The sequence below is a fragment of the Magnolia sinica genome, chromosome 1 (genome assembly GCF_029962835.1).
Source record: "Magnolia sinica isolate HGM2019 chromosome 1, MsV1, whole genome shotgun sequence".
NCBI lineage: Eukaryota > Viridiplantae > Streptophyta > Magnoliopsida > Magnoliales > Magnoliaceae > Magnolia > Magnolia sinica.
The window spans coordinates 94,270,500-94,342,588 of NC_080573.1; the positions used below are offsets into that span (position 1 = coordinate 94,270,500).

At 39.5% G+C, this 72,089-nt stretch overlaps 1 protein-coding gene and 2 non-coding genes across 4 annotated transcripts; all 3 read left to right on the forward strand.

Annotated features, from left to right (window-relative positions):
• The first annotated feature begins 8,006 nt into the window (after positions 1-8,006).
• LOC131251751 (GABA transporter 1-like) lies at positions 8,007-18,551 on the forward strand. 2 transcript variants are annotated; one of them, XM_058252688.1, is made up of 7 exons: positions 8,007-8,195; positions 10,170-10,400; positions 10,671-10,810; positions 15,110-15,296; positions 15,634-15,764; positions 16,355-16,588; positions 18,048-18,551. In XM_058252688.1, the coding sequence occupies exons 1-7, from the start codon at positions 8,042-8,044 to the stop codon at positions 18,426-18,428; spliced, it is 1,458 nt and encodes a 485-aa protein (XP_058108671.1). In that variant the 5' UTR covers positions 8,007-8,041; the 3' UTR covers positions 18,429-18,551. The 2 variants fall into 2 exon arrangements, with proteins under 2 accessions (XP_058108671.1, XP_058108680.1); XM_058252697.1 differs by having other exon boundaries at positions 10,671-10,768.
• A 15,077-nt stretch (positions 18,552-33,628) lies between these two features.
• Positions 33,629-33,735, forward strand: LOC131222840 (small nucleolar RNA R71). Its single transcript, XR_009160202.1, has one exon. It is a non-coding gene; the product is annotated as a small nucleolar RNA R71 (small nucleolar RNA).
• A 17,175-nt stretch (positions 33,736-50,910) lies between these two features.
• LOC131223320 (small nucleolar RNA R71) lies at positions 50,911-51,017 on the forward strand. The gene has a single exon (XR_009160387.1). It is a non-coding gene; the product is annotated as a small nucleolar RNA R71 (small nucleolar RNA).
• The last annotated feature ends 21,072 nt before the right edge of the window (positions 51,018-72,089 follow it).

Genomic DNA, 72,089 nt, shown 5'->3' on the forward strand with positions numbered 1-72,089 from the left:
CGCCTAAAAAACATTCAGCAAAGACAGGAAGAGTTTCCTGAGTGAGACCTCTGACGTCCCATTAGCGGACCAGACCATCGAATCAGTGTTCAGCAATAGGAGCTTTGCCAAGACTTATCCAGGGATCTACACCGTCCATTGATTTGGACCTACTTTAGATGGTCAGTGGCAGAAAAACAACCCCAGCCTGTCCAATCAATCCGAGCTCTGCAATCCTCCATAAGGGAGCATCCATAGAGCACTCAGATTGGCAGTTTGTACAAGTGATGCCCATGGTTCAGTCATCCAGACGGTTGTCTAATTAAAACACTGTGGATGGACTGCAGACACGGTCTGGGGCCATCTTTCACTTCGATGTGGACCACTGTTGTGCTTCTCTTCTTAATCGTTTATTTGCAGCCAATTAATAGAAATGGTTAAGATTGTCTTATTAGAAAGATTTTTAGGGCATGGTACAGCGCTTGTTGGGACCAATAGGTTAATGGTCTGGACCAGTGAACTATGAGACTCGCATGTAGAGGCTGGAATTTTCCCTTTGGTTTGTAAACATACCGTCGAGGCAGAATTTGTTGGTGGACCGCCGAAGCACACAGATATGAATTAAGGATAACTATCCAATAGCACCAAGTAAAAGTAAAAAGAACACAAGGATTTTAATGTAGAAAAACTATTTCGAAAAAAAACTACGGCATAAAGCAACAGATGATCACTATAAAAAATAAAAATTACAAAGAGAGAGATTATCCGATTCAAACAACATCGAATCTCACCCGTATTATACCCCTTAAAACCTTAAGACAATTTAGAAACCCTTACAATACCTCTCAATCCCGTTTACACTATATATATATATATATATATATATATATATATATATATATATATATATATATATATATATATATATATAGCCTTGGAAAGAATCCCAAACAACATCGGAAACAAATCCTGTAAATTTGGAGCTTTACGAAAAATCTATGCAGAATCTATCAATGTCATCGAACACTCATAGGATATCGAAACTAATCCTTCGATAACATCAAACTAACACCTCAATTGTCCAGAGACAAGACATGATTTTTCAAAAATTCTCAATGGCGTCGAATACTCATTGATAGTAACGAACAATTGTTGCTAGCATCGAAAAAGTAGCTAGTTAGTCCAGCGACTAACTGAAGAAAATCTGAAAAATATCAATGGGATCGGGCACTGTTTGATGCCATCAAAGGTAATATCAAATAGACTCTCGATGACATCGACAAACCCTGTATCTGACTCGATTTAAGACATCAAATACAACAATCTCCACCATGTCTTAATCATCAAAAGTGTAGCTTCTAGTCCTCTTTTCTTATATTTTGCCTTGCATTATAGCACCATCAATGCTTCTCGTGCACACTCTGTCTTTCTTCTACACCATCGCCAAGCCCAGAGAAGTCACACAGAACTTGAACTTCTCTGCAGGAACCACCTTGGTGAGCATGTCTACTGGATTCACGCTGGTGTGAATCTTCTCTAGAGTTATGCCTTCTTCCTAAAGTATATGTCGAATAAAATGGCGACGAACATCAATGTATTTAGTATATGAGTGATAAAATAATTTTTTTAGTCAAATTGATAGCGCTCTCGCTATTGCAATTAACCGATATAGTCTCTTGTTGAAACCTCAACTGATTTATCATGCCTCTCAACCAAACACATTCTTTAAACGCTTCCGTCACTGTCATATACTCTACTTTTGTTGTGGAAAGATACACCACAGACAAAGGTCGACATCCAATTGATTGCTCCACTTGCTAGTACAAACAAGTAACCTGAAGGTGACTTTCTAGAATCTACACTACATGTCTAGTCTAAATTCATATACCAAACCAACTTTACTCCTATCTTCTCAAAAGTTAAGACGTAATCTTTTGTACCTCGAATGTATCAAAGTAGCCATTTTACAGCTTTTCAATGTTGCTTGCCGGGGTTTGACATATATTTGCTCACAACACCACTGCCTATGAAATATCTAGTCTCGTACAAATCATGACATACATTAAGCTGCCAACTTCATTTGAATAAGGCACATGAGACATATCATGCTTTTCCTCATTTATTTTGGGACATTGTTCTGAGGAAAGCTTGAAGTGAGCCGCATGGAGAACGCTCACTGGCTTTTCCTAGTCCATCCCATACTTAATCAACACCTTTCAAGGTATTCTGCATATAATAACCAAAGTTTGCTCATCTTCCTATCTTTATGAATATTTATGCCAAGAACCCTCTTTTCAGCCCTTGGGTCTTTCATCTCGAATGTCTCTGATAACTGAGTCTTTAAGACATCGATTTTAGACATGTCATGATTGACAATTAATATATATATATATATATATTAATAATAATAATCAACATACAATACGAGGATGATGAACTTGCCATCACTTAGCGTCTTGTAATATATATAGTAATCATATTCACTCCTGGTAAATTTCTAATTTAATATGAAATAATCAAATTTTTTATACCAATGCCTAGACGACTATTTCAAGCCGTACAATGATCTCATTAACCTGCAAACTTTGTTCTCTGCCCCTTTAACTTCGTAGTTATCTAGTTGTTTCATGTAGATCTACTGTTTTAATTCCTCATGCAGTAATGCAGTCTTCACATCCATCTGTTCTAGCTTGAGATCGTATTGGGTAACCAGCGCCAACACGAATAAAATAGACACCTTCTTAACCACCGGGGTGAATATCTCTATGAAGTCAACTCCTTCTCTTTGAGCAAACTCTTTGCCACTAGCCTCACTTTATATCTATCATGTTTCTTTTTTTTACAACCACTTGCATCCAATCAGTTTTCAGCTCACTGAAAGTTTCATTAGCTCCTATGTATGGTTTTTATACAAAGAGTCCATCTTATCATCCATAACCACCTTCCAATTTTATGCATTAGACTCATTAAGAGTTTCTCGAATAGTAGAAGGGTCCCCCTCATCTGTAATAAGGGCATATGCGATATTAGAGTCGTCCATTTATCTTGTCGGTAACCTGTGATCCCTGTCTATGCATCTGTTTCTGCCTAAGTATCATTTGTGTCAATCTAAACGTCTACAATCAACTTTTATGGTTCTTATTGATCATTCTTGCGGAATAGAGAGCTTTCATCAAATCTGACGTTATGACTAGTAATGATCTTACGTTTGACTTTGTCGTATAACCTATAACCTTTCACACCAACACCATACCCAACAAAGATGTACTTTTTGGCTCTGTGGTCTAATTTATCTCTCTCAACTGATAGTAAATGAGAGTAAGCTACATAACTAAGTATGTATAAATCTGAGTAGTTCATCTTATGACCACTCCATACTTCCTCTAGGATCTTACAATCAATTGCCTTAGAAGGGACTCGGTTCACCAAATAACAAGTCATGCCAATGGCCTCAGTCCATGGGTCCTTGTCCAACCTAACATTACTTAATATACATTGGGCCCTCTCCAAGAGAGTCTGATTCATCCGTTTAGTCACATCATTTTGTTTTGGCATGTGGTGCACCGTGTTGTGTCTAATAATCCTTTCATCTTTGCAATATTCATTAAATTCAATGGAAGTAAATTCTCCAACATTGTCTTCCATTGTCTGAATATGGTGAAAACTTTGGATTTACATTTCATAAAGTAAACCCAAACTTTCCGGGAGTAGTTGTCAACGAATGAGACAAACTATGATGACCCTCCAACAGAAACATCTGGCGATGGCCCTCATACGTCAAAGTGCACATAATCAAGCACTCTTTTACATACATGTTTTCTAGATTTAAAAGATAATCTAGATTGTTTATCATATATATTATGCTTGCATATATCTAAATCAGAATTCTTAAAAGCTGGAATCAAATAACAATAAGAAAGTACCTTCATGCTTCGCTCACTCGTATGGTCCAGACGAGCATGCCACATACGTGCAGACGTGGAATCTGAAACAACAGTTGTCATTCCACCTACTGAAGTGCTTCCGATAAACCTGTAAAGATTTATGTGCCTCTGCGCTCTCATAATCACGAGTGCCCCCTTTGATACTTTAATGACTCCATTGACACTAGTGAACTTACACCCTATTGCCTTAAGTGCACCGAGAGAAACCAAGTTCTTCTTTATGTCAGGAACGTGCCCCACCTTAGTCAAGGTACATTCTGTCCCATCAAACATCTTGTTGCGCACTATACCATAACCACAACGTTATAGTCATTATCATTACCCATAAACACATGTCCACCATCACACCCTCTGTAACTGGCGAACCAATTCTGATAAGAAGTCATGTGATATTATGCTCCAGTGTCAAGGATCCACTCATCTCTACGATCATCGTATAAGTATCCGATCATAGACACTAAGTGGAAGAAGTTATGTGATATGATGCTCCAGTGTTAAGGATTCACTCATCATATCACATCACCTGTGCTTGTCTCTTCTTCAGATGTGATAATATTGGCTTCCATGGAAGAAGCCTCTGAGTTTTCTTTATTTACTTTGGGATTTGTATAATCCTTCTTCATGTGTCCAATCATCCTACAGTTCCAACACTTTAATTTTCATTTGCCCTTACCTTTGGATTTGGATCTAGATAGTCAAGATCTTATACCTCGTTCAGTATTCCTGTCTCTCGTAAGCAGTGCATCAGAAGAGGCCCATACGCTACTGTTTATCTTTCTCATAGCCTTCCCCTAAAGGGATGCTATAACGGTGTCAACATTCAGGGACGATTTACCAGTGCACAATGAGTCCTTGAATGACTTATATGACGTGGAAGAGAATTCAACAAAATATATATCTGATCATCATCTTTAACCCCTTCTTCCATGTTTAACAACTTGCAAATCAATTTATTAAAACTACTGATGTGGGCTTCCACATCTTCACCCTCTGCTATCCTGAATTTAAACAATTGCAGCTTTAAGTATAGGCGATTCTCAAGGGACTTTTTAGCATTAAAGTCCTCTAACTTCGCCCACATATTTATTGCAGTTTTCTCCCTCATAACATTGTAGAGAACCTCATTTATTAAACACAATTAGATAAAAGATTTGACCTTCTTATCAAGAGTCTTCCAATCATCGTCACTCATAGATGGTCGACGCTCCTCAAGAGCCCCATCTTCACCTTGCTTAGTTAATATGCATTAATCATCTTAACCTTCATAACTTAAAATTATTTTTGTCTAAGTACTTCTCAATATCATACTTAGTGTTTACCATTGATACTAATCATTCAGATTTAAGCCCGCGGCCTAACGTTAGCTCTAATACCACTTTTTGGGAGACCGCGGAAGCACACAGATAAATCAAGGATAACTATCTAATAGCATCAAGCAAAAGTAAGAAGAACACAGAGATTTTAACATGAAAAAACCTTTTTGGGAAAAAAAGTACGACATAAAGCAACGGATGATCACTATGAAAGCAGAAATTACAAAGAGAAAGAGATTAATCGAACAACCTCGAATTTCACCCTTGCTACACCTTTTAAAACCCTAAGACAATTAAAAAACCCTTAGAATACCTCCTAATCTTGTTTACACCCATATATAGCCTTGTAAAGAATCCCAAACGATATCGGAAACAATTCCTGCAAATTGGTAGCTTTGTGAAAAATTTGTACAAAATCTATCGATGCCATTAAACACTCATAGATGGCATCGAAACTAATCCTTTGATGGCATTGAACACTCATCGATGATGGCATCAAACTAACACCTCAACTATCGAGAGACAAGACTTGATTTTCTGAAAATTCTCGATGGCATCGAACACTCATCGACGGCACCGAATTAATCTTGTCGATGGCATCAAACACTTATCGATGACATTGAAAAGTGCCCAATTAGTCCAACGACCAATTGAAGAAAATCCAGAAAATAACGATGGGATCGAGCACTGTTCAATGCCATCGAAGGTGACATCGAACAGACTGTCGATGGCATCGATAGACCATGTATCTAACTTTTTTTTTTTTTTTTTACACACGCACACACACCCCACACATTCACGCTGGTGGAATTTCACCACCTATGGGTGCTCGAACCCTTGACCCGGAGTTGAAACTCCTGAGAGTCTACCACCCGGGCAAGAGTGATAGACCATGTATCTAACTTGATTTAAGACATCAAATACAATAAAATTGACTGATCAGTATGACCTTTTAATGATGGACCGTCCATGATATGGTTCATCTAATGGGCGATTTGGATTCACCAACCAGCAGTACCATGCATAGTGTCAACTAGATTCATCTTTTTACTTGGTTGAAGAAATCGAGTCTTAGAAGTGGTGTTGTTCACATGCTTTTGAATGAACTGTGGATCCCACCATGATGTTGATGTGTGTGGAATCCTCACCATGCCTTTCGTGTGCCCAGCCATGTTACTCCTGTAATCCAAAATGCAGCCGTCCCCTTTTTATCTTTTAGGCCTGGAATCCAAGGTCTACACAAAAGGAATGCTGGGGAACATTGGAGAGGGTGACGCCTACCTTACAAACTTACAAATTGAACATGGGTCCACCATATTTTGCATATACCATCCAAACCATTCATTAGGGCCAGATCACCAGGATAGACGTAGGGATGGACGTGATGAGGTCGAACACCATCTTCATCAAGGGATAATTACTCTGAATCTACCGAGCTTCTTTGGATTTCTCATGGAGATTCCTCGTATCCATGATGGAAAATAGAAAATTAGAAATAAATTCTAATAAATTCAAAAATAGATAATTGATGATGAAAATGAATTTACAATCCTTTAAATAGTGATATCAAACCGAGGAAGAAGTTTAAGAATCAAACTCCAACTCAAAACTCCCTAAAAACATGAATTACTATAAATAGTAAACTTACTATTTATTTTAGGCTAAAAATAATAAGAGTACAATTTGGCTTAACCACATTATTCTCTTAATTTTCTAAGCCCTTTTCATACTGGGCACAACTCCTAAGGCTCAAAGGATCAAGAGTTATGATCAAAGAAAAACTTACTATAAATAAAAAAAACAAAAATAAAAAAGACTTTCAACCGACGTTTTGATGAAATCTCGCAAATTCGGTGTGGGTAATGTAGCATAGCAGGGTTGGTTGGCTAAAGTAGCTTCTACTACCCAAAATCATATATGGTACATCGAATAAGGCATTCCGGTTTATGAGATATGCCTGTTCTAGGGTTTTGACGGTCCTGATCACTTCCGCCTTTGATTGGGCCTTCTTTGGTCCATCTTGGACATGAAAGTGTCTGCGACCTGCTCTACATCAAGGATGAAGGGATACCGACTAATAAAATGGATTGATTTTCATTTGCTATTCAGATAGTGGTGGTAGCTTCGAAATAGGGATATGTTCACATGCAACGTGGCATTGGAAGTTCTGCTAACGTATCACATGGTGAAACAACTGGGTCGTGAAATGGTGGGTCATACCATGAAGAATAATGCAGGCAAATATTGGAACATGCCACTTATTAGGTGAACACAAATATATCTATTGAATAAGAACATTGACTGTACATTGATTTCGATATTGTAATCTATCTGATGAATCAGCAATCATAATTTTCATGCAGACGATCTTTTATGATGAGCCCCATCATTTACCCGGCTCAGATGACATGAACAAGTGAGACGTTAGTAGAAAAGAAACTGTTGTATGTTGAAGTTAACATACAAACATTCAAACATCTCCTAAAGATCTGTCCTCGTTTGTTCTCACCGTTGTTTTCCTCTCTCTCTCTCTCTCTCTCTCTCTCTCTCGTTTGTTCTCACTGTTGTTTTCCTCTCTCTCTCTCTCTCTCTCTCTCTCTCTCTCTCGTTTGTTCTCTCTGTTGTTTTCTCTCTCTCTCTCTCTCTCTCTCTCTCTCTCTCTCTCTCTCTCTCTCTCTCTTGTTTGTTCTCACTGTCGTTTTCCTCTCTCTCTCTCTCTCGTTTGTTCTCACTGTTGTTTTCCTCTCTCTCTCTCTCTCTCTCTCTCTCTCTCTCTCTCTCTCTCTCTCTCTCTCTCTCAAGAGAATGGGGACTGATCTTTTGAATTCAACTGGAGATGGATACCAAGAGGAGGGATCGAGGCTCAATCCATCTCCTCTTGATCCAACACCGCTTCATCCGTCTCATCTTGAGCTTCAAAAGCTTGACGCAGGAGCTCTCTTTGTTCTCGAGTCCAAAGGTACTTGATTATTCTTTTTCATGTTTTGGAAAAGATGACTCTGTTTTTCGTGAAAGAAAATATAGGTGGCCCCTTTCATGAATTATAAAAAAGAAGGGAAAAGCGAAGAAAAGGTCTGTTAATTACTTTATGGTGTGTTTGGTTGTACCAAATTGGACTGATTAATCATGAAATATTTGGTGCAACCAAAAGCACCCTTAACAATTTTAAAATATTTTCTTTCGGAGTAATATTCACATGGCACCATAGTATCCTAAGCTTATTTCCAGCCAACATTACATTTGAAGAACATCCAAGGCATCACATTTGAAGAACATCCAAGGCATGCCAATTGCCTAAGGTGTTAATCATCACCAATATCACCTGGTGCAAAAATCAAGCTGATCCACCTTTCATTTGGGCCATATTCGCTAAGATCATCAATGGCTTGGCATACTATGGATGTTTCTGATCGTTTCTTTTTTATTTCTATTTATATTTTAAAAAATTCCTTTTGAGTTAATACTATACCATACTTGGTTTGATAGCTGGAACTTAGTTCCATGGCTATGTAATGTGTGTTCTGTTTCGAGATTCGGATTGTATAGTCCTTTGGTGGTTTAAATTGCATTGAACGCCTTTATTAAAACTGCTAATAACATATCTCAATTGGTTCACTCCTATATTGAACTTAGTTTCATGAGTAAAATATAAGAGTTTCGAAGTCACAAATCACTAGGTAATGACTAGGCCATAATATAAGAACTTGAAAACTTGACTTACCTAGAACGTCCGTTGAGTCAAGCTGAGTTTAGTGACTCTGATGAGTTCTCTCTTCTTCTTTTTCTGTTTTTTTTTTTTTTTTTAAGGCTTTAAGAATGTTTGGTAATATTTAGAATTTGAAATATGATTAGGCCTAGGTATTGTGGAGTCCTGCGAAGCAAGGCCAAGCCAACTTGAATTTTGCCAAGTTTTATTGATCTTTTTTTTTTCTTTTTCGTTGAGCTGGGGTCGAGTGTTTATCGAGTCTTGACTGAGTTGTAACTGTGTCAGAGTTCTTCTCGAGTTGACTCTACCGAGTTAGATTGAGTTTCCTTTTTAGTTTTCAGACTACATTGTAGAGTTCCATTCAATAGAGATAACCTCTGATGAGGGGTGCACAGATAGCTTTGATTACGATGGGAACAACGAGTGGGCGTAAGGAAGTCCTTGTGCCAGTAGTGCCACATTGGCCCAGGCACTCATAGCTACAAATGTCATAATTGTTTGTCTTGAAGCTGATCTGCTGCACTTTTCTTTTGATGCCACCTCATATTTCCGTACTAGTTGCATCCATAGGAAGATCTTGGCCTCTCATCTTGTGGGCTCTACCAATGATTGGCCACAAACAGAAATGTTGTTGACATAACAATGACAACCAACTTATCAATGAAACTTTTCTTATTGAAATACAAGAGAGCCTTTTAGTTATGCTCTATCCTAACTGCCATAACTGTACATTTTCTGGGCAATTCAGGTTAGGCTTTGTGAATCATAGGTACTTGGAAAAAGGCCAACGAATCAGCCACTTACCTAACACCAACCGGGCTTAGGACCAGCTGGCCCATCAAATAACCTGTTTGGATATGAAGAATCCATGGGAAAATAATTGGTTTTCCCTTAATTTGATGTTTATAGCTGTTTGCATTGTAAATAAAACTATGGATTCCATGCAATAATCATTAGAGTTGTTAACTCCCTATTAGCACAAGATACAAGGTGACTATTGTCTAATGAGAAATGGGATTTCTACTTGCTATCCAAACAGACCACCCTTTTGGGAATCCACCAGTGAAGAGTGCCGGAAGACATGATAATTACAGTTTTCCATGTCCACACTAAGGATTCCCTATATCGAAACATGCCTAAAATCTCTTTGAGCATTCTCACATGTACCTAGTCCCAGGTTTTAGAATTTTAGCAAGAGATTAATTTGCAAGCAGTACTTGTTTCCAGGCTCTTGGATACACTGTTGGTACCATTTGACAACTGCGATTGTGGGCCCAGCCCTTCTTAGCCTTCCCTTTTCGTTTGCCTCACTTGGGTGGGTGGCTGGAGTTACATGCTTGACCATTGGAGCCATTGTCACCTTCTATTCCTTCAACCTCTTGTCTGTAGTCATTGAACATCATGAGCAACATGGGCGACGACAACTTCGGTTCAGAGACATGGCCACAGATATTTTAGGTAACTGAGAAAACTCTTTTTACTCGGCCCTGTTTGATAGACGTCTAAAATTGAGTTCATCTCATTTTGTTTATCATAATTATGTATTGCAAGTCATATTCTTTTTGGTAAGGTTAAAAATGAATGCCATTTTTTGGTGTCTACCAAACAGGCCTTTAGTTCTCCAACTGCGTTGTTTATAACTATAGTAGGATTCATCCAACTGCACCAATGAACACTGCAGAATAACCATGATAAGTAGTTGCTGAAGTAGTCATAATGGATTTTCAGGACCGAAATGGGGCCGTTATTATGTTGGTCCCTTGCAATTCGGACTATGCTATGGGGCGGTGGTTGGTTCCATTGTATTGGGTGGACAGAGTATGAAGGTTGGTGGGTTCTTGCAAGAAGAAAATTGGAAACACCTTCATGTTGAAACTAACTTTTCTTTTTGTTCATTTTTCTATTTAATTGCTGAAGGAATTATAGGATCTGAGACCTAACACTTTGCAATGATGTTCGCAGTATCATTTTCGTGTATCATATCATCTAGATCCAAACAGTGTTCGAAATATCGATACTATCGGCCGATATATCGGCCGATATTATCGTTATCGGCCCCCAACGAGACGATACCCGGGCGATAACGCCCGGAAGATACCAAAAATGCAAAAATTCAAATATCGCACGATATATCGTGCGATATCGCACGATATCGCCATGCGTATGGGTGGAGAATAAAAAAATTTTGAATTAGAGAAAAAAAGGAGAAATCGGAGAGTACCCGCAAAGATTGGTGATCGGAGGTGGGCCATTATGATATATCTGTGGGGATTTCTCGGAGATTCCGGCGAGAAATCGGGCCAAATTGAAAAACCCCTTCCTCCGGAATGAGAATCGTCGCCGCCGCAATCAACCGAACCTCCGCGTGCGTGAAGGAGAGGGAAAATGAAGAAGAAGAGAGCGGAGATGGGGTGAAAAGAGGTTTTCGATTGTGCGGTGGGTTACGGAGTACGCTCTTATCGTACTCAATAAACTCAGTTGGGCCAACCTTTAATGTATGTAGTCTATCCACGCCATCCATTCGTTTTCCCATCTAATTTAAGGGGTTGATCCCTAAATTTAGGAATTTTAAGGGCCCACCTTAAAGGAGTCACTCTTTCCACTGTTTTCTATGGTGGGGTCCACTCGAGCTCTGGATCTGACCCATTTTTTGGCTCATGCCATAAAATGATCTCTTTAAATGTATAGACGGTGTGGATATAAAAAATACATCATGGTGGGACCCACGTAAGTTGGTCACGTGGCATTAGGGCCGTCAATGACGGAAACAGATTGGATACTCCCCCTAACACTAGCCCGTGGATGGTGGTCGGTGCTTTGTGGGCCCCAAAATAATGTATGTATTTCATCCATTCCGTTCATCCATTTTTAAAGATCATTTTATGGCTTTATCCCAAAAACTAGAGGGATACATATCTCAGGTGGACCACACTACAGGAAAACAATAGTGATTGGATATCCATCATTTAAATCCTCCTAAGGCCCACTGTACTTTTTATTTGACATCAAATCTATTGATTAGGTCATAAAGACCGAGATGAAGGGAAAAAACAAATATCAGCTAGATCCAATACTTTTATGGACCCCAAAAAGTTTTTAATGGTCAACGGTCATTCCACACTATTACCTGTAATGTGGTCCAGTTGATATTGGAATATATCTAATTTTTTGTGTAATATCATAAAATGATATATAAAAATAGATGGACGTCATGGATGAAACACATACATCATGGTGGGGCCCACAGAGCACCGACCATCAACCATTGGCTGGTGGAGTAGCCAATCCGTTTCCGTCAATGACAGGCGACATGGTATGCTGGTACCGAGTAAACTCTGTTGGGCCACCATGATTGCACGTGGTTTATCCATGGCGTCCATTCGTTTTTACCGATCATTTTAGGTGTTTAGCCCAAAATTGAACCATATCCACAATTCAAGTGGACCATACCACAAGAAACAGTGGAACTGTTAATTTCTACCATTGAAACCTTTTTAAGGCCCACAGTGATGTTTGTTTGTCATCCAACTAGATATTTATTTTTTCCCTTCACCTGGGTCTTTATGACCCAATCAACAGATTGGATGTCAAATAAACAGTACAGTGGGCCTTAGGAGATTTTAATGGTGGATATCCAATCATTATTATTTTCCTGTGGTGTGGTCCACATGAGATCATATCCCTATAATTTTTTGTATTAGGCACTAAAATGATATGTAAAAATGGATGAACGGAATGGATGAAACAAATACATTATGGTGGGGCCCACGGATCTGAGATGAACTAAAATCACAAATATTAACCTGATTCAAAACTTTTATGGCCCCACGAATATTCCGATTGTGGATGTTCAATCCTTACGTTTCAGCCCATTTGAAAATTGGATCCTGTTCATTTTTGGCTCTTTGTTCTAAAATGATCTTAAAAAACAGATGGACGGAGTGGATTACTCACAAACATCACGTTGGGCCCCATTTAAGTTTTCAGCGACGGAACTTCCTGCAAATGGCTTGCGCAGGAAATCTGCGTCCTTGGATTCTCAGGACGCGTAGCCAGACCGGCTACTAAAGTGACATCACCAAGTTCTGTGTGGCCCACCATGATGTATGTGTTGTATCTACAGTGTCCATCCATTTGGCTAGATCATATTACGGCATGAGACAAAGAATGGGTCAGATCCAAATCTGGAGTGGACCCCACCATAGAAAACAATGGGGAGAGGGACGCCCACCCTTGAAACCCTGATCATGGGTCCACTATGATGTTTATCTGAGATCCAACCTGTTTATAAGTTAAGTCAGACATGAAAAAAGGGAAAAAACAACTTTCAGCTTGATCAAAGACTTTTGTGGCCCTTAGAAATTTTTAATGGTGGGCGTCACTCTCTCCACTATTTTCTGTGGTGGGGTCCACTCGAGCTTTGGATCTGACTAATCCTTTTTCTCATGGCCTAAAATGATATCTTCAAATGGATGGACGGTGTGGATACAACACATACATCATGGTGGGCCCTTCAGAACTTGGTGACGTCACTTCATATCCCCATTAATCATAAGTATATTTCTCAAATTTTACTTTTTCAGTTATTCTTTGTCTTTTCAATGAATTGGTTGTGTTTTCATACATGACTATAATATATTTATAAATATCATGCATCCAATTTTAATATAGTTGCATTAGTTCAGTTAAACATCGCATGGCTTAGGACCCTATACAAAGGAAACTTATTATGTGCATATTTTTTTTGAGATGTTATGATTTAAAAGTGTGTATTAAGGGGTTTTTTAACAATCCCCAAAGTTTCATTAAAAAATTCAACCATTTTCCCAATGTTTCCCATTGTTTCCCAAAAAGTGCGATAAACTATGCGATATAAACGATATATCCCGTGCGATAACCGATACGTATCTGTATCTCAAGGGTGCGATACCGATATTTCGAACACTGGATCCAAATATGTTCTTGATGCAATACAATACATTTTATATGCCACATGATATTCTTGAATGAGGAGAAAAACTTTGATATTATGGTCAGAGTGTGATGGTTCATACACAGGCAATCCGAAATATAATTTGTTAAAACATGCCATACATGTAACTCAAGTAATATTGATAAGAAATTTGCAATGGGGATTGTTAGACATCTACGGACAGTTACAGTGAAAAACCATTTAATAGACTAAACAAGCTCCTATTGTTAACTTTAGGGACTACATGGTGGAAAGTTGTATCTATTCCATTGAGAATGAATATAGATAAGATCTTAGAAATATTGGGAAATCTTAACAGATATACATGTATCCATCCAATACCTATCTATAGTATGTACATATACATGTACAGCTGTAGATACATATTCGATACTCTAACACCCATTAATTAGAAGTTGTGATCATATAATCAATCTGATTTTGAGATTATGACTTAGGCACATGCGGTTCCCAATTTGGATGGTTTTATTTGAGTTACATGTGATGGGCAATCTCTGTTGTGACACTGGTTAGCTCTAATCCCAAGATAGGTTTTCACAAAGAGCTTCTAATTTGATTTTCGGTTGATGAAATCATGTTTTTCAATCCAGGTTTTCGCAAAGAGCTTCTAATTTGATTTTCAGTTGATGAAATCATGTTTTTCAATCCACATGCGTTCTTTAGAATGGGATGCCGATAACTCCCAATTTTCCTCTTAATTGGGTAAAGTGCAAAATAGATTGCCTCTTTCTGGATGCATAAAAATCGTGCAACAAAAATCAGGCTGGTCCACTCATTAGATTGACCAACAGAGAAAATAATGGTAGGCCTATATCCAATTGCCAAGAGTCCAGATTCAAATGTACATGTGTGGCTAGCATGATGAGTTGACCATCCTGCTTCTTTCTTATGAATATCTCGATGTTGGTGTTCACAGTATCCATTGCGCAGATTTTTCATACAGATGGCAAGTTTACAAGAAGTAGAGAATTCTTATTGCTTTAAAAGATAGATGATTATAACAAAATGGGCAGCATTCAATGGGTTAAGATCAACAAGAAATAGGAAGCTCCTTCACTGGGATTACAAAATTAGTTATACCGTGTTGATGGAATAATACGACCGTTTCTGTATTGGTATTTTGTCAAAAGGCAGCTGATGATGATTGATTTAGTGCTAATGTTTTGTCTTGCAGTTCATTTATGTGCTTTCCAACCCAAATGGTTCGATAAAGCTTTATGAATTTGTAGCTATCTTTGGAGCTGTAATGTTACTTTTGGCTCAAATCCCATCTTTTCACTCCCTTCGGCACATTAACCTGGTTTCTTTGGTTCTCTCACTAGCCTACAGCATCTGTGCTACTGCTGGATCCATCTACATTGGTACCATTTTTCCTTTTTCTTTTATTTACTTATTTATTTGACAATCTTAGGCTACGTTTGGTGTGGATAATGAGAAAAACAAATTTCCATTTTGGGATTTCTTTCCTTTTAAGGATTCCCAGAAATGATATTTGTCTGGCTGCGAATGATCCCTTCCTCCGCTGACAACATAAAAGAGCCCCAATTCTTGACTTGGAAATGCTGCTACAAGTAGAAATTTTAAAATCATAAATTATTTTAGTACACTCTTGAAATGGCCATGAGCCTAACAAAGCCTTAGAAATTCCAAGTGTTGATTATGTTATTTAAATAAAATTCGAGGGTGATTTTGTCACAGGGAATTCCACTAAGGCATCGTCAAAGGTATACTCCTTGGCCAGTGATGGAGAAAATCGTGTTTTCAGTATCTTCAATGCTTTATCCATCATCGCAGCATCGTATGGAAATGGCATCCTTCCTGAAATACAGGTTCATTTGATCATAGTTTGAAATACCCATTGTGAATTGTTGTGATGTACGGCATTTGGCAGCTATTCAATTTAGATGGCTTATAGGAATGGAACCTAGAAGCCATAGACGAGGCAATCTCAATTTATCAAATGCACCAGAGAAATCGTGGGGCCCCATTTTATCTAGTCTATTAACAAAAATTACACTGAACTAATTTCAATACTTGCAGACTACAAACATATATGGACAGTTAAAATGATAAACAATCAACAATCTAAAGTTAATAAATAAATGTCCATTAGTCCGATGCTAGGAATTAGGATCCTAGCATCCGACTAATGGATATGATTTTGGGGTTCTGACCTATCTTCAATGGGTCCCATGGTTTGGATGGTTCAGTTTGAGTTGAAAATAATACCAATGAGTGCAACCTTTGCATGTAATGGCTGTAATAGAAATCATTAGTTGATTGAGTTTCCTAACAAATGTAATAGCTTTCCATTAAAACAGAAAAAGGAAATTTATATTGAGAATGAGAATGCTCTAGTAGGTTGATTTCCATTTCCAGCTTGTCTTTTAACAATATCAGTAACCTTTGTATTGTGTAGGCAACTCTAGCACCTCCAATCAAGGGGAAGATGTTCAGGGGACTCTGCATGTGTTATGTGGTAATATTCTCAACTTTCTTCAGTGTGGCTATCTCCGGCTATTGGGCATTTGGCAATTTGTCGGCCGGAAGTGTCCTCAGTAACTTCATTGTTGATGGAAAGCCGTTGGTCCCTGATTGGTTTGTTCTGATGACCAACATCTTTGTCCTCCTACAAGTGTCAGTTGTGGGTGTGGTGAGTATATTGTTTACTAGAAGAATTCTGCTGTACATAATCCAAACTGTACAAATTATGGACAAAAATACTGATGAGGATAGACATTTGATCAAAGGGGCATTTTTAGATAACTTCAATGTTTCTATGATCCAATTCAAACATTTCTAGGATAATTTTAAGGTACAAGTTGACATGTGAGTCCCACAGTGATATTTTAATGACAACCAATCCATCCATCATGTGAACCTTCTAGGGCCCGTTTGGCCGGTCAGATTGGAAGGGATTGGATGGTATTGGAAGGGATTGGAAGTTAACTCCCGGGATTGGCCGGGCATGCCAAACAGAGTCGGTGATCTAATCCCAATCCCATGGATCTTAAGACAATCCACTGACAACACCATCATTACCTTTAAATCCCATCCAATCCACCTTAATCCGTTCAAATTTGCCTGGGACGTGTTTGGTTCGAGGGATTGGAAGAGATGGGAAGGTTTAATCCCGGGATTGCCCGGGCATGCCAAACAGACTGGATATAGCAATCCAGGGATAGAGCAATCCCATGGATCTCAAGACAATCCACTGACAACACCATCATTACCTAGAAATCCATGCCATCCACCCTAGTACCATTCAATCCCTTCCAATCCACCCGGCCAAAAGGGCCCCTAGTGTTCTCCTTGGTATCCAAAAATCTGTCTGATAGAAAACTTAGGTGGGCCACACCTAGTGAATAGATGGGATAGGGATGACAACCATTAAGAACCTTCTAGATTGTATTTGGGGCCTACTATGTTTTGTATATGCCATCTAATCATTCAGAAGATCCATCAAGGATGAATGAACACCCAAATGACCAGGCCATTCCAAAAGTTAGGTGCCACAACAGATGATTCTAGAGGTTTTAGCCATGATTTTACATGATGCATGTGACCCACCTCAGTTTTAGAACACCAGATTTTTTTGATCCAAGAAGAACAGTAGGGAGCACACATGATATAGATTGACTGGATGTCATTAAAATATCAGTGGGACCCAAATGTCAATTTGTATGTTAAGCTTATTGTAGAAATGTTCGTAATGGATCCGGCCTCTTAGTAATTTGAGCTGTAACAGTAAAACACATTCTTTTAACCATCCATCTGATGACCACCCACAGAGCAGTTAGGATCATCCAACTTGTTTGATTTTCAGTTAATTTCACATCCTAGGATCATCTAACTCGTTTAAATTTCAGTTTATGTTGCATCTACAGTAAGCCCATGATTCGGCAGTTCACATTAAGTACATATATTTCCATGTCCATGGAGGATGTTTTCAAAAGTCCAACCTGCCATACTCTGCTCTAACCAAACATCTGCAACAGCATAGCCAATATTGAAATTTCAAACCCAAAAAAAGGCAATGTAGGAAATGAGTCAAGATATTCAACAACCAATTATTGTCGTCAAACGTTCTCCAACTTCATTGATCTATACAGGTGTACTTGCAACCGACAAATGACATGCTCGAGAGGAAATTTGCAAATGCCGAATGTGAACAGTTTTCCCTTCGGAATGTTGTCCCTAGGTTGGTTTCTCGATCGTTTGCGGTCATCATAGCGACAATTATCTCTGCAATGCTTCCGTTCTTCAGCGATATCAATGCATTCCTTGGGGCTTTAGGGATCTTCCCTTTGAACTTCATCCTTCCAATGATCTTCTACAATCTGACATTCAGGCCATCGAAATGGAGTTTGCTTTTCTGGGGCAATGCCGCTATTGCAGTGGTCTTTTCAATTGTTGGGATGATAGGAGTGATTTCTGCCATCCGACAAATAGTTCTAGATGCGAAAAACTATCACCTCTTTGCTAATCTATGAAGAGAATCAAGCAATAAGTAGAGGTATTACTCGATGTTCATATACATGGGAGTTTAGTCTTTAGTGATGTAAACAATTGATATGATGGACCCAAATATGATTTCCAACATCATAGCCATTGAATCTTTGACTACTCTTCTTTGACTGAATGCTGACCTTTGTTTTATTTTCTTTCTCAAACATCTATTTGCTAGGCACCAATTGAAGGGCTAGGATTTTTTCACATGGGCAATTTTTGGTGCTTGTGCAATCTACATTGGATTCCAATGTATCAACAGTTTGGATTGCTGAGCTACGGTAGTTTTCACGAGCTCTAGTGATTTCTCGGAGTGATTTTATTTCACCGTTATGTTCAAAATGTTGGAAAAGGAACTTATAGAAAGGTATTCAGAGAGAAATGCTACCTGCAAGTGCTAGCTTGAGTGAGAAGTCTCTATGCATACTAAAAGAAGAGTTAGCTTATGGGGATGAACCCAATTCCTATGATTCGCTTCCCACTTGTTTATGTGGGCGATGAAGGCAATATCCAAACAATCGAATATTTATTAATACTTAATCGATCGATTGCTACTTGAAAATGGTACTTCTGTCTAGAAACAAAATGTTCCAAATGTTCTTGGTAATTCTGGCTCCTTATTTATATGCATCTGAATCCTATTTATTTATCTCTCGTTTTGAGAAATAGGAAGATTGAACCATTGCTTCTCACTCTACACATGCACAAAGAGAGAGATTCTTTGGTTTCTCATTAGGTTAACCAGTCCTTGTTGGGGGACACAGATGAATCAAGAAAAGTATTCCAATAGCACAATCAAGTTCAAACACTAACAATCTGATTTTAATGTGGAAAAACCCTTTCAGGAAAAAACCACGGCACCAAATGAAAGTAAAGTACTATGAAAACATAAATTACAAGAGATAGAGATTACCCAATTCAAACAAGCTTCGAATATCCCTTACAAGCCCTTGAACCCTTTGAAATGAATTAGAAAACCTAGAACACCTCTATGTTATTCCCAAATCCCGATTATACCCATATATATAGCCTCTATGAGAATTATAATCGAAATAGGAAACAAATCTCACACTTACACAACTCTGTGTAACTCTGTGAGATCGTTTGATGACATTTTGATGTCACTTCGATGGCATCGAACATCTTCGATGTTATTGAATTAAACACAAAAACGTTCCAGTAATTAAACATAGATTTTTCAAAATTTTCCAATTGTATCGAGTAGCCTTCGATGGCATTGAAGTCTTCTCGATGGCATCAAGTTGTCATCGACAAACAAGTTGATTTACAAATTTAAGACGTCGATCAACAATCTCCACCATGTCTTCAATTGCCATTCTCCATAGCTCATTTTTTCTTATATCTAATTATGCCTTGCATCATGGCTCTACTATCGCTTCTCGTGCACACTCCGTCTTTCATTTATGCCTTTGCTAAGCGTAAATAAGTTGAACAAAACTTGAACTTCTCTATGTAAACCACCTTAGTGAGCATGTACGCCGAATTCACGCTAATATGAATCTTCTCTAGAGTCACGCTACCTTCCTCTAGCACCTGTCGAATAAAATGGTGACGCACTTCAATATGTTTAGTACGTGGGTAATAAATAAAATTTTTAGCCAAATTGATTACAGTTTCACTGTCACAATTAATCAACACGGCCTCTTGCTGAAGTCCTAACTGATTTATCATCCTTCTTAACCAAACATCTTCCTTGAATGTTTCCATTGTTTTTATATACTCAGTTTCGGTTGTGGAAAGAGCCAACATAGACTGAACCTTCGACATCTAACTGATTGTTGTACCTGCTAGCACAAACAAGTAACCGGAAGTCAACCTTCTCATATCTCCACTGCTCGCGTAATCAAAATCTACATACTTACTAACTTGACCTTCTCATTGTTTCCCAGTGTTGTTTTCCGAGGTTAAAAATGTATCTGCTAATAACACCTACTGCATCTGAAATATCCAGTCTCGTACAAAACATTGCATAATTAAAGCTGCCAACCGCATTCAAATAAGGTACATGAGATATATCTTACTTTTCTTCATTGATTTTAGGACATTGTTCAAAAGAAAGCTTAAAATGAGCCACATGAGAAATCGAAATTGGCTTTGCCTTATCCATCCCATACTTTACAAATACCTTCTTGAGGTATTCCTTCTGAAATGACCAAAACCTGCTCTTTTTTCTATCTCTGTGTATATCAATGCTAAGAACCCTTTTTGCAGACCTTAGATTTTTCATCTCGAATGTCCCTGATATCTAAGTCTTTGGTAAGTCAATCTCAGACATGTTGTGACTGACTATAAGCATCTCATCGATGTACAATACCAAGATAATGAATTTTTCATCACTAGGTGTCTTGTAATAGACACAATAATCATATTCACTCCTGGTAAACCTCTGACTCACCATGAAATAATCAAACTTTTTAAGACACGGCATAGGCGACTGTTTTAGGTTATACGTAAAATAACATATTCAACATGCAAAACTTGTTCTCTGTGTAAGGCCCGTATCCTAGACTGTACCGTTCCGTAAACTTCCGCGGTCGAATTTCGGCAATATTCGACCTTTAACCAGTATTTGCGCGCGACTCTGAATCACACGCCGTCAACCTGAATTGACTCAACTCGAGACTTGTACCCTTGCGACCGCGTTATCGCCGCAGTTCCGATGCCGCGTCTCGCGCGCCGATCCGATACTCTGGCCAGGAGATGTGGGTCAGCGTTCAGTGCGAGAAAAACGTCGCGCGTGCGAACTCTGAGAGAATCTCTATGACTTGTCACATCAGTCAATCAATCAATCAATCAATCCCATCATGTCAAGTACATGTCAAGTACACCATCACCTCTCACCCATCCCCAAGCAACCCTAAAGTCAAAAGTTTCTTACACCACCCATACCTTTCTTACACCAAGCAACCATAAAAGTCAAAAAGGCTCTTAGACACTCATGCCTCTCTCTCCCATCCATCACTCTATCACATCTCTCTCTCTTTACAACCCTCTCTCTCCCATTTTTCAACTCATTCCAAGTAACCCAAAAACAATCCCACGTCCAAGCCTCTCCCATCTGTCCCAAGCTACAAGTGTGGCCCACTTCCTACCCCCCTCATCTCCCATCTCAACCATCCAAACTCCATCTCCTCTGTTGGAATCGAAGTTAAGGAGCAAAGGAAGTCTAGGGAGCAAGAAGGAACGATGGGTGATCTTGGATCTCCACTTATTTATTTTATTTTGTGATTTAAAGGCCCACTTGTCGTGGGACCCACCTTGATATATGCTTTGTATCAAAGAGGGGCCCATAGTGGCGGGGCCCCTCCACCCTCTCTCTCTCTCTCTATTGTTTTTTTTTTTTTTTTTTTTTTTTGTATGATGACCTATGGCCCACTTGATGCATGATCACGCCATCCATTTATGTGGACCCCACTATTTTCATGGCTGGTACGTGCCATGGGCAAAACACAAATATCATGCTAATCCAAAACAGTTGGGCCATGTGGGACCCACCTTGATGAGTTGTGCATCCACACCATCAGTCCCGGTGGATGCACCAGTGGAGGGTGCAGCTAACAGTGATGTGTTAACTGACGGTGGGTGTGGACTGACGTGGGTGGATAACAGTGTGTGTGGCTGACAGTGGGGGTAGCAAACAGTGGAGTGTGTATGGATAGTGGGGTCCATGGGACCCATCCACGCCCTCCACCCCACGTGTGGGGCCACACCATGGTGTATGTGTTCTATCCAAACCGTCCACCGTTTCTGGATGGTGGGGACCACGTCCGTGTGGGGCCCGTTTTCCACACTCAGATCCATAGCTAAGTGGCAGACCGAGTGAAAGATACCTCGTTTCAACCTGGGGCAGCTCCGGTGGTGGGCTGAGTAAAAGATACCCCGTTTCAACGGTAGGCCCCATGGCTCACGTGGTAGACTGAGTGAAAGCAACCTCGCTTTCAACACTGGGGTCCTGGGCTCCCTAGTGCGGTGGCAAACAGTGAAGTGTGCCCTGACATGGTGTCCATGGGACCCACCTCGAGATCCGTCCATCCATTTGGTGTGGGCCACACCATCAGCCGTGTGTGGTGTCCACCGTCCTTGGACGGTGGGACCCACCCCTCGTGTGGGGCCCTCCTTAATGTAGGTGACGGTCCAGGCCATCCAAAGGCCTGGACGTTACACTTATATAAGGTATATATTATTATATTATATATAATATATATTATATATTATATATTATACATACTCCTGGGGTGGGCCCTACGTCGGACCCACCTCTGGCCGCTGTTGTGTATAAGTTGCAGCAGTAGCAGTTATATACATTATATATATTATATATTTTATATTCAACACATAAGGGTGGGCCTTACGTGGGACCTACCTCTGCTTTACAAAGCAGGCGACAAGCTGCCCGTGGAGCAACTACCTGGCTCTCTTGACGTCAGCAAATTGCATGTCCCACATGCTGTATGGGTTTTACACGAGCCGTCCAACCATTTTGATGGTGGGCCCATGCGTGATGTATGTGTTGCATCCAAACCATCCATCCAAAGGGCAGGTCAGATTACGGCTTGAGACCAAATGAGATAGATCTAATTTCAAGTGGACCATACCGCAAATAACAATGTTGAGTGAATGCCCACCATTCAAACCCTTCTTGGGGTCACAACAGTTCTGGATCAATTTGAAATTTGTTTTTCATCTTAATCTAGGTCTGTGTAACCTCATAAACAGATTGGATGGAAAATAAATGTTGTGGTGGGCCTTGAGAATTCTAATGGTGGGAATCATTATCACCACTATTAATTGGAGTGCAGTCCATGTGATTTATATATATATTTTTTAATTACTCTAAAATGATCCCTAAGAATAGATGAATGGTGTAAATGGTGCGACCCACTTGATGAAGGTTAGGCCCATGCCATGCGGCCCTTGCGACGTGTATTGGGCCCATTAGTGCGGCCCACTTGATATATGAGGCCCATGGGCGAGGCCCATTGTGATGTATTCAAGGCCCGTGGGCGTGGCCCATGCGATGTATGTGAGGCCCACGAGCGAGGCCCAATGTAATGTATGTACGTGGCCGTTGCATTAACTATGAATTCTTTACGTGGGCTACTCCCTGGGAGCAATGTTGGTTAAATGTCCACATTGATGGGCAATGATGGTTAGATGTCCTCATTGTGACCTTCCCTTAGGCCTTATTAAGCCCATTCCGATTTGTCGAGGCCGATTCTGATTATTGGCACCGATTATCGAGGTAGACGCCGATTATCGACCCTGATTATCGGTGCCGATTACCGATGCTGATTATCGGGGCCAACTCCGGTTATCGATACCGATTATGTGTATATGACAATATAACATTATGATACATGCCCATGCGCATCATCTGTGTGCTTGTGATGAGATGAGTGACTGATCATAGCACATGTTATTGTGCAGATTATTATGGGACTTCCTAGTGAAGGGAGGTGCCCACATGAGCGCGCAGTACGCGCATGATTGCTGTATGACTGGATACTGTGATTCATACATCTTGCATTGTGTGATATGTATACTAAACGCCCTAGTGACATAAGAGTTGTAGCCACCACAGGCGTATCATGGTTGGCAGGATTGGATACTAGAAATTTTGTTCTATATGGGGTGTTATAGATATCCCTTGGTGAAAGTCCCTAAACCCTTATGGTACCAGGAGGTTGCTCAAATGTCTAGACCGAGTGGGTGCATGAGCGCCGAGTGCCGATTACCAGAAGGCCGCGCTTTCCATTGTGTCGTGGTCGGTTGGAAGGGGGTGCAGCCTTACTCGCCCGAGAGGAGGGGGCAAAACTAGATTGAGTTTGACCAGCTCGAGGAATGGGTCCGCTATCGACGAGCCGAGTCCGATATTGGCAGGCGGATAGTGAGGTCTTTTCCACTCACCTTATTTCGCGCGATGAGGCGACAATCTGGCTTGGAGTGTACTAGACCCCGGTTATATTCCAGAGTTGAGCTATATTAATATGTGGACGTAGATAAGGATTCGCATGCTTAAGTTGCATTTCGCACCGCATGGCCTTGGTATAGCCGACATCATTCATATCTTGCACTGCACGACCTTGGTACAGCTAATAGCATTCATGGATTCATCAGCATATTCCGCATTACTCTAATACTATATAATTATATTACTACCTTACGCACACACTTACACCACCCTCTAAGCTTTCCATAAGCTTATGCACGACCGTTGCGTGCAGGTGACGTTGGACCGCAGCAGTGCTGAGGTAGGAGCGCATAGCAGATCATCTAGGAGCTTTTTGGCCATTATCATTGTATTTCCCTTTATGCTCATCGTACTTGTAAAGTTTTTTATCATAGTGAAAATGCGATGGAGTTTTTTTTTTTTTGTGGGTTATGCCTTTGGTTATGCTTATTACGAATCAAATTGATGTTGAAAATCCTCCTCGTAGCATCCCAGGATTGGAACCTGGCGAATGGCCGCTGGGAGCCAAGAATGGGGTTCTACGGAGGCTGTCGGTGCCGGATTCGGCGATCGAAAATTTTGTGAGCCCGGTTTTCGAGTCTGGGGCATGACACTCTGCCCCTTTTATTTTAAAGTCTTCTAGTTGCTTCATGTAAATCTGTTCTTCCAATTCCTATACAAGAAGGTAGTCTTCACATCCATTTTCTCCAGCTCGAGATTGTATTGGACAACTAGCGCAAGCATGAATCTGATAGATACTTCCTTCATAACTGGTGTGAATATCTCACTGAACTCAACAACTTCCCTCTAGGTATATCCCTTCGCTACTAACCTTACCTTGTATATATCTTGTTTCTTCACAACCGGTGTGAATATCTCATTGAACTCGACAACTTCCCTCTAGGCATATCCCTTCGCTACCAACCTTACATTTTACATGTCTTGTTTCTTTTTTAAGATCCACTTGTACCCTATCACTTTTCGGCTAATGGGAAGCTTCGGCAGCTCCCACGTCTTGTTCTTGTACAAGGAGTCCATCTCATTATCCATCGTAGTTTTTTTTTTTTTTTCATCATCTTACTCGTCAAGAGCTTTCTAAATAGTGGATGGATCCCCCTCATCCATAATGATGCCATATGTGATATTAGAGTTATCTACATATCTCATTGGTAACCCGCGATCTTGTGGCATGTTCCACTATTCACACCCCAAGTATAGAGTTGGCATGTAGTACTAATCTCGGCAAGACCGAGGTCGAATCCACATGGATTGAACCTTGTATGTATTCTAAAAGTAACCAGAACTAGAACTAGGCGAAGATGTGATCTAAATCAAGGAAATTTAAGAGAGAAATGGTGAATTACTTTATCTAAAACTTGTAATATTCAAAGGTGGGGAACTAGGGTGTCAAGGATCCACTTGTAGAGATCAGAGAGATCTATGCTTGATTCATGAACACAACTGGATTTAGAATCACATCTTCATCCAGTTGGAAGATATATCATTAAAAAACAAAACTGAACTTTCTTTGATCTAGTTATCAATGGATAAGAGGTATAAGAATTAGAATTGATTCCATCACAAAACTATGCCCATGAGACAAAACAAATAACAGAATTTAACCAATCGACATCCAATCTAAGAGAGTTATGAACATTAGGAAGGGTTCCATCTTCTAACCATGCCCAGGAGATGATGGTGGACAACAGGGTTTCTTGACTTCATAATCTCAATAATGAAAAGAACATATTCAAAGCTATCGTAGATCCATTGTAATTTAAGTCACAATAAACCATTAAAAACTAAAATTGCATTTCTTATAATCAAAATATTAAAATCAATTCAGTTTAAACATGATCAAAATGCATAAATAAAAAGTCTCCCATCACACTATAAGCTTCACCTCTTAGCCCTAGATAAAAGGTTTAGCCCATCATAGACGTGGTGAGGCTAAAAATCTTAAAAAGCATCAAAGGGTAGAACTACAAAGAAGAAGGAATAAGGAGTGCACGATCAGATCTCTCTCTCTTTCTCTCTCACGTCCTTCCACATGTCACAGATGATTGATCTGATGATGCCCATCCACGTTCTCTTCCCTCTCTTTTATAGACTGGAGGGAGGATGGTGGCTGGAGTCGAACCAACTCTGTTTCGCAATAGAGTGCGCTGCGACAGTGGAGGCAGCTGCGTTTGGAAGTGATTTGGGACGTCAGATCATCCCAAGAATGGAATCTAACTCCATGGTGAGGGTCATGACCCACTTTTGGAGATTATAGACGATCTATATTGCTGATCCGATCACAGCCAATATCACATAATGGCCCACCTTAGCCGGCAGCGTCCGGAATCTGCTTTCGCACCCACCTGCGTATTTTCTTGAAATGGAACATTCAGTGGGCCCATGATCAGCGTCAGTGAGAAAATCTACTCCGTCCATTAGTTTTGTGATGAGATTTCAGGTGGTAATGAATGGTTTCAGAGTGCTTTTGATATGACACACTTGCTTGATCTTACAGTTGTCTGACCTGCGTTTAAACGGCTGGGAAACCATCCTCATTGTCTTTTGAAATTCTGTCACCTACTTCTTGGTAAGAAAGACCATGGGGTTTTAATGGACGGTCCGGATCAGTCGTCTAGGCCAAGATGGAGGCCCACAGAGATCATCCGCAAGCTCAGTTTGAGCGTTCGCAGGCGGGAGTCCGGATTTTCGAATCCGGACGAGTTTATGCTGGTCAGCGCCTGCTGACTATCTGACTTGATTCAGTGCACTGGATGCGTACTCACCCCAAGGTGGGTCCCATCGTGATGTTCGTGAGAAATCCGTTCTGTCCATATGTTTTTTTCATCCCATTTAACCAGTTGAGGCCAAAATTAAAGCATATTCAAATATTAGGTGAGCCCCAAATGAATGATTTATGCACTAATCTGTCTGTTGGGCCACTTATACAAGGATCCAAGGGCTAAAAATTGACATGTACGGTTAATTTAGGGTCCTCAGGCCAGTATAAATTTTCGAGCTAAACGGATGGTGGGAACCCTATGATCTTGCATTCAGGACGATTTTCAAGCCTCTTTTTCTTCAATCACTTAATTTTCTTGGATCTTTGGAGTGTGAATTCTTCGATCTTAATCCCCTAAGATCCGACCCTTGCCTTGGTGATTTTTTAGCGTTAAATCCATGCTTTTAGCACCCTTTTCAATCTAAGCTCCTAAATTCACCTTATAACACAAATATGATTAAAATAGGATGTTAAACAGTATCATGTTCATAAAATCAGGTAATAATTGAGGTTTAATATGCAACATTTGACCCTCGACACAATTCTCAACTAGCATTTTGCTAGTCCCAAGCAAAGTATGCAGAAAATAATTTAAGAAGTACGAAATAATTTTTATAAACTCGAGTGAATTTTGAAAAATAATCTAGATACTAGAATTCTAAGATTCATGAATGTTGGGTATTACTTTGTCCTAGATTCAAGTGCACAGTAAACTTCATAGTCAAGTTCAAAGTATTAATCCATCGATTAAAATAATTCTAAACATTGAGTTCCATGGGTGTATAGTTTAACCTCAGCTTATCATCATTAAGAGTCCAATCGTCAATTTTCATGATAACATTGATAAGCAAACAAAGTATTCCGGATAACCCAACCTAAACCAAAACTTGCCTTACAGTTCAACCTTTCTATTCTTCTAGCTTTTGATTTTTTTCATCGATGGCTTCACGCTGTGTCAACCTTTTTAAAGATCTTTAACAGGTAGCCGTTTTTGTAGACAACTATTTTTTTAGCTGGATATTCTTTTTTTTTTCAATGAACATAATGGACAAATTCCTCAGGCTGGTTCCTTTCATGCTTTAATGATTACTAAGTTAACAATTAAATATCGAACTGAAGCCTTAATGTGTAAGCTAGGTGTGACATGTGAAATCATGACTCAATCAATGTTTAAAACTTCTAATAATGGATTAACAATTCAAACTTGACTCTAGAATCTAAAGATAGCTGAATCCAAGAGTCATGAATTACCAACATTACATATCTTATACTTTTAAAATCATGGATGGCCTTCAAAATCACTTTGATGTCATAAGAACTTTCAGAAAAAATTTTAAAAAATTTCACAACACAATTTTTGCTCAAGACTAAGAAAATACTAATTAGGTAACCTAATCTCCCATCCCCAACCTAAAATCGACATTGTCCTCAATGTAAAAGATATAAGCATGCAATGCACATGAGACAACGAAAGTGAAGGAAAGTAATGGAAGATAGTACCTGATGACGGAGTCGTGTGACTTTTTTCCAAAGAGATTTTAGCATGAAGGCGGCTCGGCACAATAGTTAACCAACAAAAGCAACTATCCTAAAACAACGGGAAAGTAAACTAACCTAATGACATAAAGCCGACTAACCTATAATGACAAAAAAACAACAACAACAAACTAACCTAGTCTTATGAAAGCAATAAACCTACCTATACCTCCATCAGACTAGGAGATTAATTCTGGTAAACAGGATCATTCAGAGGCATGAACATGTCCTCTGAATCAAATTTCTTAGCAAATGACTTTAATCGATGTCCATTCACTTTAAACTCATTGCCATTGTTTGGATTTTAAATTTCGACAGCCCCGTGAGGATAAACATTGATAACGGTGAAAGGGCCGGTCCAACGAGATTAGAGCTTACCTGGAAAGAGATGTAACCGAGAATTATACAAAAGGACTTTTTGACCAGGCGTGAATAATTTTCGCAGAATATGTTGGTCATGAAACGCTTTCATCCTGTCCTTGTAAATTCTCGAGTTCTCGTACGCATCGTTCCAGATTTCTTCAAGTTCATTTAATTGAAGTTTGCACAGTGAGCCAGTGTTGTCCAGATTGAAATTCAGATTTTTGATCTCCCAGTAGGCTCTATGTTCCAACTCCACAGGCAAGTGGCAACCCTTCCCATAGATAAGTTTAAAGGGAGACATTCCAATAGGGGTCTTAAATGCAGTACGGTAAGCCCATCAGACATCGGTCAATTGGATTGACCAATCCTTATGGTCAGGGTCAACCGTTTTTTTCAGGATATGTTTGATCTCCTTATTTAAAATCTTAGCTTGCCCACTTGTTTGTGGGTGGTATGGGATGCTCACCTTATGAGAGATATCAAATTTATTCATTAAACTCTCGAATGGTCTATTACAAAAGTGTGAGCCTCCATCACTAATGATTTCTCGAGGCGTTCCGAACTGGGAAAGAATGTTCTCTTTTAAGAATTTAATGACCGTGCGATGGTCATTGTTCCGGCACGAAATTGCTTCGACCCATTTAGTGACATAGTCTATGGCGAGTAAAATATATAGATTTCCAAAAGATTGGGGGAATGGTTACATGAAATCGATGCCCCAGCAATCAAATGCCTCTATGATAAGAATGGGGTTCAAGGGCATCATATTTTGACGGGACAATGCTCCCAACTTTTGACAATGCTCACAAGCCTTACAAAACTCATGAGTGTCCCTAAATATAATGGGCTAGTAAAAGCCACACTGCAGAATAATGGTCGTGGTCTTTTTAGCAGAAAAGTGACCACCACAGGCCTTTGAGTGAGAGAAGGAGATGACACTCTGATGCTCATCGTCTGGCATACATCTCCTTAAGATTTGGTCTGGGTAATATTTAAAAAAATATGAATCATCCCAAAAGAAGTTGCGCACCTTGGTGAAAAATTTCTTCTTATCTTTCGCAGTCTAATGTGTCGGTATGAAACCTGTGGCAAGATAATTGACAATATCAGCGAACCAAGGTGAATATGAGACTCTAAACAATTGTTCGTCAGGGAACATGTCATTAATATGTGTCATCTCAAGGGAATCAGAGGGATAAGGCGGGAAAGATTATCAGCCACTATGTTTTCTACTCCCTTTTTATGCTTTATTTCTAAATTACATTCTTGGAGTAGAAGGATCCATCTTATCAGGTAGGGCTTAGCATCATTCTTAGTAAGAAGATACTTGAGCACCGCATGATCTGTGTAAATGACAATCTTGGATCTATTCAAGTAGGACCTAAATTTGTTTAAAGCGAACACTACGGCTAAGAGTTCTTTTTTTATAGTCGAGTAGTTCACTTGGGCAGGATTTAGAGTCTTACTTGCGTAATGAATAATGTAGGGCTTCTTTTCTTTTCTTTGGCCTAACACCGCCCCAAGAGCATAATTAGATGCGTTGCACATAAATTCAAAAGGAAGGCTCCAGTCGGGTGGTTATATGGTAGGTGCAGTAGTTAACATGCCTTTAAGCTTAGTGAAAGCTTTTTGGCATTGGTCAGTCTACTCGTATGGTGCATCGTTTTGAAGTAGATTACATAGAGGATGAGAAATGAGACTAAAGTCTTTATGAATCATCTATAAAACCCGACGTGTCCTAAGAAGGATTGCATGTCCCGTATATTCTTGGGTGGAGGTAGGTTTAAGATAAGATCAATTTTAGCCTTATCAACCTCGATTCCTTTGGATGAGATGATATGTCCAAGGACAGTTCCCTTATAAACCATGAAATGTCACTTCTCCTAATTAAGCACCAAATTATTTTCTTCACATCTTTTCAACACACATTTAAGACTCTCTAAGCACTCGCTGAAAGATGAACCAAAGATGGAGAAATCATCCATGGAGACCTCCAGATATTGCCCCACCATATCAGAAAAGATACTCATCATACATTGCTGAAAAGTGGCAGGGGCATTACATAGTCCGAATGGCATCCTTCGGTAAGCAAAGGTGTCATAGGGACATGTAAATGTAGTCCTTTCCTAATCTTCAGGGGCTATCTCTATCTGATTATAACCCGAATACCCATCATGGAAACAATAATAGGAGTGACCAGCTAACCTTTCCAGAATTTGATCAATGAAGGGTAAAGGAAAGTGGTACTTTCTCGTGACAGTATTCAACTTCCTGTAGTTAATGCACATTCTTCAACTAGTAGTAACTCTAGTTAGCATGAGTTCATTATTGGCATTGGCTACGATGGTGATTTCGGACTTCTTAGGAACCACCTGAGTTGGACTCACCCACTAACTATCGGATATAGGGTATATGATAGCCACATCCAATAGTTTAAGAACCTCAGCCTTAACCACTTCTTTCATGTTGGGATTTCGTCTACATTGTGATTGCTGAGAGGTCTTCACATTATCCTCAAGATAAATGCAATGAGTACAAATCAAAGGGTCAATTCCCTTGAGGTCCGCAATTGTTCATCCAGGGGCTCCCTTATGCGCAATGAGAGTAGATATGAGTATACTTTCCTATTCTTTCTCCAAGTGGGAAGAGATCACCACCGGGTATGTCTCATCTTAACCTAAATAAACATATTTCAAATCAGAGAGCAAAGCTTTTAGGTCAAGCTTCGGTGCCTTAAGGTTAGAAGGCAGAGACACTTCTTCGGTTTGGGGCAATTCTTCAAATTGTGGCCTCCATCGGTTAACTTCAAGTACCGGCACAATATTAAGCATAGTAACCATCTCCCTAATCATGTCATTATCGAAATCATGGGAGTGGGCTAGGCACGTCTCTAGAGGGTCATATGATAAGGTCAAAGGTGTCCTATCTTCCACGAAAGAGTCAATCATTTTATGTTGTGGAAATCATCATCATCCTCTAACCTTTTGCCCATGTTGAAAAAGATGTTTAACTCTAATGTCGTATTTCCAAAAGACATACTCATGAGACCATTCCTGTAATTGATAATTGTATTTGAAGTGGCAAGGAATGAGTGACCAAGAATGACAAAAATTTGAGTGCTCATGTTACTGATGGGTTCGGTATCCCGGACGATAAAATCTATAGGGTAGTGGAATCTGTCAACCTAGACCAACACATCCTCAATTATCCCTCTCGATACACGAATAGTGCAATGAACAAGTTGTAATGTGGTTAAGGTGGGTTTTAATTTACTCAATTCTAACTGCTTGTACACCGAGTAGGGAATCAGATTGACGCTCGCTCCTAAGTCAAGAAGTGCGTGCTCAATGCAGTAATTTCCAATTACACATGCGATTGTTGGGCTATCGGGATCTTTGAATTTCTATGGCACATCTTGCTTTAGGATGACACTCACTTTCTCAGTTAAGAAGATTTTTTTTTGAATATTTTGCTATCTTTTGGTCGTACACAAGTCTTTCAGGAATTTGGCATATGAAGGTATTTGTTTTACGACATCAATTAGAGGAATATTGACCTTCACTTATTTCAACACCTCTAGAATATCCTGAGAGTTAGAGAGAAGTTTTGGTGCAACCAACCATTGGGAAAATGGAGCAATCAGCTTCCCTTGAGGTTCCGGTTCTAATTCTTGTGGGGCATGGCTAGGTCTATCATTATTGTCCTCTTCCAGTTCCTTGGGCTTTTCATCCCTAACCAGAATGGTTTTGTCAATAATCTTCACACCCCTAAGAGTGGTGATAGATTTAGCTTACCCCATCTGATTTGAAGAGATTAGATCACTTATCTCATATTGTGGTTTAGGATTAGGGAGAGGTTGTGCAGGAAGCATCCCCTTTTCTATAACTGTCGTACATGAATCCATCTTTTGCATAAAGTTTGTAAGTTCTCATATTGCCTGAGTAAGCTCTTGTGTGGAATTTTGAACCGGTTCTTTTTGAGGTTTCCATTGATTTGTATTTTGATTGAAGAAAACTTGAGGGGTAGCAGTTTGTCCATTCCTCCAACTGAAGTTTGGATGATTTATCCAACCAGGATTATATGTATTGGAAGTAAGTCCATTAAAAGGTCTTTGATAATTGTTCACGACATTTGATTGCTCATTCAACATCCCTCGAAAGGTAGGTATTGTTGGACAATTTTCAGTTGTGTGAATGTTGCAATCACAGATGCCGCAAACAGTTTCATTAACCTTATCCTTCTTTAATTCCATGGCCTCAAATTTTCTTATAAGATTAGTCACTTTAGAATTGATATCATCGTCCTTTTCAAGGAGATACATTCCACCCCTCTCCTTAGATTGAGTCAGCCTAGACATGGTGCTTGATTTTGGGTATGTGTCCCATGATTGTGCATTTTCAGCAAATCTATCCAAGTAGTCTCACACATCATCGATATTTTTATTCATGAATTCCCCATTGTACATCGACTCAATCAATTGGTGCATGGAAGATGTCAGTCCATCATAGAAAAAGTGTGTAATGCGCCACGTTTCAAAACTGTGTTATGGGCATGAACTGATAAGATCCTTGAACCTTTCCCAACATTGGAAGAATGTTTCATTATCCTTTTGGGCAAAGTTCATAATTAATTTTCTAAGGGTCTCTGTTTTATGATGTGGAAAAAATTTCTTTATGAACTCCCTTTGCATATCATTTCATGTGTCAATAGATCTAGGACGTAGTGAATGTAACCACATCTTAGCTTTCTCTTTCAAAGAAAAGGGAAATAGTTTCAGCCTAACTGTATCTTTAGATACGTTTGGAAAATATAAAGTGGCTATGATCTCATCAAACTCTTTTAGGTGTAAATATGGATTTTTGACTCAAGCCCATGAAATTTAGGAAGGAGTTGGATCAACCCCAGCTTGATATCCATGTGTCCCATATTTTCAAGAAAAATGACGCATGAGGGCATGCTCACCCCCGCTGATGGTAAATAATCTCGTAAAGTACGAGGCGGGGGTGCTTGATGCACCTCATTATCATCCTGGACTTCCCCAACCCGAGGTGGAGGTAGTGCTTTAGGTTGATTTGTGGTCATAACCTCAATTAACTCAGGGAATCTTGAGTGGTGTCTAGTCCTGCAATGGATAGTTAACCTCTCAACCAATCCTCATTCAGTCAAGAGACGTCGAGTGTTTTCACGAACCCACTTGGGTATGAAACACTCACAACCCTCAATTCAGATTCTAAACTAAACCAAAAAAAAAAAGAAGAAAATAAATAGAAATTTTGAAATAAAGAGAAAAAAGTTGGAAAGAAGTTACCAAATTCGAAGTTCCTAAGCTAAAAACTTGCAAAACAAAACAAAACAAGTCAGTTTCTAAGAATAGAAAGTCTAAAGTTAGAAAGTTTTTAAAATAGAAAGTTAATTTCTAAAAACTGAAAATAGAAGGTTTCTAAAAACTAAATTAGGAAACTTCTAAAAACCTAAATTTAGAAAGTTAGTTAGTTTCTAAAAACCTAGAGATAGAAAGTTTCTAAATATTAGAAAATAAGACCTAATCCTAAAATTTAAAAAAGTAGAAAAATTAGAAAGAGATTACCAATTTAGAAAGTCTATGTCAAGATCCTACAAAACAGGAAAGTTATGTTAGTTCTAAAAATCAAACACAGAAACCTAGACCTAAAATTAGAAAACTAGAAAAACCCTAATCTTAACCTAATTTTAAAACTAGTTAATCTCAAAAAAACATAATCATCAATCCCTGGCAATGGCGCAAAAACTTGTTCACACCCCAAGAATAGGGTTGCGATGTAGTAATATTCTCGATAAGATTGAGGTCGAATCCACAGGGACTGAACCTTGTATGTATTTTGAAAGTAACCAGAACTATAACTAGGCGAAGATGTGATCTAAATCAAGGAAATTTAAGAGAGTAATGGTGAACTACTTTATTTAAAACTTGTAATATTCAAAGGTGGGGAACTAGGGTGTCAAGGATCCCCTTGTAGAGATCAGGGATATCTATGCTTGATTCATGAACACAACTAAATTTAGAATCCCGTCTTCATCTAGTTGGAAGATATACCATTAAAAACCAAATATGAACTTCCTTTGATCTAGTTATTAACGGATAAGAGGTATGAGAATTAGAATTGATTCTATCACAAAACTATGACCATGAGACAAAGCAAACAACATAATTTAACCAAACCACATCCAATCTAAGAGAGTTATGAATGTTAGGAAGGGTTCCATCATCCAACCATGCCCAGGAGACGATGGTGAACAACAGGGCCTCCTGACTTCATAATCTCAATAATGAAAAGAACATACTCAAAGCTATCGTAGATCCATTGTAATTTAAGTCACAATAAACCATTAAAAACTCAAAGCATTCCTTATAATTAATCTAGAATCAAAATTAGTTCAGTTTAAACATGAATCAAAAGGTATAAATAAAAAGTCTCCCATCACATTACAAGCTTCACCTCTTAGCCCTAGCAAAGAGGTTTAGTCCATCATGGACATGGTGAGGCTAAAAATCTTAAAAAGCATCAAAGGGAAGAAAAACCACAAAGAAGAAGGAAGAAGGAGTGCATGCCAGATCTCTCTCTCTCTCTCTCTCTCTCTCTCTCTCTCTCTCTCTCACGTCCTTCCACATGTCAAAGATGATTAATTTAATGATGCCCCTCCACGTTCTCTTCTCTCTCTTTTATAGACTAGAGGGAGGACGGTGGCTGGAGTTGGTGTTGGAGTCGAATCGACTCTGTTTTGCAACAGAGTGCGCAACGACAGTGGAGGCAGCCGCATTTGGAAGTGATTTGGGACGTCAGATCATCCCAAGACTGGAATCTGACTCCATGGTGAGGGTTGTGACCCCCTTTTGGAGATTATGGATCGTATGGATAACTAATCCGATCACAACCAAGATCGCATAATGGCCCACCTTGGCTAGCAGCGTCCGAACACTGCTTTCGACCTGGGTATTTTCTTGTGCTGGAACATTCGGTGGGCCCACGATTAGCGTCAGTGAGAAAATCTACTCCGTCCATTAGCTTCATGACGAGATTTCGGGTGGAAATGGATAGTTTCAGAGTGCTTTTGATATGGCCCACCTGCTTGATCTTATGACCTTCTGACCTGTGTTTAAACGGCTGGGAATGTCTTTTGAAATTCTGTCACCTAAGTCTTGGTAAGACAGACCATGGGGTTTTAATGGACGATCCGGATCAGTCGTCTAGGATGGAGGCCCATAGAGATCATCTGCAAGCTCTATTTGAGCGTTCGCAGGCGGGAGTTTGAATTTCTGAATCCAGACAGGTTTGTACGGGTCAGCGCCCGCTGACTGTCTGACTTAATTCAGTGCACCAGGAGATTAGGTGCGCTGGATGCGCACTCACCCCAAGGTGGGTCCCATCATGATGTTCGTGAGAAATCCACTCCGTCCATCTATTTTGTCATCCCATTTAACGGGTTGAGGCCAAAATTGAAGCATATTCAGATATCAGGTGAGCTCAGATGAGTGATTTATGTGCTGATTTGTTCGTTAGGCCACTTTTACAAGGATCCAAGGGTTAAAATTCGTCATGTATAGTTAATTTAGGGTCCTCATACCAGATATAAATTTTCGAGCCAAATGGATGGTGGGAACCTTATGATCTTGCATTCAGGATGATTTTAGGCCTCTTTTTCTTCAATCACTTGATTTTCTCGGATATTTGGCACGTGAATTCTTCGATCTCGGTCCCCTAAGATCTAACCCTTGCTTTTGTGATTTTTTAGCATTAAATCCATACTTTTAGCATCCTTTTTTCAGTCCAGCTCCTAAATTCACCTTGCAACACAAACATGATTAAAATAGGACGTTCAACAATATCATGTTCATAAAATCAGATAATAACTGGGTCTAATATGCAATATTTGACCCTTAACATCTACCTATTCATATATCTCTATCTGCGTATTTGTCTCAGCCTGTGTCTCATCTCTGTCTAACTGAATGTCCACCACCAACTTTTCTAGTTCCTTATGCTCAACCTTACGGAATAAGGATCCTTCGTCAAATTTGACATCACGACTAATGATGATTTTTTGTGTGATCCTTTCATACAGCCTGTACCCCTTCACATCACCACCATAGCCGACAAAGATGTATTTCTTACTCTTTGGTCCAACTTATCTCTCTCAATTGACGGTACATGAAGTAAGCATCGCAACCAAATATATGCAGTCCCGAGTAGTCTACCTGCTGACAACACCACACTTCCTCTGTAATGTTACAATCAATGGCTGTAAAAGGGAACCAATTCACCAAGTAACAAGTCATGCTAACGACCTCAATTCACTGGTCCTTGCCCAACCTAGCATTACTGATCATGTATCGGCCTCTATCCAAGAGAGTCTAATTCATCTGCTTAGCCACACCATTCTTCTTTGTGTGTGGCACATTGTGTTGTGCCTTACGATCCTTCATCTCTACAGTACTATTGAATTCTCTAGAAGTGAATTCCCTATTGTTATTTGTCCTTAATACCTTCACTTTTACCATGTATGTTTTTCCACCATGGCTTTCATTGCTTAAAGTTGGTTAAGACATCGAATTTATTTTTTATAAAATAAACTTATACCTTTCTAGAATAGTTGTCAATGAATATGAAGAACCATGATGACTCTCTACCAGAAACCATAGGCCACGACCCCCATATATCAGAATGCACTTAATCAAGAACACCCTTACATGCATGCTTTTTTAGATTTAAAAGATAACCTTGAATGTTTACTATATATAATGCTCACATATACTAAAATCAAAACTTTTAAAAGATGAAATTAAACAACGATCATAAAGTACCTTCATGCCTCACTTGTTCATGTGGCCCAACCGTACATGCCACATAAGTGCAGATGTGGAATTTGCTACAAACGTTGTAGCTCCACTAAGTTCTCCCAACCAACCTATAAAGATTTTCATTTCACCATGCCTTCATGACTACGAGTGCCCTCTTTGAAACTCTAAGGACACGATCAAACTCAGAGAATTTGTACCTAAGTTCCTCAAGTGCTGTTCACCACCCCAAGTATAGGGTCGCGATGTAGTAATAATATCGGTAAGACCGAGGTCGAATCCACAGGGACTGAACCTTGTACGTATTTTCAAAGTAACCAGAACTAGAAGTAGGAAAAGATGTAATCTAAATCAGAGAATGTAAGAGAATAATGGTGAATTATTAAACTAAAACTTGTAAAATTCAAAGGTGGGAAACTAGGGATTCTAAGGATCCACTTGTAGAGATCAGGGAGATCTATGCTTGATTCAAGAACACAACTGGAATTAGAGTTCCATCTTCATCCAATTTGAAGATATTTCATTAAAACTCAAATATGAACTTCCTTTGATCTAGTTTTTAATGGAAGAGAGGTATAGAACTGGAATGGATTCCATCACAAAACCATGCCCATGAGACAAAGTAAACAACAGAATTTAACCAATCCATAACCAATTTTTTAGAGTTATGAATGTTAGGAAGGATTCCATCATCCAACCATGTCCACGAGACGATGGTGAACAATAAGGTTCTTAATTTTATAATCATAATAATGAGAAGAACATGCTCAAAGCTATCGCAGATCCATTGTAATTCAAGTCACAACAAACCATTAAGAACTAAAAGCATTCCTTGTAATCAAACTAGAATAAAAATCAGTTCAACTTAACAAGAATCAAAGCCATAAAACACTTCATCATGCTATAAGCTTCACCTCTCAGCCCTAACTAAGAGGTTTAGCTAATCATAACCATGATTAACTAAAACCTGAAGGAAACAAGAAAAAGAAACAATGAAGAAGAAGAAAACAAACTAGAAATCGTCCACGGCCGGCGTCCATGATCTCTCTCTCTCTCTCTCTCTCTCTCTCTCTCTTCTCTTCCACGGATTCACATCTGGGCTAATTGATTTGATGATGATCTCCACGTCTCCACGCTCTCCTTTTATAACCACAAGGGTTGGTGGAGTGGAGAAAAGTGGGTGAGAGTCTTACGTTTACACAACAAACCTGACTGCGCAAGAAACCCGCATTTAGATTGACTTTGGGACGGCTGACCATCCCACAACTCAGTTTTGGCTCCATGGTTGGGGTCCTAGCCCCCTTTTGAATTTTTTAGATGGTTTGGATCACTTATCTGACGGTGTCCATGATCATACAGCGGCCCGCAACGTCCGGACGTGCGTTGCGCACGTACCTATGCATGGACTTGCGCTGGGATGTTCGGTGGGCTCCACAGTGATGTTTTCAGAGAAATCTACCCTATCCATTAGATTTGTAGCAAAATTTCAGTCAGGAATGGATGGTTTTGCTCGAGTTTGCTGTCGGCCAAGGGATCAAATCTTCCTGCCATTCATCCTGCGTTTGACGGTGATCTTCATGTGTCCACGTGCATGGATGCAGATGGAGAGCATGGTTGTGGTCGATGCCCGCTAGATCGAATGGACGGTCCAGATCCTCGAATTGATCAATGTGGTGGGCCACCACACATCACAGCGGGAACCACTTTCGCTGTTGTGCATAAAACGTCGGGTTAACTGACTTTAACTAGGACTTTAGGTCCGATGCATTGCGGTGCACTTGTGTACTATGCACTGGCACTGTAAGTGGGGTCCACTGTGATGTTTCTGATAAATCTACTACAATCATCCGCTCCTCCATCCAATTTAAGGGGTTAAGACCAAAATTGAAGCATATCCAAAGATCAGGTGGGCCCCAGATTAGTGATTTATGGCTAATTTTGTTTGTTGGACCACTTCCACAAAGATCCAATGATTGAAACTTTAAGTGTACGGTTACTTTATGATCGTCAAGCCAGATATAAAGTTTCAAGCCAAACGGAGGTGGGAACCCTATGATCTTACATTTAGGATGATTTTCAGGCTCTTTTATCTTCAATTACTTGATTTTCTCAGATCCCCTAAGATCCGTCCCTTGCCTTGGTGATTCTTGAGCATCAAATCCATGCCTTTAACACTCTTGTTCAGTCTAAGCACCTAAATTTACCTTTCAACAAAAAACATGATTAAAATAAAATGTTAAACATTATCATGTACGTAAAACCAAGTAATAACTAGGGTCTAATATGCAATATTTGACCCTTAACACAATCCCCAACCAGCATTTTGCTAGTCCCGAGCAAAGTATGTGAAAAATATTTTGAGAATTACAGGACAATCTTTATAAGCTCACGTGATTTTTGAACAACGATCCAGAAAATTAAATTCTGAGATACATTAATGTTAAGTCTTATTTGATCCTAAACTTGAATGCTCGGTAAATTTCACGATCAAGTTCAAAGTATTAATCCATCAATTAGAATAATTATAAACATTGAGTTCCATGGGTGTAGAGTGTAACCTTGACTTATCACAATTAAAGGTCCAATTTCCCAATTTTCATGATATCATTGGTAATAAAAAAGAGTATTCTAAATAACCTAACCTAAACTGAAACTTGCCTTACAATTCAGCCTTTTATTCTTCCAGTTTTTTATTTTTCCATCGGTGGCTTCACGCTGTGTCAACTGTTTTAAAGATATTTAATAGGTAGCCGTTCTTTCGATGACAACTATTTTTTTTAGCCGAGTACTCTTTTCTTTTCTTTCTTTTCAATTCTTCTCATTGAATATGATGGAAAAATTCCCCATGTTGGCTCCTTCCATGCCTAGTGATTACCAGGTTAACAATTCAATATCGAACTGAAGCTTTAATGTGGAAGCTAGGTGTGACATGTAAAATCATGACTCAATCAATATTTAAAATTTCTAATCATGGATTATTAATTCGAACTTAACTGTGAAATCTAATAGGTAACTGAATCCAAGAGTCATAAATTACCAACATTACATATCTTATACTTCTAAATCAAAGATAGCCTTCAAAATTACTTCGAATTCACGAGAATTTCCAGAAAAAATTTAAAAAAATTTCATGATTTTTGCTCAAGACTGAGAAAACAACTGAGAAAATACTGATTAGGTAAGCTAATCTCACATCCCCAACCTAAAATCTACATTGCCTCAATGTAAAAGATATAAGCATGCAATGCACATGAGACAACCAAAGTAATGGAGAAGTGATGGAAAGATAGTACCTGATGAAGGAGTTATACGACTTTTTCCAAAGAGATCTTAGCATGAAGGTGGGTCAGCACAAGAGTTAAACCACAAGATGCAACTATCCTAAAATAAATGGAAAGCAAACTATCTTAATGGCATAAAGCCGATTATCCTAGAACGATAAAAAGCAAACTACCCTAGTTTTATGAAAGCAGTCTACCTATACCTCTATCAGACTAGGAGATCAGTCCCGGTACACAGGATCATTCAAAGGCATGGACATATCCTCTGAATCAAATTTCTTGAAAAAAGGCTTTAATCGATGTCCATTAACTTTAAACTCATTACCATTGTTTGGATTTTGAATCTCGCCAGCCCCATGAGGATAAACATTGATAACAGTAAAAGGGCCAGTCCAATGAGATCAGAGCTTACCTAGAAAGAGATGTAATCAAGAATTATATAAAAGAACTTTCTGACCTAGTGCGAATGATTTTCGAATAATGTGTTGGTCATGAAATGCCTTCATCCTGTCCATGTAAATTCGTGAGTTCTCGAACGCATCATTCCGGAGTTCTTCAAGATCATTCAACTGAAATTTGTGTAGCGAGCCAGCATTGTCTAAGTTGAAATTTAGATTTTTGATTGCCCAATAGGCTCTATGTTCTAACTCCACAGGCAAGTGTTAAGCTTTCCCATAGACAAGTCTAAAGAGAGACATTCTAGTAGGGGTCTTAAATGCGGTACGGTAAGCCTATAAAGCATCGGTCAATCGAATTGACCAATCCTTACGATTATTGTTAATCGTTTTCTCCAAAATGTGTTTGATCTCCTTATTAAAAGTCTCAGCTTGCCCACTTATTTATGGGTGGTATGGAGTGCTCACTTTATGGGATATGCCATATTTCTTCATTAAATTCGCAAATGACCTATTACAAAAACGTGAGCCCCCCATCACTAATGATGACTCGAGGTGTTCCGAACAGGGAAAGGATGTTCTCTTTTAAGAATTTAATGACCGTTCGATGGTCATTGTTCCGGCATGGAATCGCTTCGACTCATTTAGTGACATAGTCTACGGTGAGCAAAATATTTAGTGACATAGTCTGGATTTTGAATCTCGACAGCCCCATGAGGATAAACATTTATAACAGTAAAAGGACCAGTCTAAAGAGATCAGAGCTTACCCGGAAAGAGATGTAATCGAGAATTATATAAAAGAACTTTCTGACCTAGTGCGAATGGTTTTCGAATAATGTGTTGGTCATGAAATGCCTTCATCCTGTCCATGTAAATTTGTGAGTTCTCGAACGCATCATTCCGGAGTTCTTCGAGATCATTCAACTGAAGTTTGTATAGCGAGCCAGCGTTTTCTAAGTTGAAATTCAGATTTTTGATCGCCCAGTAAGCTCTATGTTCTTACTCCACAGGCAAGTGTTAAGCTTTCCCATAGACAAGTCTAAAGAGAGACATTCTAATAGGGGTCTTAAATGCAGTACGGTAAGCCTATAAAGCATCGATTAATCGAATTGACCAATCCTTACGATCATGGTTAATCGTTTTCTCCAAAATGTGTTTGATCTCTTTATTGAAAATCTCAGCTTGCCCACTTATTTGTGGGTGGTATGGAGTGCTCACTTAATGGGATATGTCATATTTCTTCATTAAATTCGTGAATGACCTATTACAAAAATGTGAGCCCCCATCACTAATGATGGCTCGAGGTGTTCCGAACCGGGAAAGGATGTTCTCTTTTAAGAATTTAATGACCGTTCGATGATCATTGTTCCGGCATGGAATTGCTTCAACTTATTTAGTGACATAGTCTACGGCGAGCAAAATATATAGATTTCCAAAGGATTGGGGGAATGGTCTCATGAAATCGATGCCCCAACAATCAAATGTTCTATAATAAGGATAAGGTTCAAGGGCATCATATTTCAATGGGACAATGCTCGTAATTTCTAACAATGCTCACAAGCCTTACAAAACTCATGAGTGTCCCTGAACATAGTGGGCCAGTAAAAGCCACACTGCAGAATCTTAGCCGTGGTCTTTTCAGCAGAAAAGTGACCACCACAGGCTTGTGAGTGACAGAAGGAGATGACACTTTGATGCTCATCGTCTAGCACACATCTCTTTAAAATTTGGTCCGGGTAATATTTAAACAAATATGGATCATCCCAGAATAATTTGCGCACCTCGGTGAAAATTTTCTTCTTATCTTGCACAGTCCAATGTATCGTCATGAAACCTGTGGCAAGATAATTAGCTATATCAGCAAACTAAGGTGGATGGGAGACTTTGAACAGTTGTGCATCAGGGAACATGTCATTGATATGTGTCATCTTAGGGGAATTAAGGAGATTAAGGTGAGAAAGATGGTCAACCACTATATTCTCTACTCCCTTTTTATCTTTTATTTCTAAATCAAATTCTTGGTGTAGGAGATCCATCTTATCAGGCGGGGCTTATCATCGTTCTTAGAAAGAAGATACTTGAGCGCCGGATGATTTGTGTAAACGACGATCTTGGATCCGATCAAGTAGGACCTAAATTGGTCTAAAGCGAATACTACGGCTAAGAGTTCCTTTTACATAGTCGAGTAGTTCACTTGGGCAAGATTTAGAGTTCGACTTGTGTAATGAATACCATAGGGCTTCTTTTCTTTTCTCTAGCCTAAAACTGCTCCAAGTGCATAGGCAGATGCGTCGCATATAAGTTCAAAAGGAAGGCTTTAATTGGGTGGCTGCATGATAGGTGTGGTAGTTGACATGCACTTAAGCTTAGTGAAAGCTCCTGGCATTGCTCAGTCCACTCGTACGGTGCATCCTTTTGAAGTAGATTACATAAAGGACGAGAGAGGAGACTAAAATCCTTTATGAATCTTCTGTAAAAACTAGCATGTTCTAAGAAGGATCGCACGTCTCATATGTTCTTGGGGGGGAGGTAGGTTAGAGATAAGATCAATTTTTATCTTATTTACCTTGATTCCTTTGGACCAGATGATATGTCCAAGGGCAATTCCATTACGAACCATGAAATGACACTCTCTTAATTAAGTACCAAATTCTTTTCTTCACATCGCTTCAGTACATTTTTCAAATTTTCTAGGCATTCATTGAAGGATGGACCAAAGACAGAGAAGTCATTCATGAAGACCTCTAAATATTACCTCACCATATAAAAAAATACTCATCACGTGTCACTGAAAAGTGGCAGGGGCATTACATTGTCCAAATGGCATCCTTCGGTAAACAAAGGTGCCGTAGGGACATGTAAACGTGGTCTTTTCCTGATCTTCAAGGGCTATCTCTATCTGGTTGTGGCCTGAATATCTGTCAAGGAAACGGTAATATGAATGACCAGCTAGCCTTTTTAAAATTTGATTGATGAAGGGTAAAGGAAAGTGGTCCTTCTTCATGACGGTATTTAACTTCCTGTAGTCAATGCACATTCTCCAATCAGTAGTAACTCTAGTTGGCACGAGTTCATTATTGTCATTGGCTACGATGGTGATTCCAAATTCTTGGAAACCACCTGAGTTGGACTCAGCCATTGGCTATCGGATATAGAGTATATAATACCCACATCCAATAGTTTAAGAACCTTGGCCTTAACAACTCCTTCATATTTGGATTTAGTCTATGTTGTGATTACCAAGAAGTCTTCGCATTATTCTTAAGATAAATATGGTGAGTACAAATTAAAGGGTCAATTCCCTTGAGGTCCGCAATCGTCCATCTAAAGGCTCCCTTATGCTCAATGAGAGTAGATAGGAGCATACTCTCCTGTTCTTACTCAAGGTAGGAAGAGATCACCACCGGGTATGTCTCATCTTGACCTAAATAAACATATTTCAAATTAAAGGGCAAAGGTTTTAGGTTAAGCTTCAGTGCCTTAAGGTTAAATGGTAGAGGCACTTCATCAGTTTGAGGCAACTCTTCAAATTGTTGCCTCCACCGTTTAACTTCAAGTACCAACACAGTATCAAGCATAACACCCATCTCCCTAATCATGTCATCATCAAAATCATGTGAGTGGGCCAAACATGTCTCTAGAGGGTCTGAGGATAAGGTCAAAGGTGTTCTATCTTCCACGAAAAAGTCAATCATGTTAATGTTGTGGAAATCGTCATCATCCTCTAACCGTCTGCCTGTATTGAAGAAAATATTTAGTTCCAATGTTATATTCCCGAAAGACATATTCATGACTCCATTTCTACAATTAATGATTGCATTTGAAGTGTTAAGGAATGGGTGACCAAGAATGGTGGGAATTTGAGAGCTCATGTTACTGATGGGTTCTGTATCTAAGATGATAAAATCTACTGGGTAGTAGAACTATCAACCTGGATCAACCATCCTCAATTATCCCTCTCGGTACGCGAACTGAGCGATCAAGAAGTTGTAATGTGGTTAGGGCATGTTTTAATTCACTTAAACCTAATTATTTGTACACCGAGTAGGGAATTAGATTTACACTCGCTCCTAAGTCAAGAAGTGTGTGCTCAATTCGGTAATTCTCGATTACACAAGGTATGGTTGCGCTACTAGGATCTTTGAATTTTTATGACACATCTTGCTTTAGGATGGCACTCACTTTCTCAGTTAAGAAGATTTTCTTTTGAATATTTTGCCGTCTTTTGGTCATACACAAGTCTTTCAGAAATTTAGCATATGAAGGTATTTATTTGACTGCATCCAGTAGAGGAATATTGATGTTCACTTGTTTCAACACCTCTAGAATATCCTGAGAGTTAGAGAGAGGTTTTGGTGCAACCAACCGTTGGGGGAATGGGGTAATCGGCTTGCCTTAAAGTTTTGGTTCTAATTCTTGTGGAGCAGTGCTAGGTCTATCATTATTGTCCTCTTCCGAGTCCATAAGCTTTTCAACCCTTACCGAATAGATTTGTCAATTGTCTTCCCACTCCTAAGAGTGGTGATATACTTAGCTTGCTCCATTTGATTTGAAAAGCTTGGATCACTTATCTTATATTGTAGTTTAGGATTGGGGAAGGGTTGTGCTGGAAGAATCCCTTTTTCTCCAATTGATTTTTTTGTCTCACACCCTTGTATGACCTTTGAAATGTCTTGAAGGGTTTACAATATAGCCTGGGTGATAATGTAACACCCCGTACTTTACAGTACTCGAGTGTTACCATGTAGATTAATTTAATATAAATATATAAATAATGAAACCTAAATATATACGCTATGAAGTGTATGTACTTTTTAAAGATTTAAAATTTCATGTTAAAATAATATGTACGTATTTAATGTATATAAATATTATGAAAATAATATTATATTAAATAAACTTAAGGAATAATAATTTCACAACATAAAATCAAATTACAAATAATAATGTAGCATTGAATATCTTTTATAAGTATGTATACAAAAATCATTAGATACTTTAATGAAATTGTATATTATTGAACAATATTATCAAATACAAATTTAATTTTTATTAAATAAGATATTGTATAATCTTCAATTCATTTATACGTATAATACGATATTGTATATTATAAATTATGTATATTAATGAATGTGTGAATAGCAGCATGTAATTAGTAGTATGTTAATAGTAAGATTATATTTATATACATGTATGAGATTTCAAATATTTTAATTATAAATAATACACAAAAGTAAAGGAATCTATGCTAATATTAGTATTAGTTAGTAAAGTATGACGAAAGCCTCATAAATGGCCCTTTAGGACCCTTTTAACCGTTGACGTCCAATCTCGGGGTGATCCGACCACTAGATCAATAGAAAGCGACCATTGGAGCTAGTAATCAACTTGTATGGCCCACCTAGACTTTGGATCTACCCCATCTTTGGTCAGAGGCTAATACAGGGCCCCCCCAAGAGGAACGAACGGTGCAGATCTCGTGATTCAATCACAATGGGCCCCAAAATGGAGTGCATGTACACCATGTTTGGTGTGAACACTGCACACCGGATCGCTGAAATGGTCAGATGTAGGCTGATCCGTGATTTCTCAAAAAGGGAAGAAATTCCTCTCTCCTCTGTTTCCTGCCAGCGCTCGTATCGAACGGATTGTTTCCGTTTGCTTCAATCATGGCCCACCTCCACTACCCAGCTTAGGGATCCAAATTGTCCATCGTGTGCATGACTAAAGTCTGACCAAAATCTAGGCCATTTCGCATGAAGATGTACACGTGTGTGGCCACAAATCTAGTTGCTAATGGGCTGTGAAAAACTAACTTTCTAAAAACGGAAATCCCATTCCACAGCTGCCTCGAGAGCGATCCGTGTGAGGAGCAAACCTCTCATCTTAGCCCTCCATTCGAACACATCTCGGCCATCCAATTTAGCTCCGGTTTAGGGCTTCAAAACCAAGACCGGTCTCCATTCTACCCACGATTTTGGAGGCGGTTTCGGCCTGAGGAGATCCTGACCACTGGCTATTGATCTGACGGTTCAGGGAAGATTAGGGCGAGCATATAAGGCGTGCGGATCGAGGAACAGTAGCTCACCCTCCATTTTTACAGCCGCAGCCATGAAACTAGCCATTTTCTCCTCCTCCCAAACCCACCGCCCAAACGATCCTAGAGCTTTGAAAAAGCCTATCCATAAGTTTTCTACAGTCAATATGAACCATCCCATGCTGTCGGATTGGACGAGGGAGCCTCCATTTAAGATCCGCCATTAATGGCATCCATCTTTTTCGCTGTTCCAACTGAGTCAGACTCAGTTCAGGATGCCGTTTTTCAACTCTCACCACCTGGTGATGGCGTGGGGAGAGAAAGAAGGAAAAAGAAAGTGAAAGAAAAGCATAGAGAAGGGAGAGAATGAGGGAGTGCCTTGTGCAACCGTTGCACTCGGGCCGAGCTTGAGTCAGGCCAGGATGGTTGGACGTCGCTGGGTGTTTCCAGCAGGTAGGTGAGAAAGAAAAAGAAGAGAAAGAAAGAGGAGAGAATCAGTGGAGTGAGAGGGTGCGTGTGTTGGGCAGCCACACCAAGCTGCTGCACCATGCCAGTAGCTCAAACCGAGCAGAGTCATCAAGCCGAGTCGGGTGAGTCAGGGTTGCTGATCATCTGGGCTGGGCGTGGGTTGGTCTAGTTCAGGCTTTTAGAAAGTCTAGGGAGAGAGAAGAGAAGGAGAATAAATGAAAGAAAGAAAAGGAAGAAGAGGAGAATAGGAAGAAGAAGAAAGAGTGAGTGCGAGCGTGGGCCGCACTATGCACTGCCAAGTCAACAAGTCTTAACTTGGTTGAGCCATCAAGTCTAGATCATCCAGATTCTTGCTAGTAAGAAGGAAAGGGAGGAGAAGAAGAGAGAAGGAGAGAAGGAGAGCATGACTCAAACCGAGTCAACTTGACTCGAACCGAGTCAACTTTGGTGAGATTTTTCATCTCTTTTCATCAATTAAGTTACCTTGGCTATCAATAACATTGTTATTATTCCTATCTGTTATATCAATTAAGGTCATTTTAATGCTATTGGCTAGAAACTATAATTAATATTATAATGTAATAACTAGTAATATTGTTATCCAACCATCATTAGATTACGATTTTGATTAGTAATATCATTAATATCGTTGTTCCATCAACTAGGAATTGAATTCAAAAACCCAAACCCTAATTCTACACTAAAACCCTAAAAGATAACCCTAGGCTATGACCTTAAACCCTAGGTAGTGATTAGAACTTGGACCTAATTGTACAAGTTCATGATTTGTGGTAGGATACAATTCTAAGGGTGTAAGCACTTAGCGACACTAGAAGGCGATTCAACGTATAAGGTGATGATTCTTCCCTTTGAGCTTTCCATCTTCTCATTAGCTTAAGTTATAGTTTTTATTTAAATTCTTAATTGATATCTCCCTTTATAATCACATGTGTTAGCTGGTGAAAATTGAATTGTTGTATTACATGCTTATGATTATCCTGTATAATTGTTCATGCTTGTGGATTTCTTGTGTGGATTGCTTATGGAACTTAAACTGGTACATTAGTGGGAAATTCCCACATATGAATGTACACCCATGCTTGGGATGTAACTTGACTAGTTGTGATCGTATTGGACCTTCGACTTAGTGGTTATTGAGTGGTGGTCTAGATGGATCATTGATGTGTGCCTATCATCCAAGGTTGTTGTGCCCAATGGTTTTTAAGGATGGTATTTATCGTATGGTTTTGATATCGGCCCTATGTGGCATATTTTGATACTCGCCCTACGTGGTTTTATTTTAGTGTTTGCCCTAGATGGATTCGATGTTTTATATAGTGCAACTATGCGATGGTAAGCCCCATATATTATAATATGATTGGCCATTAGTCGACGGGGTACCATTAAACATCTTAAGGTGGTAGTCTCATGGGATGAGGATGGTGGTAATGGGACACTATGCCCGAGCCGTCGGCCTACGCTGGGCCATGTGCTCCCCATAGTGACCTTTGAGCTTATTTAAATTGACTGGTTGTAAATGGACTAATAATGACTTGGCTAATCATGCATACATGGCACGTATTGTTCCGACTGGATGATGTTTCCCATATTCGATGATTCCGACTGGATGATGTTTCCTAGGTTCGATGATTGCATGGGTGACGGCCCACTGTCCGGACTGATGAGCATCCCCTGGGGGATGATTGCATTCACGCATCCATGCATCTAACAAGACCTGCATCATGTATTGTTTTGTATGCTTTGTTTTATAACTATGCTTACTTAATGCGGTAGTGTGTAATCTTGAGGGAAATTCACACTGAGTTGGCCACTCATCCATCAAATATACAACCGTATAGGTAGTACAGGTGGCTTTAGTATTTTCCTGGAGGAGTTGCGTGATCTTGCAGCTTATATTTATATGCTTTATGATATTCTTCATGTATTAAATTCTTGTAAATCGTGTATTTGTTAAATTCAGAGAGATTGGTTTGTATAAGTCATTATGGGCAGCTTCTTGTATATTTGAATGATAATGAAATTTTCCTTTATGTCGATTTGTCTACACTACGCTCATTTGCTTACTTTGATGAAAGAAAAAAATATACACTCAAATTTGACCATCCTTTAAGGTTAACACTCAGATTTTTTGGGACAAGGGTCATATACTCGGGTCCTGAAGATTCGGGGCGTTACAGATAAGCTCTTGGTTTTGAATATGTTTTAGAACCGGATCCTCTTGAGGTTTCGCTTGATTTGGAATTTGATTAAAGAAACCTTGAGGAGTAGCAGTTTGTCCATTCCTCCAACTGAGATTTGGATGATTTCTCCAACTAGGATTGTATGTATTGGAGGTAGGTCCATTGAAAGGTCTTTGGTAATTGTTCACGGCATTAGATTTCTCATTCAACACCCCTCAAAAGGCAGGTATTGTTGGACAATTTTTAGTTGTATGAATGTTGCAATCACAAATACCGCAAACAGTTTCCTTAACCTTATCCTTCTTTAGTTCCATGACCTCAAATTTTCTTATAAGATTAGTCACTTTAGAATTAATATCATTATCTTCTTTTAGAAGGCATAATCCTCCCCTTTCCTTTGATTGAGTGGGCCTAGAAGTGGTGCTTGATTTTAGGTAAGTGGCCCATGATTGTGAGTTTTCAGTAAGTCTGTCCAAGTAATCCCGCACATCATCGACATTTTTATTCATGAATTCTCCATTGCACATTGTCTCGACCAATTGGCACATGGAAGATGTCAGACCATCATAGAAAATGTGTGTAATGCGCCACGTTGCAAAACCATGTTGTGCGCACGAACTGACAAGACCCTTGAACCGCTCCCAACATTAGAAGAATGTTTCATCCTTCTTTTAGGCGAAGTTCATTATTGATTTTCTAAGGGTGTTCATTTTATGATGTGGAAAAAATTTCTGTACGAAATCCCTTATCATATCATTCCATGTGCCAATAGATCTAGGATGTAGTGAATGCAACCACGTCTTAGCTTTCTCTTTCAAAGAAAAGGGGAATAGTTTCACCCTTACTGTGTCCTCAGACACGTTTGGAAAATATAAAGTGGCTATGATCTCATCAAACTCTTTCAAGTGTAAATATGGATTTTCTGACTCAAGCTCATGAAATTTAGGAAGGAGTTGGATCACCCCTAGCTTGATATCCTTGTGTCTCGTATTTTCTAGAAAAACCATGTATGAGGGCGTGCTCACCCCCGCCACTTGTAAATAATCTCGTAAAGTATGAGGCGGGGTGCTTGATGCACCTCATTCTCAGCCTGGACTTCCCCAACCCGAGGGTGAGGTTGTCTTCCTGGTTGATTCGCCAGTTGATTTGCAGCCATATCCTTAATTAATTATGGGGATCTTGAGCAGTGACTAACCTTGCGATGAATAGTTAACCCCCCAACCAATCCTCCTTCAATAAAGAGATGTCGAGTGTTGTCACGGACCCACTTGGGCATGAAACACTCTTAGCCCTCAATCTCAGATTCTAACCTAAACCTTTAAAAAAAAACTATTCATGGAATTAGAAATCTAGAAAGAAAGAGAGAATAGTTGGAAAGAGGCTACCAAATTAGAAGGTCCTAATTGAAATCTAGCAAAACAAAACAAAACAAGTCAGTTTCTAAAAATAGAAATTCTAAAATTAGAAAGTTCCTAAAATAGAAAGCAAACTAGTTTCTAAAAGGAAAAATTTCTCAAAATAAAAAATAGAAAGTTTTAAAACTGATTAGGAAAGTTCTAAACCCTAGAATTAGAAAGCAAGTTAGTTTCTAAAAATAAAAGAAAACCTAGAATTAGAAAGTTTCTAAAAATGAAAAATAAAACAATAATCCTAAAAGTAGAAAAAGTAGAAAAATTAGAAAGCGATTACCAATTTATAAAGTCTATATTAGGGTCCTACAAAATAGGAAAGTTAGGTTAGTTTCTAAAAATCAAACAGAAAAACCTAAACCTAAAATTAGAAAACCCTCATCTAAACCTAATTCTAAAACTAGTTAATTTCAGAAAGATACAACCGTCAATCCTCGGCAACGACGTCAAAAACTTGATCACCACCCCAAGTATAGGGTTGCGATGTAGTAATAATCTTGGTAAGACCGAGGTCAAATCCACAGGGACTGAACCTTGTACATATTCTGAAAGTAACTAGAACTAGAACTAGGAAGATATGTAACCTAAATCGGAGAATGTAAGAGAATAATGGTGAATTATTAAACTAAAACTTATAAAATTCAAAGGTGGGAAACTAGGGATTCCAAGGATCCACTTGTAGAGATTAGGGAGATCTATGCTTGATTCAAGAACACAACTGGAATCATAGTTCCATCTTCATCCAATTGGAAGATATTTCATTAAAACTCAAATATGAACTTCCTTTGATCTAGTTTTCAATGGAAGAGAGGTATGAGAACTGGAATGGATTCCTTCACAAAACCATGCCCATGAGACAAAGTAAACAACATAATTTAACCAATCCACAACTAATTTGAGAGAGTTATGAACGTTAGGAAGGATTCCATCATCAACCATGTCCACGAGACGATGGCGGACAACAGGGTTCCTAATTTCATAATCATAATAATTAGAAGAACAAGCTCAAAGCCATCATAGATCCATTGTAATTCAAGTCACAACAAATTATTAAAAACTAAAAGCATTCCTTGTAATCAAACTAGAATAAAAATTAGTTCAACTTAACATAAATCAAAGCCATAAAACATCCCATCATGCTACAAGCTTCACCTCTTAGCCCTAGCTAAGAGGTTTAGCTAATCATAGCCATGATTAACTAAAACCTGAAGGAAAGAAGAAAAATAAACAATGAAGAAGAAGGAAAAAGGACCAGAAATCGTCCACGGCCGGCGTCCATGATCTCTCTCTCTCTCTCTCTCTCTCTCTCTCTCTCTCTCTCTCTTCTCTTCCACGGCTTCACGTCTGGGCTGATTGATCTGATGATGATCTCTACATCTCCATGCTCTCATTTTATAGCCATAAGGGTCGGTGGAGTGGAGAAAAGTTAGTGAGAGTCGTGCGTTTACACAGCAAACCGGACTGCACAAGAAACCCGCGTTTGGATTGAGTTTGGGAGAGCTGACTCTCCCACAACTCAATTTTGGCTCCATGGTTAGGGTTGTGGCCCCCTTTTAAATCTTTTGGACGGTCCAGATCACTGATCTGACCGTGTCCATGATCGTACAACAGCCTGCAACGTCCTGACGTGCGTCGTGCACATACCTGCACATGGACCTGCGTTGAGATGTTCGCTGGGACCCACGGTGATGTTTTCAGAGAAATCTACCCCGTCCATTAGATTCATGGTGAAATTTCAATTAAAATGGATGGTTTTGCTTGAGTTTGGTGTTGCCCAAGGGATCAAATCTTCCTGCCATTCATCCTACGTTTGACGGTGATCTTCGTGTGTTCACATGCATGGATGCAAATGGAGAGCATGGTTGTGGTCAGCGCCCCCTAGATTGAATGGATGGTCTAGATCATCAATTGATCAATGTCTTGGGCCACCACACATCATAGCGGGATCCACTTCCGTGATTGTGCATAAAACGTCGGGTCAACCGACTTTGACTAGGACTTCATGTCTGATGCATTGCGAGTGCACTTGTGCACTGTGCACTGGCATTGCCAGTGGGGTTCATTGTGATGTTTTTGATAAATCTACTTCGATCATCCGTTCCTCCATCCAATTTAAGGGGTTGAGGCCAAAATTGAAGCATATCCAAAGATCAGGCGGGCCCTAAATTAGTGATTTATGGCTAATTTTGTCATTTGGACCACTTCCACAAAGATCCAATGGCTGAAATTTTATGTGTACGGTTACTTTATGATTCTCAGGCTAGATATGAAGTTTCAAGTCAAACAAATGGTGGGAACCCTGTGAACTTACATTCAGGACAATTTTCAGGCTTTTCTATCTTCAATTACTTGATTTTCTCGAATCTTTGACATGTGAATTCTTCGATCTCGGTCCCCTAAAATTCATCCCTTGCCTTGGTGTTCTTGAGCATTAAACTCATGCCGTTAATACTATTTTTCAGTTCAAGCTCCTAAATTCCCCTTTTAACAAAAACATGATTAAAATAGATCGTTAAACATTATCATGTACGTAAAACCAAGTAATAACTGGGGTTTAATATGAAATATTTGACCCTTAGCACAATCCCCAACTAGCATTTTGCTAGTCCCGAGCAAAGTATGTGAAAAATATTCTGAGAATTACAGGACAATTTTTATAAGCTCACATGATTTTTGAACAACGATCCAGAAAATTGAATTCTGAGATACAATAATGTTGAGTCTTACTTGCTCCTAAACTCGAATGCTCGGTAAATTTCACGGTCAAGTTCAAAGTATTAATCCATTAATTAGAGCAATTCTAAACATTGAGTTCCATGGGTGCAGAGTGTAACCTTGACTTATCACAATTAAAGGTCTAATTTCTTAATTTTCATGATATCATTGGTAATAAAAAGGAGTATTCCAGATAACCCAACCTAAACCGAAACTTGCCTTACAGTTCAACCTTTTTTTTTTCTTCTAGCTTTTGATTTTTCCGTCAATAGCTTCACGCTATGTCAACCTTTTTATAGATCTTTAACACGTAGCTGTTCTTTCGATGACAACTATTTTTTTTTTTAGCTGAGTATTCTTTTTTTTTTTCTTCTTCTTTCTTTTCAATTCTTCTCATTGAACATGATGGAGAAATTCCCCATGTTGGCTCCTTCCATGCCTAGTGATTATCAGGTTAACAATTCAATATCGAATTGAAGCTTTAATGTGGAAGCTTGGTGTGACATGTAAAATAATGACTCAATCAATGTTTAAAATTTCTAATCATGGATTATTAATTCGAACTTAACTATGAAATCTAACAGGTAACTGAATCCAAGAGTCATAAATTACCAACATTACATATCTTATACTTCTAAATCAAAGACGACCTTTAAAATCACTTCGAACTCACAAGAATTTCTAAAAAAAAATTAAAAATTTTACACAATTTTTGCTCAAGACTGAGAAAACACTGATTAGGTAACCTAATCTCACATCCCCAACCTAAAATCTACATTGTCCTCAATGTAAAAGATATAAGCATGCAATGTACATGAGACAACGAAAGTAAAGGAGAAGTGATGGAAAGATAGTACCTGATGAAGGAGTTGTATGGCTTTTTTCAAAGAGATCTTAGCGTGAAGGTGGGTCAGCGCAAGAGTTAAACCACAAGAAGTAACTTCCCTAAAACAAATGGAAAGCAAACTATCCTAGAATGATAAAAAGTAAACTACCTTAGTCCTATAAAAGCAGTCTACCTATACCTCTCCATCAGACTAGGAGATCAATCCTGGTACATAGGATCATTCAGAGGCATGGACATGTCCTCTAAATCAAATTTCTCGACAAATGGCTTTAATCGTTGTCCATTAACTTTAAACTCATTGCTATTGTCTGGATTTTGAATCTCGACAGCCCCATGAGGATAAACATTGATAATAGTGAAAGGCCCGGTCTAACGAGATCAGAGCTTACCCGGAAAGAGATGTAATCGAGAATTGTGCAAAAGAACTTTTTGACCCGGTGCAAATGATTTTTGAAAAATGTGTTAGTCATGAAATGCCTTCATCCTGTCCATATAAATTCACGAGTTCTCGAACGCATCATTCCGGATTTCTTCAAGTTCATTCAACTGAAATTTACATAGCGAGCCAACATTGTCCAAGTTGAAATTCAGATTTTTGATCGCCTAGTAGGCTTTATGATCTAACTCCACAGGTAAGTGGCAAGCTTCCCATAGACAGGTCTAAAGGGAAATATTCCAGTAGGGGTCTTAAATGTGGTACGATAAGCCCATAAAGCATCGGTCAATCGAATTGACCAATCCTTATGATTAGGGTTAACCGTTTTCTCCAAAATGTGTTTGATCTCCCTATTGAAAATCTCAGCTTGCCCACTTGTTTGTGGGTGGTATGGAGTGCTCACTTTATGAGATGTGCCATATTTCTTCATTAAATTCGTGAATGGCCTATTACAAAAATGTGAGCCCCATTCACTAATGATGGCTGGAGGCGTTCTGAATCGGGAAATGTTCTCTTTTAAGAATTTAATGACCATTCGATGGTTAATATTTCGACGTGGAGTCGCTTCGACCCATTTAGTGACATAGTCTATGGCGAGCAAAATATATAGATTTCTAAAGGATTGGGGGAATGGTCTCATGAAATCGATGCTCCAATAATCAAATGCTTCTATAATAAGGATGGGGTTCAAGGGCATCATATTTCAACAGGACAATGCTCCTAATTTCTGACAACGCTCACAAGTCTTACAAAACTCATGAGTGTCCCTGAACATAGTGGGCCAGTAAAAGCCGCAGTGCAGAATCTTGATTGTGTCTTTTCAACAGAAAAGTGACTACCACAGGCCTGTGAGTGACCGAAGGAGATGACACTCTGATGCTCATCGTCTGGCACACATCTCCTTAAGATTTGGTCTGAGCAATATTTTAACAAATACGAATCATCTTAGAAGAATTTGTGCACCTTGGTGAAAATTTTCTTCTTATCTTATGTAGTCCAATGTGTCAGCGTGAAACCTGTGGCAAGATAATTAGCAATATCTGTAAACTAAGGTGAATGAGAGACTTTGAACAGTTGTGCGTTAGGGAACATGTCATTGATATGTGTCATCTCGGAGGAATTAGGGAGATCAAGACGAGAAAGATGGTCAACCACTACGTTCTCTACTCCCTTTGTATCTTTTATATCTAAATCAAATTCTTAGAGTAGGAGGATCCATCTTATTAGGCGGGGCTTAGCATCGTTCTTGGAAAGAAGATACTTGAGCGCCGCATAATCTGTGTAAACGATGATCTTGGATCCGATCAAGTAGGACCTAAATTTGTCCAAAGTGAACACTATGTCTAAGAGTTCCTTTTTTGTAGTCGAGTAGTTCACTTGGGCAGGATTTAGAGTTCTACTTGTGTAATGAATAACGTAGGGCTTTTCTTTTCTCTGGCTTAAAACCGCCCTAAGAGCATAGTCAGATGCGTCGCACATAAGTTCAAAAGGAAGGCTCCAATCGGGTAGCTGCATGATAGGTGCGGTGATTAACATGCCTTTAAGCTTAGTGAAAGCTTCCTGGCATTGCATAGTCCACTCGTATGGTGCATCCTTTTGATGTAAATTACACAAAGGACAGAGACTAAAGTCCTTTATGAATCTTCTATAAAAACTAGCGTGTCCTACGAAAGATCGTACGTCTCGTATGTTCTTGGGGGGAGGTAGGTTAGAGATAAGATCAATTTTTATCTTATCTACATCGATTCCCTTGGACGAGATGATATGTCCAGGGACAATTCCATTATGAACCATGAAATGACACTTCTCCCAATTAAGTACCAAATTCTTTTCTTCACATCTCTTCAGCACAATTTTCAAATTTTCTAAACATTCGTTGAAGGATGGACCAAAGACAGAGAAGTCATCCATGAAGAGCTCTAGATATTGCCCCACCATATCAGAAAAAATACTCATCATGCATTGTTGAAAAGTGGCAGGGGCATTACATAGTCTGAATGACATCCTTCAGTAAGCAAAGGTGTCGTAGGGACATGTAAATATGGTCTTTTCCTGATCTTCAATGCCTATCTCTATCTGGTTGTAGCCCAAATATCCGTCAAGGAAATATTAATATGAATGACCAGTTAGCCTTTCTAAAATTTGATCGATGAAAGGCAAAGGAAAGTGGTCCTTCTTCATGATGGTATTCAACTTCCTGTAGTCAATGCACATTCTCCAACCAGTAGTAACTCTAGTTGGCACGAGTTCATTATTGGCATTGGCTACGATGGTGATTCCAAACTTCTTGGGAACCACCTGAGTTGGATTCACTCATCGGCTATCGAATATAGGGTATATGATACCCACATCCAATAATTTAAGAACTTTGGCCTTAACCACTTCCATCATATTTGGATTTAGTCTACATTGTGATTGCTGAGAGGTCTTCGCATTATTCTTAAGATAAATGCTGTGAGTACAAATTGAAGAGTTAATTCCCTTGAGGTCTGCAATCGTCCATCTAAGGGATCCCTTATGCTCAATGAGAGTAGATATGAGCACACTCCCCTTTTCTTGCTCAAGGTGGGAAAAGGTCACAACCGGGTATGTCTCATCTTGACCAAAATAGACATATTTCAAATCAGAGGGCAAAGGTTTTAGGTCAAGCTTCGGTACCTTGAGGTTAGACGGTAGAGGCACTTCATCAGTTTGGGGCAACTCTTCAAATTGAGGCCTCTACCGGTTAACTTCAAGTACCGGCAAGTATCAAGCATGGTAGCCATCTCCCTAATCATGTCATCATCAAAATCATGAGAGTGGGCAAAGCACGTCTCTAGAGGGTCAGAGGATAAGGTCAAAGGTGTTCTATCTTCCACGAAAGAGTCAATCATGTTAATGTTATGAAAATTGTCTTCATCCTCTAACCGTCTGCCTGTATTGAAGAAGATATTTAGATCCAATGTCATATTCCCGAAAGGCATACTCATCACTCCATTCTTACAATTAATGATTGCATTTGAAGTGGCAAGGAATGGGCGACCAAGAATGATGGGAATCTGAGTGCTCATGTTATTGATGGGTTCTGTATCTAGGATGATAAAATCTACTGGGTAGTAGAATCTATCAACCAGGACCAACACATCCTCAATTATCGCTCTCGATACACGAACTGAGCGATCAACAAGTTGTAATGTGGTTAGGGTGGGTTTTAATTTACTAAAACCTAATTGTTTATACACCGAGTAAGGAATTAAATTTACACTCGCTTCTAAGTCAAGAAGTAAGTGCTCAATTCGGTAGTTCTTGATTACACAAGGTATGGTTGGGCTACCAGGATCTTTGAATTTCTATGGCACATCTTGCTTTAGGATGGTACTCGCACTACCAGAAAACTGAGCAAAGGCTACGAATTTAATCCATAGCCATAGACCTATGGCTACGGTTTTCGTTCGTAACACGACCTTCATCCTCGGTGTCGAGCTAATAGGTCTAAAACCTATGGCTAAGGATTTTATCCGTAGCCATGTAGACTATAATAGCTATAGATAAAATCCGTAGCAACCATTTCTGTTAGCTAAAAGTACCTTCAGCTACAAATAGTATTTGTAGGTAAAAGTAATGCTGGATCTGTAACAATATTCTAAATTTAATAACAGCTACGGTTGTTAGATTACCAGCTACAGTCAATATTCGTAGCTATTGCCTACATAATTTTTTTTTTTTTTATAATCATTCATTCATTCAATTACAATCATTCATTCAATAATGAATCAATTACAATCCTTCATTCAATCAATTACAATTACAATTATAATAATGCTAAAAATACTAATCTTGGTGAGTCTGTGTGCACTCGCATATGGCCAGGTGCATCCTTCATCCACCATATATTGAAAATGGATGCGAGTATCAGCAGTCCACCTGCACATCCGACAACTATACCGATAACTTCTCTTGTGCGTCTTCTGTATTATTTAAGGGCGAACCACCACTAGAGGACTCTGCAACATAAAAACAAAGAATCAATCAATTGAAGAAGGATGAAAACTAAATGAAAGGAAAACATAAAATTCCCCTGATGTAAACTGAATTAATGCTCCAAACAGTGTTCCCACAAACTTTGTGTACAATCAAGCAGTCCAAAGTGGATCAGGGTCACTACCAATCTAGTTTTAAATGGATCATGGTTCTTTTTTTTTTTTACCCATTTAAAATTCAAGTTAGTTAGAGGTCCACAATGTTAGACCTGATTTTTTTTAAGGGTCATGTCAGGTCTCATGCGATAATTTGAATTGGATCAGGTTCAGTTAAGATGAGTACATCAACACAAATTAATCAATCAGCAAGTTCATTGGGGTTTGGTCAAACCAGACCATACAAGATCACCAAAAAATGAAGTTTGTATGGACCAAAAAGTTATAGAAAGAAAAAAGAAAAAAATGAGAAAGAAAAACAAGCTTACCATCTTTAAAGAGTTACATTTCAATAGAGAAGCGCAAGGATAGAAGCAGAATTGCCAAATGAGGTAACTGTACTTGACCTGACCAATTCCAACTAGAGGGTTAGCCCAATCCAACTTAAAGAGGACCTATTTGTAATTTTATATTCATGAAGAAGTAGCATACATTAGCAATTAAGAACAAGTCATAATATTTTCATTTCAAGAGGGTCTTAACAATGGATTTGACAATTCGAAGTGTAACAAGAGTGGCTGTTGCAGGTTCTTGGAACCTATATTTTTTAAAATATTTGAAACTCAAAGAATGTTCCAGTACAATGACCGTAGAAATGTAAGATATAAAAATCAAATATTTACTAACGAAAAATATCCCAAATATCACAAATCATATAAGGTAAATCTATCAAAATATAAGGTAGTTTGCACTTTTCTTAGTTAAAATAACGATTACATTCAAACTAAAGTGTGATTGCCATGGAGATAAATGATGGAGAGGGGAGATCAGAAAACACCAACCTTATTCCATCCCCAGCCATAAAGTTTTCCATTAGATGTGATTGCCATAGTGTGTCTCCAATCACCTGATATCTGAAATCATTTAAGCCAAACTATAAGAAAAGGACATTTTCTTGTCAAAAATTATAAAACTCAGTTTTGGGCTGAAGAAAAAGGCCTGTCCCAACCTGAACTTAGTTCTGAGTCGGGCCAAGTTGAGCGAGTTAACCAGGCTAGCCCGATTCGTGTATAGCCTTAGCCATAAATAGTGTTACACATAACTTGATTCCTGCCTCAAACCATCCTCTGTTTCCATTTTAATAGTGGATCTGAAAGGAAATGGAGATCCAGGAAGAAAGGATGTCACACCCTAAACTCAGAAATCAAGTTCACAAAATTCCTGATCACTGAATCTAGCATCGACAGCCTCCGTAGTGCTCCATTCTCGGTTCCCAGTACTCATATGCCAGATTCCGTTCTAAAATCCTGCAAGGATGATTTTCAATATGAATTTTTTTATAATGGAGCATAACCACAAGCATAACCAAGTCACAAAACAACATCACCACACATCCACTATATTAAAAACTTTAAGTATAACGCAGAAAAGGAAATACAAGGTGATCAAAAAGCACCAAAATAATCTGATGCGCGCTCCTGCCTCAGCGCTGCTATGATCCAACGTCACCTGCACGCAACAGCTGTGCATAAGTTTACAAAAGCTTAGAGGGTGGTGTAAGTATGTGCGCAAGGCAAGTGCCAAGTATACAGTATTAGAGTAATGCAGAAAAATGCTGGTAAGTCCATGAATATTATGAGCCGTACCAAGGCTACGCGATGCAAGGTATGAATGCTATCGGTCATACCAAGGCCATGCGATGCGAGGCCTTACACTCCACACTGACTGCCGCCTCCCTAGCCACACAGCCTAGTGAGTGGAAGAGACCACACTATCCGCCTGACCAGTAGTCTGTCAATACCTACTCGACTCATCAATAGTGGACCCATTTGCGAGTTGGTCAAACTCAACCTAGCTTATAACCCCCTCACTCAGGCGGATAAGGTCACACCTCCTTCCAACTGACCACGACACAGTGGGAGACGCGGCCTACTGGTATTCGGCACTCATGCGCTCGTGTATCCACTCAGTCTAGATGTTGGAGTATCTCCTGGTACCAAAAAGGTTCTGGGATTTTCACCCAAGGACATCCTACGTGCCCATAGTGCTAGAGCCAATATTTTCGGTATCTAATCCGGCTATCCACGATGTGCCTGTGAAGGCCACGGCCCTGATGTCGCTAGGCCGTACAATGATCATGTCACACATATGTAAGATGCATGAGTCACACCGTCCAGTTATGCAGCAATCCTGCACGCACCCCACGCTCACGTGGGTAACTCCTATCAGTGAGTTCTATAAATAATTTGCCCAATGGCATATGCTATGATTAGTCACTACTTATATCAAGCATATATATGATGCGTATTGCATGAGTCGTGGAATTATACTAAGCATGTTATAAAGTGATGAACTATCCTCATAATGAAGACGGGCCTAGACGGCCTACACACAACAAGTATGGGCCTATCAATGGGCCCTAGGGAAAGTTACAATGCGGACATTTAACCAACATTATCCTTACATTGTGGACGTCAAGCCATCATTGCTCTCAAGGCATAGCCCGCCATAAACATCATTACATAAACCATGGTGGAATCACATATTGCAATGGACCTTATGTACATCCCATTAGGCCTTGACCCATGGGCTTCAAATACATCAAATGGGCCGCATCGCATGGGCCTCATATATATCAAGGTGGGCCTCAACAATGGGCCTTATACACATCAAGGTGGGCCTCAACAACGGGCCTTGTACACATCAAGGTGGGCCTTAACAACGGGCCTTGTACACATCAAGGTGGGCCTCAACAATGGGCCTTATCAAATGGGCCCCAAGTACATCACATCGGGCCTTACCAAATGGGCCCTAAATACATCACATCGAGCCTAATCAAATGGGCCGAGTTGAATGGGCCAATTCAAATGGGCCGAACACAATTCATCTATTTTTAGAGATTAATATATAGTATTATATAAAAATGAATCATATCAAAAGATCAACTAGACCATACCATATCTAACAGTGGAGATAGTGATTTCCACGGTTAAATTCCAGTGGGCCCCACCATAGGGTTTATTTCCCATCCAGCCTATTCATAAGGTCACAAAGACCTAGATTTAGAGGAAAAATAAATATCATATTGGTCCAAACCCTGTAGCCCATGGGTTTTAATGGTGGATGTTCAAACCCACTATTTCTATAGTGTGGTCCATGTGATCCTAGATCTGTCTTTTTTTTTTTTTTTTTTTTTTTTAATCTTAAGACTTAAAATTATCTTTCAAAATGGTTAGACGTTATGGATACAACACATGCATCATAGTGGGTCCCACCGTCCAAGATTTGGACGGTGTGGATTGGACCCACACGCATCATGTAAGGGGGGGGGGGGGGGCACGCGGATGGACGGATGCACATGCATCACGGTGGGGGCCTGCAGCTGGGACCCACGGTCCCGGTCTCCCCAGTAGCATAGCCAGACGCTACTGCAACGTCCTTTGGACGGTAGCAGCATCAGCGCCTACTACCTTATATTATTTATTTTTATTTTTTTCTATGGTTTTTCCTAGGTGGGGCCAGCATCAGGAGAATCCACTTCATCCATTGGGTTCTAAGGCTCAAGACAGACCAAACAAGCCCAATATTGAGCATGTTTTGGTGTGTAGAAAAATTAAAGTGGCCCTAATAGATTTTAACGGTAAAAATCACTATTTTCAATGCTATGGCTCACCAGATAATCGAATTGGCTTCATTTTTCTGCTCAAAGCCTAAAATGCGCTGAGAGATAGGATGGATAGTGTGGATTAGATCCATACATCAAGGTGGGGCCTGCATGAGCGGCCCACTCAAAATTTTTAAATCAAGCTAATATTTCTGTTTTACTTGACAACCTCCAGCGTCCAAGGAGGTTGGACGTTACACGGACTGGATTACCTCCAGCAAGGTAGGGCCCCACATGGCACTATGCACTTCACATTAGGGTGAGTCCACACGTGTGGGACCCACCAGCCTTGAATAAAGCGGATACTTGTGTATTTCCTCCACTTAGGCCGCCTAAACGGACTACTAGGTGGGCCCACTAGGTGGACGACATGGATGTGAAACATATCACAAGGTGGGCCATAACATATGGGAAGGAGAGAGAGAGAGAGAGAGAGAGAGAGAGAGAGAGAGAGAGAGAGAGAGAGACGTGCAATGGAGGGCTCCGCCACTATGAGCCCTCCCTTCCATGCATTTCCATCATACATTAAGTGGGTCCCAAAACATGTGGGCCCATCAAATCAAAATCAATGGTGGAGATTCCTTCTCCACCAAAATGGAAGGTTTAGATGACCCCTTTCAAACTAGAAAAGTAAACATCATGATGGGGTCCATGGAGAATGGCCCCATCATGGAATGATCATGTGAATCATGGTGGGCCATCGGCCACATCTAGGGTCCAAAGTGAGATCCATACCATTAATCGGTAGGCCCCACTTGACAGATCATCAAAACATGAAATATAGGCCTATAAAACACCCACTGTTTGATCTTCTTGATCTGATGGAACGCCGAGCTCCTTGTGTCTCACTTTGATGGAAGATGATGAGAATTGAAGGGCTGGGATGACGGATCTTGGGAAAGGAAGTGGGCCACACATAACACACTTTTCTCTCCTTGGAAGTGCTTGGATGTGCACCTCTTTTTTTTATTTCTTGGAAAATGTGAAGAGAATGAGAGAGAGAAATGGTGGTTGTAAGAGAGAGGTGATGGGTGTGAGTGATAGATGTACTTAGCTTGAGAGTTGAGTTAGGGTAGGTTGCTTGTCTTGGGGAGAAAAAAGCATGGTTTGTGTACTTTGATTGATTGATTGATGGGATGGGTTGTAGAGATTCTCTTGGGTTCGTAAATGAGCGGCGTTTCTTTGAGATAAATGCGGGCCCACATCTCCTGGCCAGGGTATTGAATCGGTGTGCAAGACGCGACGTTGGAACCACGACGACGATGTGATTACAATGGTACAAGTCTCAGATTAAGCCGACTCAGATCTACAGGATATGACTTAGGGTCGTGTACAAACGTCGTTTATAGGTCACGGGTTGCCGGAATTCGACAGGAAGGATCGTGGGAGTCTATGGAATGGTACAGACTAGGATATGGGCATTACAAAGGAATACCTCTCACCCACATTATGCAAGACAACGGGATCACCTAGATGGGCAGATTATAAATGAAACGAAATAAAAAATGCAGATAACAGCTACAATACCTTGTCATGAATTCCTCTAGAGATTCTGTGAGTTTCTTTACCAGTACTTATATCTGCCTCTTTGCTCTCTTCCACAATCATCTATTCCACAACCAAGCAAACAAATAATAAAAATGCATACTCAACACATCTTTAATAAATCAAAATTAGTTGTAATTTGTTCATGTTGGAGGATAACCTTCTTGCTTTCTCAACGGGCTGATCCTCTTTTTTTGTAATCCTCTTTTTTAATTAAATCATCGTTACCTCTTAAAAAACAAAAACATTTAGCATGCTTCTGAAAATAAACCAAAACTTGATGTGCAATTGAGCATGTTTCTAGACTTCTTCTGCAGCACCTTTGTCCTTTTTTCCCATCTTCTGAACAAATGATTGAGACATGGTGCAGAACTCGTGAGGTAGGCCTGCTTTCAAAAGTAACTAGTTGTCAAACTTTTGCCAAGCAATAAAGAGAAGGTCAGGAATGGTAAAGCCAACCCCAAATAGCTGGGATAAGGTTATGATGACAATGACAATGATGACAAAGCATTTTCATCACACACTAAGAAATGGTTATTCCATTACTTCTAGGTGTTGAGATGTGGAGCCACATCTAGATAGGGTCGCTCGACCGATCGAGTGCCCTGCTCGACTGGTCGAGTGGCCCTCTCGACCAGTCAAGGCCTGGCTCGACTCAAAGTCTAGCGAGCATCAGTTTTTTGGGTCTGAGGTGCTCGACCGGTCGAGGCCCCTTTCGAGCGAAACTTTATTGTTTGTTAATGAGATCCGGATGACATAGATATTGATTGAAATTGATACCTTCCTTTACTAATTAACTCGTATTTTCTATGGGGATCATGGATCATACTCAAAGCCAATCAAGTTATTACCTCCACCAAGATTTTAGTAAATCGACTGGTGAACAAACAATGCAAGCCGACCCCAGAACATGGTTGATCCAGGGAGTGCAGATTTCAACAGTGGTTTGATCCTGGTTGGGCAGATAGTAGTGCCACTTGGTTCGTTGCAGGACAGCCTGGGTTTAGCTCCAGGGGGGGCGACTCATAGTAAATGTCCACAGATTTTAGTAGATGTTGAGGAGAGTTCTCGCTCGACCAGTCGAGCAGCCTGCTTGACCAGTCGAGGTTACGCAGATTCGTTTCGCGAATTTGATACGGACTTCGAAAATTTGAGTCGATTTCACAGAGGTGCGAAAGGAAAGTTGTCTAAACTATAAATAGGGGTCCTAGGGTTTATTCTAGGATATACAAAAGGTATTCTAAGGTGTGGGCAAAGAGTTTTCTTTATACATCTAAAGGGAAAATGTTAGTATATTGCTTGTAATCTCATTTTCTTCATATGAAAGTTTGCGCCCGTGGTTTTTTACCCTTGTTCGGGGTTTTTCCACGTATATCTTATCTTGTGATTTGTTTGGTATACTTTGATTATACTTCTAGATTATATTTCTTTTTGTTTATCGTTTGTGGGTGAGATCGGTGATTGGATCTCGGTTCACTGTGTTGTTAGCGTGCTGCGCAACAACTGGTATCAGAGCTATTGGTTTAGTTCTATTGGGAGCGATGATGGAAGAAGGGAAGACTAGAATTAAAAAGTTTGATGATTCAAACTTTACCTTCTGGAAGATGCAGATGGAGGATTATCTGTATCAGGACCTCTATATTCTTCTAAGAGGAAAAGAGAAGAAACCAGAGAAGATGACAGATCATGAATGATTTTTATTAGGTCGGAAGGCTTTAGGAGCGATCCAATTCTCTTTGTCTAAGAGCATCGCCTTCAATATATCTAAGGTGAAAAACATAAAAGAATTAATAGAAGCCTTAGCTACGATGTGTGAGAAATCTTCAGCGTCCAACAAGGTTCATCTCATGAAACAACTATTTAACATGAATATGTCAGATGATGGGAGTGTGGCTGAACATCTAAATGAGTTCAATACAGTCACGAGCTAGTTGGAATCCATTGGCATCATTTTTGAGGATGAGATCAGAGCGTCATTGATCTTGTCTAGTTTCCTAGACAGTCGGAATGGTTTGGTGATTGTTGTGAGCAATTCTTCAGGTCAACAAAGTTGAAATTGGATAATGTGGTCGGTCTAATTCTCAGCGAAGAATCTAGAAGAAAGGCATCAAGAGTTTCAGGGGATTCAGGGAATGCTCTAAATGTTGAAGGAAGAGGAAGATCGCTGAACAAAGGAGGCAATAAACACAGATGTTCTAAGTCGAGGAAGAAGTCCAAGGGACTGAAAGAAAAAGACAGGTGTTGGCATTGCGGTAAGAAGGGGTACATGAAACGTGATTACAGGGTACTTAAGAAACAAGAAGGAAGCTCTTAAGGTGGGAAGGATTCAGTGAATCTATCTGAGGAGAGTGACATAGAGACATTGATCTTATCTCTTGATTCAAGGAATGAGTCTTGGGTCATAGACTCGGGTGCTTCGTTTCATGCCACTTCGTGTAAGGAAGCTCTGTATGATTATGTGTCAAGTGACTTCGGGAGAGTCTACCTAGGTGATGATGAACCGTGCAGTATTTTTGGAAAGGGAGACGTTCATATAAATTAGAAAGACGGAAAGATATTGAAATTGAAGGATGTCAGACATGTACCAAGTTTGAAATGAAACTTGATTTCAGTGGGGTAGCTAGCCAATACCGGATATATGACGACCTTCACTAGTGATTCCTGGAAGATCACAAAAGGTGTCTTAGTGATATCTCAAGGCAAGAAGGAAGGTACTTTGTACGTGACTTTAGGATCGTATAGTTCACTCGCAGTCGCATCAACTGAAGTGAATAAGTAGTTATGGCATCAAAGGTTAGGACATATGAGTGAGAAATGGATAAAAGTGTTATTATCAAAAGGGAAGCTACCAGGGCTGAAGTCTATTGACTTAGAATTCTGCGAGGACTATGTTTATGGCAAACAGAAGAGGGTAAGTTTCAAGAAAACAGGACGCACTCTAAAGACGCATCTATTGGAGCTTGTACACACTGATGTGTGGAGATTGGCATAGGTATTATCTCTTGGTGGCTCATGTTATTTTGTTTCTTTTATCGATGATGCTAGTAGAAAACTGTGAGTCTATTTCTTAAAGAAAAATCTGATGTGTTTGATGTATTTAAGAAGTGGAAAGTATTGGTAGAAAGCAAGACAGGTAAAACCGTAAAATGTCTTAGATCAAATAATGGGGGAGAGTACTATGATAAGAGGTTTGAGGAGTATTGTGTAGCAAATGGAATCAAACATCAGAAAATGATTTCAGGGACACCACAACAAAAAAGTGTGGCTGAGTGCATTAATAGGATCATCCTTGAGCGCTTCAGGAGCACGAGGTTATATGTAGGGTTACTCAAGGCGTTTTGACCAGATGCTGTGAATACTGTCGCATATCTCATTAATAGAAATCCTTCAGCACCATTGGATGGTGGGCTACCAGAAGAAATGTGGACTGGGAAAGAAGTGAACCTTGCACATCTCAGAGTGTTCGGTTGCGCTTCATATGTTCACATTGATGCAAAGCATAAAAATAAGCTAGATGTGAAGTCTAGGAGGTGCACGTTTATAGACTATGGGTAGCATGATTTTGGCTATAGATTTTGGGATAAAGAAAACATGAAAATCATCAGAAGTAAAGATGTAGTCTTCAATGAAAAAGTGATGCATAAGGCATTGTGCAACAAAACAAGGCCGAGAAGAAAGAATTCGTAGCGTTAGAAGAGTTACTGGACATGGGTATTACAATGCCATAGGATGATCATACACAGGAGCATTATAAGGCAGAGCCACAAACACTGGTTGTGAGGAGGTCTACTCAGGAGAGGAGACCCATGATCTGATACTCACCCTCCTTATATTATCTACTGCTGACAGATAATGGTGACCCTGAGTGTTTTGAAGAGGCATTATAGTCAGATACACGGGTTAAGTGAGAGTAGGTCATGGATGATGAGATAGAATCTCTTGAGTCTAATCGTACATGGGAGCTAGTCACTCTACCTAAGGGTAAGAAAGCTCTTCATAACAAGTTGGTTTACAAACTAAAGGAGGAGCACGATGGTTCGAAACGGTACAAGGCTAGATTGGTTGTGAAAGGGTTTCAACAAAAGGCAGGTATCGATTTCACTTAAATATTTTCACTAGTGGTGAAAATGTCTCCGATTCGCATGGTCTTGAGTTTAGTGGATACAGATGACTTACATCTAGAGCAGCTAGATGTAAAGACAACCTTTCTTCATAGGGACCTTAAAAAAGAGATATACATGCATCAGCCAACAGGATATGTGGCACCAGGAAAGGAGAACAAGGTGTGTAGACTAAAGAAGAGTCTATATGACCTGAAGCAGGCCCCAAGGCAGTGGTATAAGAAATTCGACAGTTTTATGTCTAGAAACGATTTTAGAAGATGTCATGCAGACCACTGTTACTATTTGAAGAAGTTTAATATGTTGTACATCATCATTCTTCTGTACGTTGATGATATGCTTGTGGCCAGATTAAGCATGAAGAATATCTCAAATCTTAAAAGACAATTGTTTAGAGAATTTTTAATGAAGGATTTAGGAGCTACAAGACAAATCCTAGGCATGAGGATAAAGCGTGACAGGAAAAATAAAAAACTGGTTTTGTCACAGGCAGAGTACATAGCCAAGGTACTTGATCGATTTAGTATAGGATGTGTTAAGCCGGTTAGCATTCCATTAGCCAAACACTTCAAGCTTTTTAAGGAGCAAGGTGCGAAGACACAATAGGAATGGGACCACATGGCTAAAGTCCCATACGCGTCAGCTATTGGGAGTCACATGTATGCTATCTTAAGTATGAGGCTGGACATTTCTCAAGCAGTGGGAGTTGTTAGTAGGTTCATGAATAACCCTGGGAAGGAACATTAGGAAGCTATGAAGTGGATCCTCAGATACCTGGTAGGTACTGCGGATAGAGGGCAGTGCTATGGTGGATCGAAAATCAAGCTACAAGGCAATGTAGATTCAAATTTGGCAGGAGATATCGACAGTAGAAGAAGCACTACATGTTATGTCTTTACTCTGGGTAGTACTGCAGTCAATTGGGTCTCTCAGTTACAGAAGATAGTATCTATCAGTACAATAGCAGAATATGTTGCAACTACAAAAGCGTGCAAGGAGATGGTATGGATGCAAGGTTTAATGAAAGAGTTGGGTAAGAAGTAAGCAAATTGCAAGCTGTACAGTGACAGTCAGAGTGTAATACACTTGGCTAAGAATTCAGCCTTTTATTCAAGGACTAAGTATATTGACATCAGATATCACTTCATACGTTTGTTACTGGAAGATGGATCGATTGCTCTGGAGAAGATTCATACAAGTGAGAATCCTGCTGATATGCTAACCAAAGCGGTCACACGGGAGAAGCTGAAGCTCTGTTCAGCTTTGATTGGTCTTCAGGCTTGAAGACAGGGAGGTGGTGCACTCCGGATGTAGAAGACGAAGGTTTATGGTGATGTATCTCCAAGTGGGAGATTATTAAGATGTGGAGCCACATCTGGACAGGGCCGCTTGACCAGTCGAGTGCCCTGGTCGATTGGTCGAGGGCTTGCTTGACCAGTCGAGGTTACGCAGATTCATTTTGTGGATTTGATACGGATTGCAAAAATTTGAGTCATTTTCGCAGAGGTGCGAAAGGAAAATTGCCTAAACTATAAATAGGGGTCCTAGGGTTTATTCTATGGTATGAAAAATGTATTCTAAGATGTGGGCAAAGGGTTTTCTCTATACATCTAAAGGAAAAAGGTTAGTATATTGCTTGTAATCTCGTTTTCTTCATAGTGGAAGTTTGCACCCGTGGTTTTTTACCCTTGTTTGGGGTTTTTCCACGTATATCTTGTCTTGTGGTTTGTTTGGTATGCTTTGATTATACTTCTGGATTATATTTCTTTCTGTTTATTGTTTGTGGGTGAGACCAGTGATTGGATCTTGGTTCAATATGTTGTTAGTGTGCTGCGCAACACTAGGTGGAGTAAGATACCAAGATGACAGAGCTAAAGAAAAAATAATAAAAAGAGAAAAACTCATTAAACCTTATTTCCTCTGTGCACAACCATTGAAGCAGCCTCTGGTTATCAGTATCAGCTGGGTGTAAGAATCTAGAAAAACACACGCGGAAGAAATTACTGAGCATAATAAACATTGAGAAACATGAAAGGCTAAGAAAATGGAGAACTTACTCATTAAACTCAGTAAGATTTAGAAGACCATCCCCATCCACATCCAAAGCCTTTAAAGTGATCCTCTTTCCACCAACCAATATCGTAAGTGTTATTGTGTGCCATAAAAAGTACAAACTACAATAAAATCTTCTAGAACTCAGCTCAATTGTGGCAATTTAAAGGGCATTGCTTTATGCAAACATCAAAGTCACTAACATTCTGGTTCCTAGAATAATTGGATGGACCATTTTTAGTTCATAATTTCATAATGACAATTAGCCGTGAATCCATGCATTTGAAGCTAAACAGGAAACTATTATAATCTCAATTTGGGCCTAGACAGAGATTGATAATGGAATGGGACTAACCCCACTTTGGTCCAAATCAAAAAAATGGACCATATTTGGGAGTTCTAAAAAGCAGCTGGGTAGAACTGTTTGTTGCAAAAAGACCACATAAAACTGAATGGTAGTGTTTTCTCTTGGGCGTGAGGAGATAGACTTCCTTCCCCTCCTATTGTTAGTCAGGAAGAGCTTGGTTGGTTAGTAGTGACGCTGCAGGGTTGCTGCTATCTATTCTCTATTCTCCCAAAAAAAAGGCTTTGTGCCAAAATAAAAAATCTTTAAGCCCTCCTAGAGTGCTCTCAGCCCTGCCCTAAAGAGAAAGGACGCTTTCCTCCAGGTAATGTATACATGTAACCTTAGTAATCTTGAGCAGTAGAGCCTGTCACAATAAACTCACCATTGCTTCTTCACATGCATCCATGAGAATGTCTCGTAGAGACAAATATTTATAAACCCTCAAATGTTGGTGCTAAATCATAGATTGTGCTCGAAAGTTAGCAACCAAAACTAAACCGTGACAATGCATGTTTATACACTTACA

Coding starts and splice junctions, on each gene's coding strand:
- LOC131251751 (XM_058252688.1), top strand. CDS start 8,042: ATGGGGACTGATCTTTTGAATTCAACTGGAGATGGATACCAAGAGGAG. Junction 10,401..10,670: donor CATGGCCACAGATATTTTAG/GTAACTGAGAAA, acceptor ATGGATTTTCAG/GACCGAAATGGGGCCGTTAT. Junction 10,811..15,109: donor AAAATTGGAAACACCTTCAT/GTTGAAACTAAC, acceptor TTTGTCTTGCAG/TTCATTTATGTGCTTTCCAA.